Genomic DNA, 72,089 nt, shown 5'->3' with positions numbered 1-72,089 from the left:
ATAGCACAAAAAGACCAGCCTCCCAAAACAGGAGGAAACACTGTGGCAGGCGGCCTTCAGACTACATCTCTGCACCACTGGCCCTCTTGGGTCTCACACTGCAGGCTTGGATTTGCCAGCTTCCACAATCACATGAACAAATTTATCATAAATCTCTTTCTCTGCATATAACATACACATATCCTATTGGTTCTGTTTCTCTGGAGAACGTTGACTGATATACAAAAGCTCTCAAACAGTTAAGTGCTTCTGAAAACATTGTTTGCTAAAGCAATGCTAAGTAAAAAAAAAAAAAAGTATTTGCTGAATGTTAGAAGTTCATTTGAAAGATTATGGTGTTTTTCAGTTGATAATCTCATATCTTTCTAGTGATAGCTTTATTTTTTAAGTTCAGCATTGCTCTCATTGGCTAATAAATACTACAGTGTTTCTGAGTCTGTAAGAAATAGGTGTTATGTCACTATTTAACTTTTCTCAATCAACCTATCAATGAAGATAAATTGGTTCAGCATCCATCCACTCTATACTCCCTTAAGCGGTTTATAGAAGCCAGTGTGGTTTACCTCTCAGGTGGCTCTTTGCTTCCTCTGTGCTGGAAAGAAGGGAGCCTTTGTAATGCAAGGCAAGGCTTGAGTGGAAGGAGACAGAGTGCCACTTTACCCAAGACCGTATGGGAGAAATGCTGAAAGGAGGGGTGATTTTTTGGTGCAAAAGATTGAATTGTTGGGATCCCTGGGTGGCTCAGCGGTTTAGCGCCTGCCTTTGGTCCAGGGCGTGATCCTGGAGACCTGGGATCAAGTCCCACATCAGGCTCCCTAAAGGGAGCCTGCTTCTCCCTCTGCCTGTGTCTCTGCCTCTGTGTGTGTGTGTGTGTGTGTGTGTGTGTGTGTGATGAATAAATAAATAAAATCTTTTAAAAAAAGATTGAATTGTTTTTTTTAGGTACTCTACCCAGAGACCTGACTTTGGCAGCCCTCTTCTTGCTTCCTTCCTCATCCTCAAAACTGAAGACCACCCTACCCTTTACACACACACACACACACACACACACACACACTCAGTGCTCTACCCCTTATCCAGCAGCAGATGGTGAGAACAGAGAAAGGATGATGTTCTAACTTTGGGAGACCTGATCCAAGAAGAAGAAGATTTTGGGAGCAGGTGGAGTGGGGCAGTGAGGGGGGTGGGGGGAGGAGAGGAGAGGTATGAGCAAAAGTGGTAAAAAGGACAAATAAACAGTGGGAGAAAAACAATGGCAAGTTGTTATGGAATGGACCATCCCATCACCAACACCAGTTCCTTTTGTGAAGGGGAGCAGAGTGCTGGGGCTGTCTGTAGGGGAGGTGGAAGAAATAGTCCTTGATCTTGTTTGCATTCAATTTGAAAATTAGCTGTTGGTAAACTAACATTTAATCTAGTATTTGGGCAATTTCTTTTTATATCTGGAGCCGATGTTGTGACAAATATCAATGTCTGTGTGAATAAGCGGGGCAGTGAGTTGAACACCTGACCACAGTTCTTTGCAAATATTGATTCCCCTTGGTTAGGAATGATGGCAGAACTTGTTATTGCCTGTGACTTTGACCTTTTTTCGCATTAGGGGATGACCGATGGCTGGCCTGAAATGAATTTACTTTGCCTGGGGTCTTAGCACGTGTCATACCTCTGACAGTGGGGCTGGCAGAAAGAATCTACAACACAAAGGACAATGTGACATCAGGCTGGTTCATCTGGCAAATGTCTGATTGCCTGTGATGTGCCAGGGCCTGTGCTGGGGGCCGTCAGTGTCTGTCCGCACAAGAGTGTGAATGTGCTTAATGCCAGGGGAAACTGTGAGGAAACTGTGGAAACCATGAGACAGGAGGGAGTAGGAGGAAAGACAAAAGAATAGGGATGCATGTGTGAGATGAGGCAGGCCAGGAAGGCCAAAATGTTGGGCTAAGAATTTCATAATTGATTCTAGGTGGGAAGCCCCTGTAGGGCTTTGCAGGGGATAGGAGGGAATGTTGAATGATGTGATTTGCCTGTTAAAAGATTGTTGAAAGAGCAGGACCGCACAGATGCAGCAGAAATCATTCAGGAGCTCCCTAATTCAACATTTAGCCCTTGAAGGTGATTTATTTTTCTGTTCTAATCATGGTAAAATACATCAATGTAAAATTTACCATCTTAATCCTTGTTCATTGTATGTTTCACTGGCATTAAGCACATGCACACTCTTGTGCAACCATCACCTCCAGGACTCTTCATCTTGCAAAACTGAAACTCTGTCCCCATCAAACAACAACTCGCCTTTTAGCCTCCAGCCCCTGGCAGCCACCATTTCACCTTCTGTGGATTTGCCTCCTGTCAGAACCTCCTATGAGTGACATCTGACAGTATTTGTCCTTTTGTGACTGGCTTATTTCTCTCAGCATAGTATCTTCAAGATCCCTCCATGTGGCAGCAAGCATCAGGATTTGCTTCCTTTTAAAGGCTGAATAATATTTCATCATATGGATGCAACACATTTATGTGTCAACTCATCCATCAAGGAGCACTTGGATGGCTTCCACCCCTTGGCTGCTATGAATAATGCTGCTGTGAACACGGATATGCATCTCTACCTGAGTCCCTGCTTTTGAGGAACTATAAACCCTCAAATATTCTTTTGAATGTATACCCTCAAAATCGATTTCTTGAACCTCCTTTCCAGGAATGACACCACACTCAACACTGTGGAGGTTTAGACAAATGAATATTCCACTGCCTCTGCCATCCTGACACAGACAGGAAAACTTAGAACAAGCTGAGCGGGAGTGGACGGCAGTCAAATGATTTGGGGTCCATTAGTAAGGTGCACTGGAGTGGGCAAACCTAGATACAGAGGACCCAGATGAGAGGCTATGGGGATAACCCAGATAGGAAAAACCAGTGTCTTAAACAGGATGATATCGGTGGGGATGGAACGAAAGGCAGAGTTTCCTTCGAGGCAGTGTGAGTCATGGCCAAAGGCCGATTGTTCTTGGTCGATTTCGGGGTGGTCCGGTCTTTGAGTCCACATGGTGAGTCTCCCTTCGGGACCACGGCTTTGGCGGAGGTCGAAGGTCTCCTCCTCTAGGGCCTCCTACAGTTCAGGAGCATCTCCCTCCGCTCCAGCCCCTGCTTCCTGTGCGCAGATGAAAGGCAGCGGGAGAACACGGTGGCTCAGCGCACCCGCACCCGGGGCTGCCCACGCAGCCAGGGTCCCCCCGCGGAGCCCCACTGGGCAGCTCCAGAAGCCTCTGGGCAGCTCCGTCCCATTAGCTATTTTTAGTGTGACTTTTAGATTTAGAAACAGGAAGCATTCTCTAAAAATTCATTTTTTTCAGCTTCCCTCAGGCAGAAAATTTCAATCCCAAACCTTCACGCTAAATGGCACAATGTTTGAGAATTTAGCTGCCTTTCTTCCTTCATTGATACCTTGCTGTTCAGACCTCAAAGTATGTGAAAAGCTCCAAATTTTACAGTCCCAACTCAAGTACCAGACGAATTTACAATTAATGGGGTCCCTAACTGTGTGAAGGCGGTGATGCCATTCTGGGGGGGGGGGGGGGGGGAGGGTTAATACAATATCTGTACAGTAATGGAGAGACACAAACCTCATTGCCCACCCTCAAAAGTAGTACGGTAAGCTTGAACATGACCATCTTCTAAGTGGTCCTCAGATCCTGGGCTCATTTGAAAATATTTATTTTATTTTTCAAGATTTATTTATTTATTTATTTATTTATTTATTTATTTATTTGAGAGAGAGAACACAGAAGGAGGGAGAGAAGCAGACTCCCTGCTGAGCAGGGAGCCCAATGGGGGAGGGGGCTCCATCTCAGACCCCAAGATCATGACCCAAGCAGAAGACAGATGCTTAACAGTCTGAGCCACCCAGGCACTCCAATATCTATTTATTTTAAGAGAGTTCTTTAGGAACATGAGAAATCTAGTAAAAAAATCTCTACCTTATTATCTTGTTCACTTGGTACCATTAAGGTCTCTAAAGAAATGGAGCCACATGACAATAGAAACATCAATGTTTCATTTGCCTATTCTTTGTGGCACCAACTCCAGAGTCGGAGCTAACAAAGATCTGTAATTGGCTACTCTCAGAGGTACTGAAGAAATAGAGGCACTGGGGTGGCTCCTTGGTTAGGCATTTGCGTTTGGCTCAAGTCGTGATCCGGGGTTCTGATATTAAGCCCTACATCGGGCTCCCTGCTCATCTGAGAGTCTTTTTCTCCCTCTGCCCCTCCTCCTGCTCATGCTTTCTCTCTGTCTCTCACTTTCTCTCTCAAACAAATAAAGTCTCAAAAAAGAAAAAAAAAAAAAAAAAGAGAGAGGTACTGGAGAAACACCCACAGACACAAGATGTGAGGTTGGCTGCATGCAGAGCTGGGAATGTGACATAATCTTATCCCTCCAATTTTTTATTTCGAAAATTGTCAAATCTACAGAAAAGTTGAAGGAGTAGTATACCATTCTAGTGCATCATGTGGCTTTCACCTAGGTTCATTGGCTGTTAATATTTTATCGTGTACCCTTTCTCTTTCTCTCTGTCTTCCTCAACATGCACCTTATATGTATGTGAATATGTACACACATGTGTATATATACATATATGCCGAACCATTTGCAAGTAAATTATAAGTGTCCTGACATTCCCTCCTAAATGCTTTGGTACGCATCTTCTGAGAACAAAACCATCGTCCTTCATAATCCCAATGCTATTATCAGACCCGAGAATAATAACGTTGATGTGTTAAAGGAAAATTTTCAAAAAGGTTAAATCATGACTCTCATCCAGATATAAAATGAATATATGTCAAAGATTTTATTTAACTCATGATTAATGAGGGCACTGCAAGGTGTCACAACCAGTTCAAAAGAGAATCCAAAGAACCATCACATTTATAGATGAGGAATGTTGAAAGGAATGAGCAAGTGGAGGCAGAACTGGCTTTGTGTCTATGAATCAAGATTGTTTTGCATTGCTCTCTACCATCTACAACTTACTGAGTTGTAAAACAGCCCAAAGGCAATGAAAGTGACAGAGCCCCTACAGAAATGGAATTAAATAACCCTGAGGGATGTGCTCTAGACCAGGCATTGACAAGTGTTTTCTATAAAGGGCCAGATAGTAAATATTTTAGGTTTTTGCAAACCATATGGTATTTAAACACAAAAGTAACCATAGACAGTCTGTGAAGGAATGAGTGTAGCTTTGTGCCAATAAAACTTTGTTTATAAACATAGGTGGCAGTCCCTATCTGACACCCTAGCTATAGTTGAGGGGACGCTTCCCTAAAGAATGCATAATTTCCCATTGATGCACAAATTTTCTCCAACAGATATAAAACTGAGATGCCATCATGAATTGAATTGTGTCCCTCTTCAAAATTCATATATTAAAGTCCTCTTCCCAGTACCTCAGATTGTGACTGTCTGTAGAGGTAGGATCTTTAAAAAAGTAATTAAGTTAAATGAGATCATGAAGTTGGACCCTAATTCAATAGGACTGGTGTCCTTATTAGAATCAGAGATTAGGACACAGACACATACAGACAGAAGACCGTGAGAAGACACAAAGAGAAGATGGCCCTCCATAAGCCAAGCAGAGAGGCCTCAGGAAAAACCAACCCTGACCACACCTTGATCTCAGACTTTTAGCTTCAGGATTGTAAGAAATAAATTTCTGTTGTGTAAGCACCCCACCCCCACCTCTGCCTTGAGCATGGTACTTTTGTTATGGCAGCTGGAGGAGACTCACACAGATGTCTTTCACTTGTGAAAAGATGGCTATCTAATTAAGAGAGTAGATTAGACACTTTTCTCCCTAAAGTTATCTTATCAAGTCAATATGTCAAGAAGCACTTCAAAGTAAGAATGGGGAAAAGGTTTTGATGTCAAGTAAGTTTAGCAATATAGCAAACAGTAGTTCCTTCTTAAAAATCTGCTCTGATCTCTGAAGGTCGAAGCTCTTGAGATGTCCCACATGTTTTAACTTGGTATGACCAAGAGTTTCCCAAAGTGGAATGCCTTTTTTTAAAGATGTGATTTTTAAAAATTTTTTAAAATTTATTTTTATTTTTAAAGATTTTATTTATTCATGAGAGACACACAGAGGGAGGTAGAGACATAGGCAGAGGGAGAAGCAGGCTCCCGGAGGGGTGTCTGATGCAGGATGCCATCCCAGGACCCTGGGATCATGACCTGAGCCAAAGGCAGATGCTCAACCACTGAGCCACCCAGGTGCCCCTGAATTTTTTAACGTTTATTTTTTTTAAAGTAATCTCTACATCCAACTCAAACTCACAACCCCAAGATCAAGAGTCACATGCTCTTCCAGCTGAGCCAGCCAGGCGCTCCAAGGTTACAATTCTTAATAATGAATCCAATATTCTTGGAATATGCTTTGGAAACATGAGGGCGAGCAAAAGGTATTCTGGGAATGTAAAGGCACTTGTGGACTGATTCTTGGGAAGTGGAGGATCCAGAAGGCTAAGACGAGAATGTAAGTCTGTTCCAGGCAGGGGCAAGAGGGGGACTCTTGTGCCCAGAGCTGGGAGACGGTGACATGGGAAGGAGAATGTGAAGGGCCAGACAGCTCAGAGATGATTGCTCACGGTGCTGTGTCAGAGGAAGGGTAGTTATCTCTGTTTTCCAGGAGAAACTGGGGCCTCAGTATCCTGTTGTAGAATAAGTAATGGAATTCAGAACACCTGGCCTTTGGTGTCTTCCTCTGGGGCCCTGGTGATCACCTCCCAACAGGACTTCAAAGCCCTCTAAGCCCTCCTTGCGGGAACGACGCCCCGATGGGGCGAAAGCGGGGATGGTGCCTGCAATGCAAGCCCGGAGCCACCAGATGGCGCGCGGAACCCGCAGTGCCCGAGCGCCGGCCTCTGGTTGGTCCCGGCGCAGGCCCAAGGCCCAAGGCCCAAGGCCCAAGGCCCAAGGCCCAAGGCCCAAGGCCCAAGGCCCGTAGGAAATGTGTTCCTGTGTCTCCTCCTGCCAGCGTCCTGCAAGGTTTTCACTCTTTAGAAAGCTCATCTCCAGAGGAGCCCGTGAAACCCCATACTGCACAGCTGTGCTTTTCCTGCCCTTTCGCTCCTGGGGACATGTCAGCCGCATTTCCCCTGGTCTTGAGGGTTTCAGAGCCGAGTCTCTTCTTGCCTGTTTGTTCCGCTGGAACTCGAAGTAGGCAGCACTTAGCTTCCATTTTGAAGCCCCCAATCCCGATGAAATGTAATCACTGGGGAAAAAAAATATCTCAAGGATTGTTTATTAGGGCAACCACATCTGGCATGAAAAGAGGCTGCAAACACTTTGTTACTCTGGTCTTCTGACTGCTAAGGGGGGGGGCGGGTGGCGAATGGTTTTTACGTAATCCCAAACCTCAGCCTCGAAGAGTTAATGATGTTACTCATGCCACTGGGGCATGAAAGAGAAGCTTGCGTTTTTGGGTGGTTATTGCTTGCCCAGAGCGTTGGAATGAGCCATCAGGCTGAGGGCCAAGGTACTCGGGCCACCCATGCAGTGAAATAATCCTCAAGAAATGCACTGCCTGGAATGGAAATGAAAGTAAAGCGAACAGTCATTCCAGGGCATTTACTAAATATTCCTGACAGTCATTCAGTCTAAAGTTTGCCTGATTCTCAATGCTGCAAATCTGAGATTTGGAATATGTTACAAAGATCACAGGAAATGATTGAAATCAAGCAGTTGGAAAACTCTTGTTCTTGTCAAGCTCCAGGTCGTAACAGTGAGCTCTGTTCTTATTTCAGTTCCAATAGGAATGAATAATTAATAACCCACTTTTTGAATGGAAAGTACATTTCAATGGATGAGTGATGCTTTCAGAAGGCCCTCTGAGGGTTATTGTTTATTTCCTTATTTCCTTCATTCTGAAGTGGGACCCTGGGTGAGAAGAAAGAAGCAATATTCAAATGTAGGATGGCCTACATTTTTGACTCATAGGAGACGCATGTGAATACAGAAAAGCGGAATCTAATGTTGACATCGGCATCTACTGTCTAGGCACTCTGTTCCAGGTCTTGGAAGTACTTGCTTACTCTTCAGTGTGATCGTTGGCATTGGCCTGGTTTTTCAGATGAGGAAATCAGGCTCAGAGAGGTTAAGTAGTTTGCTTAAAGTCACACAGCTAGTAGATTCCAGGACTACAAGTTGGAACCATGTATGCCTGACTTCACAGCCCGGGTCCATTCTCTTTCCGCCACGGCATTTAGCAAACGCGCAGGAGCGCCACGCTGGGAATGATCTAGGAGGTCATTTAGGCGAACCCTCGAAATAATGTAGCCATTCTTCTGGTGTTCTCCACTAAGTCAAAAGCCAAACAGGTATAAATATGCCTGAAATCCAAAGCTGAAGCCTAAAGAAATAAAAGCAACTCTTCAGAATGCAGGCAGAGGGCAACACATAATGCTGCTATGAGTGGGATGGCCATGGCATCCTGAGGTTCTGTGTGCTGTAAATAAGAGACTCGGGGGGAATGCTACTATCTCAGAGTCCTCTGCCCTGGATCCCCCCTACAGGTCCCAGAAGGAAAAGTCATGCTCAATAGCACCCACTCAAATCTACAGAAAGCCACCTAAGTGGAGTGAGTGTGGGTGACGGGCTTCAGGCCACACAAGTTGGTGGCAGAGCCAGAACTATTTCTGCCACTTACTGCCATGTCTCCATTGTACCCTCGTGCTGCTTGTCCTTGCTACCTCACACGTCTCTCACCATGACTAGCTCTGTGTGAATTTGGTGAGGAAACCCAAAACCAGGTTTCAGTTTTCATTACATACCGGAAACTTGGCCTCAGATCACTAAGAGGTTCACTGTGGTTTGTGAACCTTTTAAGCAGATGGAGCCAGGCTCCTGCCATACTTCTGCCCCCACTGATGCCAGCAGGGATTTATGGGTGTGAGCGGGAAGCGGGACCTGTGGAGCACACATTGCCATGTGCCAGGTGCAGGCTGGCCTGGTGTGACACGGGGCATCCAGGAGCCTCTGCAAATCACAGCTGCGGAGTTTCTCTGAGCTCTGGGTTTGGGGGGAATGGCTTTCCGGAGAGAGAGGAAAGGAGGGGAGGGGATGATTTAGGAGGTGTGCCTATTCATTTGCAAATGAAGTTATGGAAGTTGCTAGTGAGATTTATATAGGTAATTAAGTGATAATGGCTGTGTAAGGCTGCTTGAGTTGGATTTCCTGTAAAACAACTGAAAGGACCAAGGCCTTTTTGAGCAATGTCTTATTGTTTAGCATTTTCAAAAACAATTTCGGTTTCCACAGTACTTTGTACTTGCTAAATAGTGACTCCTCAAAGCACCCTTGGAGGGCATCCCCCAAAGACTGGTGGTCTCCATGCAGGGCACATAGTAGATCACCCCCACTCCCACCCCAGGCGATTGAAGGAGGGACCAGAAGACATCCTTCGATTGGCCTGGCTAAGCAGAGAATGCTTTGTTTTGTTTTAAATCATCAAGATCCTCTGAAAAACCAGCCTAGAGTGATCCAGTTTAATTAAGGGGACCAAGCAAACTATGAAGAAACCAGGTACAAACACTGTGCAAGGATCTTGTAAGAGTTCAAGTCCAAACTGCTGTGTAAAAGAGTGATGGCTGTCTTCCCAAGCCAGCTGTCCATGGGGGCCAGGATACCCACTAGAGTGGGAGAAAAGAATAAAGGAGAAAAGTGAGAGTCTGAGTCCAATCCAGACTGGATAATCAGTCCTCAATTAGATTAATTAATAGCTGCTTTCTCTCTATATATGTTATTTTATATTTGGAAAGACAGAAAGACTCGCTTATCTACATATGTGTGCCAGAATGAGGGCCATTTCTTAGAAAGTGATGGGCTGTGGCTTTCTGATTTCTGATTCTTTCTTTTCCTTTGGTGGAAAGGAAATAAATGGTGAAAGTCGAAATAAATATTCAGCCCCAGGACGAAGCGTGTAGAAGACACTTGAAGAGATAATGTACTGTTTTGAACATTCGAGGTGCAGCCTGCTTAATGGGGAGTGCTGAAAAGCTCAGCTTCTTTTCATGTTTGTCCTCTTTTGGGGTTTTAAAATACTCTTTCAATTCTTTCGGTTCTATGGGCGAGGGCTCGAGGGCTTGCACGTCTGTAAGCTGAGAGACAGGTTTTGAAAATTATGGTGCACCTTGATTCAGTGAAAGAAGGTAAGTGCTGACTTTTCCCTTTGCGTCTTTGGGTTGGTATCTGCAGCCAACATCTATAAATAAACCTCGTAGTAGGGGATTCAGTGAGGCACAAAAGCACGGCGGTGGTCCATATCAGACACTCGCTCGATATCTATCTAGTTGGAATAGAAAAGAAAGTGCCAAACAAGAGGCACCGTCAGAAGTTCAGAGGGGGCCTCTTTTGGATGCTGTGGCAAGATGAGGGAAGTTCAAAGAGAAGAGGAGGTGGTCGTGCTGGGTCCTGAAGCAAACCTATGACTAAGGTCGCAGGAGGGAGAAAAAAGAGAGATCCAGGAATCAAAGCTGGGCTGGGCCCGCTGGTGCCTTGTCAATACTGAGAGGTCACTGGGAGAGGCAAATCAGAGGGCCGGATGCCGGATAAGGAATTCCAAACGTGCCCGTGTACTCAAGAGGAGACTTTATTGTCCTCAGAATCTGAATAGAAAATAAGCCAAATTAATAAATGTGTCATCAGATGTCTAAAAGTGGAACGTGCCAACGCAGTATCGCAACGGAACCCAGCCATTGTGTAGTTATCGATTGACGTGGAGGGTGGGGGTGTTTGAACATGACTTACATGAAAGGGGAGGGGGTGCCTCCAAAACTAAGAGCGACTGGGGTCCAGCCCTTGGCTATGCGGGGAGGAGAACTGGAAGAATGATGACAGTGGTGTCAGAAATATAAGGGGAGAGAATATTTAGAATCTGGGAAGACATTTCGGGGGAAGCACCTCATTGCTGAAGATTTGTGCTTAATCCAGAATGTTATGGCATGCACCTCCTCTTTCTGGGGGTCCCTCGATTCTAGTCTCCCAAGCCCAAATGGTGTAACGCTCTATGTTCTCAGGAGCTTTCCTTTGTCATTTCCCCAGTGTCATACTGGTGTTTTGAGACTAAAGTGACATTGGAGATCTTGAAGGTAATGAACATTTAACCAAGGCCTGTTAATTATAATCTGCTGTGTATATATAAAAACACACACACATACCATACATATATACACACACACACATATACAAACCTTATACATCCACAAACCTTATATATACACACTTACGGCCTGTATACACATACATACACACGTGTACATACATACTTAGGACCTATGGTAGGCACATATATATAGTCATGTAGGAGCAAGATCTTTATTAGTGCAGAATAGTATGTGAAGTATATTTTGAAGATGACTGTTTGCTAGGGATTTCCAGAGATGAACTGAATTGCCACATCATGTTTAGTATAATTCCCTACATTTTTCTTCTCTTGCTTGGCTAATTCAGGTTCTTCCCCAATGATGTTGGTTTTACAAATTTATTACCAATCTCCGAAACTAAGCAGCAGGCCAAAACCTTGGTTCTTAAAAGACTGTAAAGCACGGTTATCTTTCAGAATTACCCGAAGACACATAACAGAAGACTGGAGGAAAAGATGTCAGGAGGGAGTCTGAATGCACAAATGCATTTATAATGGTGAACCACCCATCTAAGGCTTACTGTGTGGCAGACGTGTTCCTGTGGGCTGTGTACACAGGAGTCTCTTAATATGGAATAAGTGATTGGCCAGCCAGATGGATCGCTGTGATTTCATTGCTGGCTCCTCTTTTCCCTTACCCGTGGCTCCCACTCATCTTTTCACTTCATCATCGAGAATTTAAATATCTGCTTTTCCTCACTCCTCCCCAATTTATGTTATTTTCTGTGTCTTTTCTCCCGTGGCTACAAGATGGCTTTACCTGTAACATGAAAGAGGGGAGAGAGCGTTCCCAGCACCAGCTCCCTGTGGGCAGATGGCCTGGCGGCCTGGGTCAGTCCGTGAATCTCTTAGCTTCAGCTCCCTCACGAGTGAGAACTCACTCTCTGGAGGAGTGTTATGGGTTGAGCTGTGTCCCCGAAGGAGATGTGTTGAAGTCCTAACCCACAATACCTGTGAATGTGACCTTACGTGGAAATGGGATCTCTGCAGATGTAATCAAGTGAAGAGGAGGTCGGGCAGGAGTAGGATGGGTCTTTAATCCAGCAGGACTGGTGTCCTTAAAAAGGAAGAAGAAACACCCACCGACAAGTACTGCAGCCACAAGGCAAGGGTTGCCCACATCACCAAAAGCCAGACAAGGTGAGGAACAATTCTCCACAGGCTGCAGAGAGAGCAAGGTCCTGGCAATACCTTGATGTCAGACTTGTAGCTTCCAGAACCACAGGATGGTAAGTTTCTGTTGTCAAAGCCACCAAGGTTGTGCTACTTTGTTAGAGCAGCCCTAGCCAACTAACAGACATGCGGGCACTATGGGGGAGCGGCTGGGTACCCTGGGCTTTGAGATCAGACAGATCTGAGTTTGAATGTAGGTTTAATTACTTCTCAGCTGAATTATTTGGGACAAGTTTCTCACCGAGCCTCATTCTTTCCCGAGACCGAAATGGCTTGTGAAGGGGGACTCCCCCTGAATCTGGGCACACCTGCTTCTTCCGTACCCCCACTCTCTCCCTCCCTTCAGACCCACTACCTCTACTTTTCCAGTCTTCCAAACGTTGCCCCTTATAGCTCCAGCCACCAGGAAGAAACTCATCAGAATCACCCTGGGTTTCCAAATCCCAAAGTCCAGCCTCAGGGCAGGTGCCCCGACCCTCCCCCGAATCAGCTTGTGCTTGAAGAATGGGGCCATAGCTTCCTAAACTTGTCAAGAAAGGTTGACAAGTTGTGGTGTGTGCTGACGTCACAGGATGCCGTATGTGAAGTGACTTGGAGACCTGTGATAACGTAAGGCAGCACTGTTTTCTGTTTTGACTTGTCACACCCTGGTGAGGACTTTCCACCCTTCTGGCTCTTATACCCTCTACTCTCTCCACGTCCTTCCTCCCATCTTCCTTGCTCTCCACCCACATCCATCCCAGGCTTCTCGTACCTTCTTCAGGACTCTCCTCCTGCCAGAAGCTCCTTCAGGTACCTGCATCCACATCTGTCTCTTCTTTTTTAAGTTCCTATTACCCTCATGGTTATTTCATGTAGCTTAGCTTCTAAGTGCCTTCTACTTGGTCCCTGGCCTAGATCCGAGGCCACCTGAGGGTGGGAAGCCCACCTTACTGCGCTCTTAGCCAGTGCTGCTTGGCCCATTTTTAGGCATCAGGAGGTGCTTGGCAGTGACTGTGGCCCAGCCACAGCCTTGTCTCCTCTTCAGAAGGCCGTGGGGCTGCCGGCAGGCTGTCCCCCCACTCACCTGGAAGTCCAGACAGGCTCCTTGGTAAACAGAACAAAAGCCCCTGTAACTGCCAACCTGCAATAGACTTGCTACTCTTCTTCTAGGTCCAAGAGCTGTCTCCCCACAAATACTGGGCACAGTAGCCAGTCCACCTCTCTGCACCCCATTTCCACTCCAGGCTCTTGGAGCTTCTGTCTCCCTGAGGAACTGGATCTGGGAAAGCTACCACCTCTTCTCTAAACCTGCTGGAGGAGTACCTTCCACTGGTTTCCTGCTTTATCCCTGGGTCTGGTCTCACTGGGGAGGCCAGGGCCGTCCGGATGGGGCCCCCTAGGCTGCTACTGACATGGGATCAAACTGAGAAATGTGATCGAAAAGCTGCATTATGAGGGCAGCAAATTAGGACCTTTGTCAAGAGGACACAAAGCGTTTGCCTGGGAAGAAGAGAGCACATCTGTGAGGCCAGGACAAAGCCTAGCAGGCCAGCGCCGCCTGAGACTCCCAACCCCAAGAAGGTGACGGGGCCCCTCTCCAAATGTAACTTGATACAAGAACAACACTAAACATAACATACAAACTGTTCAGGCATGCTCAAATTAAAACAGCTTCTCACTAGGCTTTTCTGTCAATGAAATTCTAAATATGTTCATTGAAGTTGGACTTTGGTTTCCTCCCTCCCTCTCTCCTTCCCTCCCTCTCTTCCTCTTTCCATGTCTCTCTCCACCCTCTTCTTTCTTTTTGTCCTTGTTTGTAATTTCCCGAGCAAGAGCGTAAGCAATTTATGCAGAATGCTGGAAAGGGATTTGTGCCTCACTTAGAGGCTCATCTAGATGATAGTCCAGATCCCTCCCAGTCTGGAGGTTCTGTGAGTCTATGAAATGCCCCTGATGGTGGAGAACAAATCCTGCCTTCGAAGTCAGACATACCTGGTCCCAACTCCTAGCTCCCATGTTTACTCACTGTGTGACTTCGGGCAAGCTACTTAACCTCTCTGAGGTATGTCATCTGAAAAACTGGCCCTTTGCTGATCACCAAATCACTGCTGTGAGGATGAAATGGAAAAATATTTATGAAACACACAGCGAGGATGGAAATGGAAGAATGGGTCAGAAAAATCTCCTGCTGGGGCAGCTGGGAGGAGGCCTGCCTGAGCAGAGAAGACTGGCCACGGGGGTGTGGTGTGTGGGGACTCAGAGATTGAACTGTGAGTTCCCTTGGCTGGTGCCCAGGGGACTCAGCGTTGTTGCTGAGAGGAGCTACTTGGGTCAGCTCATTTCCCAGGGCCTGGCCCTGCTTCTGTTCTCTTTGTCCTTTTGTGGCCCCTGGGTTCTTGTGAACAATACAGGTCTGCCTCTGGGACCTCTTGCCACCATTGTGCTGTCCCTTGGAGGCCAGGTACGCCATCACGCCATGATTTCTCCTGGGCTTTGCTGCCCCTAACAAGACAATTTATCCCACACCTGTTTGGACTTTCTGATTATCGTTCCTTTTTTTTTTTTTTAAGATTTTATTTATTTATCCATGAGAGACAGAGAGAGAGAGGCAGAGACATAGGCAGAGGGAGAAAGAGGTTCCTTGCAGGGGAGCCCGATGCAGGACTTGATCAAAGGACCCCAGGACCACCACCTGACTTAGCTGAAGACAGATGCTCAACCACTGAGCCACCCTTGGGCCCATGTCATTCTTTTTCATTTACTTATTTCATTCATTCCATCAATGTTTTTTAGGGGGTGGGAATATCCACAGGGCGCCAGGCCCTGTCCTAGGGCTCCAAGGCCCCCAGCACTTGTCCATCTTCCCCAGGATCCTGCTGCTCTCCATGGGCTCCAGAATAACCCCCAGGCTCAGAATTTCTCCTCCCCTCTGTTCTCCAAGGCTGGCTACGCTGCAGGATGCCTTACACCCCCTGCCAGGAGCAAATCCTGACACTCAGCCTGATATTTGTTGATTAAATGAACACATAGAAAAGGATTTTTTTTAATTGCTACCTCTTCCAGATCCCCAGCCCCCTTTCAGACTGATGTAATCCAAATTACTGTGCACGATGATGAGTTAAATGCTGGCAGCTTGGTGATTGTGCATATGCAAGTTCCAGCTCTCAGGCAGCCATTATCAGTACCTCTCTGAGTTTCTGATTTTCAAGTATCCCTAGGGCTTAAAAATGCTAATGGTGGCTCTCTTCCTATTACTGTAATAATACTTAGCACTTGTGTCCTGCTACATAAAATCAGTTCAAGTGCACCCACACCCCCTGGTGAGGTAGGTTCCTTATTAGCACCCTGTTGTCAACAGAGCAGCTGAGGGGTGCCTGGCTTGGCTAAGGCACACTTGGCTTTGATCTGAAATCATCCTCCCTACTCCTGCCCCCAGGTCTCTGTGGCCCCTGAGAGTGTAAACAGGCAGCAGTCTTTCCAAGACCCCAGCCCCCAAGAGGTCTAGCAGGAAGGTGACTGGCTGTTCCTCTTACTTTCAGAGGCAGAAACCCTGTTAAAGATGTGATAGCACAACTTATTTATTTAAGTTACAGTTATAATGACTGGCAAAAGCGACTTTTCCAACAGGGCTGAAAAAGTTAGTGACCTGTGGAAGAGGGTGAATGGGGTGCCCCATGGTCACAGGTTAGGAAAGCATCCTGTCGGGAGTGGCAAGGATCCAAGTCACCCAGAACGGTCCTGAGGACTGTAAAGCCAACAACTCCTTACCTGGCAGGACCTGTGAAAAAGTGAGAAAATCTGTGTGCCCCAAAGCGTCCCTTCACCACCCCACCAGGAGGTTGGGGCTGGAGTCCCGTGGCCTCCTCTTCCCTGCAGCCTGCCTGGGAGTCTGAGCTCTTGGCCTGGGGCAGCAGAGCTCTGGGAGGCTGGTAGGTCAGCCTGGTAGAGATACCTGAAGGAGAGATGGAGGGGGAGAAGGGGGGAGGTTGGGAGAGGGTAGTGAGCAGAGTCCCTAGAGGGATCTCAAGGAGTCCTTGGCTACCTCACAGTCAAGCCAACCAGGTACACTTCAGGACTACAGATTTTTTTTTTTTTTTCATTTGAAGGAACTAGAAATATCCTGCTCTAATTGCCTCCTTTTACAGTGGGGAAATCTGAAATTCAAAGACTTTAAGGGACTTGCAAGAAGTCACAGGCCATATTAGTGCCAGACTTAAATTTTATATGAAGAATATTTTCAAGATTATTAATAAAGTTGTGACACATATCAGCATGGCAGTTGAATCAGAAGATGTTATTCCGCTAAAGTTAAAGAGACGGGAAAGGATAATCACAAAAAGGAGCAAAATTCATTTAAAAGCAAAACTATGAAAACCATAGTAATGAAAAAGAGGAGTTCCAGTCAGGTCAGCATTTTGACCCCAAAAGCAAATCAGTTGATTGTCCCCATGTTAGTTTACAGAGTTTAAGGCAATTTGTTGTAGTGTGAGCTCTATGTGGGTTTTGACCAAACAGGATTTAGGATTCCACAAGTCCCTGAAAACTTTTGGCACCATCTTCTGTAAAAACAGAAACCTTTATGCCACTTGAATTTGCACTGCCTGACTTATTTGCCTACAAACTAGAAACTTGCCCTCATTAAAAAGATGTGAGTCAGAGCTAGGAAATGCCAAAACCAGTGTGTAGAACAGAGGATTCTGGAGAGGTGGCCTTGAGGTCTGGCAGGGGCTCTTCCCTGGTCATGGTTGCTTTCCGATGTGTCTCCGTGGTAAGGAGGACAGGGGTCTCTGCTCTGGGAGCCCACAGGCTGTGTCCTAATGAGAATCAGCCATGTCATCCCTCTAAGGCTGCCTCCACCTCTGTCAAAAATCCTCCAATGGCAAAAACTAGGTGCTCGGTGTGACTGAACAATGAAAAAAAAGAAGTTCCTATTCTGAAGCTGCCTGCTAATTATTCCAGGGACATTCTTCCTGTCAATCTTTTATTAATTATCCAGGGGAAGTGATTCTATAAAGCAACACACAGTGAAATGATTCATCTGACATAACTTCCTTCATTTCCCATCCAACTGAAACAGGTCCAGAAGCCTCAACCAGGAATGGAGGAGAGAGCAAACGAAACTGAATGTCCTCCAAACACACAGCCGTGTCCTGAGTTGAGATCCCCAGCAGCATCCCTGGCTCGAGCTCAGGCACTCGGGAAGGTCTATGTACCTTCCCTTCCCCAGATGTTTATAATGAATAATGGATTCTATGAATAAATTCTAATAAATGACTGAATACATTTTAATAACTAACGACTAAAATTAGGAGTAAGAACACTGCAGAGTCTTAAATATATATTTAAAGTGCTGCAAATTACAAGTATTTAAATTATAAGCTTTCAAATATTATAGAGGAAACTTTTAAAAATTAAAAAAAATTGTTGTAATGTAAGCATGGTGATGTGATGAACATGTACATTGTAAAAGAAATCCCACAATTGAGTGAATGAACACATCCAACATCTCAGATATTAACTTGCTTTTTTTTGAGAATCCATAAATTCTACTCTCTCAGAAAATTTCAATTATACAATGCAGCATTATCAACTATAGTCACTGTGTTATACGTGAGATCCTCATAACTTATTCATCTTATCACTGAAAGGCTTTAACCCTTTTACCAACCTCTCCCATTCCCCCATCCACCCTAGCCCCTGGAGATCACCATTCTGTTCTGTGTTTCTGAGACCCAATTTGTGTGTGTGTGTGTGTGTGTGTGTGTGTGTGTGTGTGTGTAAGACTCCGCATAAAAGTGATCCCACGCATTATTTGTGTCTCTCTGTCCGGCTTGTTTCACTTAGCATAATACCCTTCATGGGTGAATACCCATGCCGCAAATGACAGTATTCTTTTAAGGCTGAATAATATTCCATTGTGATACTATATCTATATACAGATATCACATTTCTTTATTCACATTCATCTGTCAAAGGACATGTAAGTTGTTTCTGTTCCTTGGCTATTGTGAACAATGCTGCCATGAACATGAGAGTGCAGATGTTCTTTTGAGACAAGTGATTTTGTTTCCTTTGGAGATATATATATATATATATATATATCCAGAAGAAGTATTGCTGGATCATGAGGTAGTTCTATTTTTGATTTTTTGAGGATCCTCCATACTATTTTCCACAGTGGCTACACCAGTTTACATTCCCACAAACAGTGCACAAGGGTCACTTTTCTCCACATCTTTGCCAACATTTGTTATCTCTTGTCTTTTTTTTTCAGGTCTCCTAAATTTTTTTAGCTCTCCTTTCTTTTAAAAAATTATATTTAAAGTTTTATTTTTTAAATTCCAGTGTAATTAATTTACAGTGTTATATTAGTTTAAAGTGTACAATATAGTGATTGGAAAATTCTATACATTTTTCAGTGCTCAATGTGATAAGTGTACTCTTAATCCCTGTCATGTATTTCAACCATCCCCCCACCAACCTCTCCCCTCTGGTAACTTCCAGTTTGTTCTCTATATTTAAGAGTCTAATTTTTTGTTTGTCTCTCATTTTATTTGTTTTGTTTCTTAAATTACACACATGAGTGAAATCATATGGTATTTGTCTGCCTCTGACTTATTTTACTTAGCATAATATCCTCCAGATCTATTCTTGTTGTCGCAAATGGCAAGATTCCATTCTTTTTATGGCTGAATAATATTCCATTATATATACACCACATCTTCTTTATCCATTCATCTATTGATGGGCACTTGGGCTGCTTCTATACTTTGGCTATTATAAATAATGCTGCAATAAACATAAGGGTGCGTATATCTTTCAGAATTAGTGTTTTTGTATTCTTTGGGTAATTACCCAGTAGTGGAATTACTGGATCATATGGTAATTCTATTTTTAGTTTTTTGAGGAACCTCCGGACTGTTTTCCACAGTGGCTACACTAATTTTCATTCTCACCAACAGTGGGCGAGAGTTCCTTTTTCTGTACATTCTTGTCAACACTTGTTATTTCTTGTGTTTTAGCCATTCTGATAGGTGTCAAGTGATTGCTCATTGTGATTTGCCTTTTCCTAATGATGAGTGATGTTGAGCACCTTTTCACGTATCTGTTGGCCATTTGTATGTCTACTTCGGAAAATGTTCAAGTCCTTTGCCCATTTTTCACGTTGGGGTATTATTATTATTATTGCTGTTATGTTGTATGGGTTTTTTGTATATTTTAGATATTAACCCCCATCCGGCATACAGTGTGCAAATATTTTCTCCCATTCTATAGGTGCCTTTTCATTTTATTGATGGTTTCCTTTGCTGTGCAGAAGCTTTTTAGCTTGATGGAACCCCCTTGTTTATTTTTGCTTTTGTTGCCGTAGCTTTCAATGTCAAATAAAAAAAATTTTTCCAAGACCAATATTAAGGAGGTTTTTCTTCGATGAGTTTTATGTTTCAGGTCTTATATTCATGTCTTTAATACATTTTGAGTTGATTTTTTCGTTTGGTAGAAGATAAAGGTCCAGCTTCATTCTTTTGCATGTGGATATTTAGTTTCCCCCCTACTGTTTATTGAAAAGGACTATCCTCTTCCCTTTGTACATCCTTGGTCCCTTTGTTGAATAGTAATTGATCATCTATGTTTGGAGTTATTTCTGAACTGTTCATTCTGTTCCATTGACCTGTCTCTTTGTTTTTATGCCAACACCATACTGTTTTGATTACTGTAGCTTTGTTTGAAATCAGGAAATGTAGTGCTTGCATCTTTATTTTTCTCTCTCAGGATTGCTTTGGCTATTCACAGTCTTTTATGGTTCCATACAAATTTTAGGATTGCTTTTCCTATTTCTGTGAAAAATACCACTGGGATTTTGATAGGAATAACTCGGAATCTGTAGATTGCTTTGTGTGGTAGGGACATTTTAACAATATTAATGGTTCCACTCCATGAACACAGAATATCTTTCCATTTATTTGTGTCTCCTTCAATTTATTTTACCAATGTTTTATAGTTTTCAGTGTGCAGATCTTTCACCTCGTTGGTTAAATTTATCCCTAAGTATTTTATCCTTCTTGATGTTATTGTCAATGATATTCTCTTAATCTTAATTTCTCTCTAATAGATTGTGGCTAGTGTGTAGAAGTGCAACTGATTTTTGTACATTGATTTTGTATCCTGCTATTTTACTGAATTTGTTTGTTAGGTCTAACAGGCTTTTTCTTTTTCTTTTCTTTCTTTTTTTTTTTTTTTAGTGAGTCTTTAGGACTTTCTAAATGTAATATGTCACCTGCAAATAGAGACAATTTTACTTCTTCCTTTTCAATGAAAGTATTCTTTTAAATTCAGAGACTGAATGCAAGGAAGGGACATGAGTGAAAGAGGATGGAGCTGTGCCCACACTAGGACACTAAAAATACACTGCCCCTTAACCACGTTTGGTTGCTGAGTTTCAGGAGCATTTAAAAAGAAGATTTCATCAGTCATTCAAAGGCATGGATTTTAAATGCAATTACTGTATGTAATTAGCTGTTTCATCTTCGGTGCCAGTGAATTTGGAATTTAATCTCTGCACAAAATAGAATACTAAGCAGCTTCCCCCATAGAAGGGCTGGTGTAGATGTTTACTGGTAGCTGGATAATTTGGCCAAATTCTTTATAACCACCATGGACAAATGTCCGACAGAAGAGGATGGAGACAAGGCACTGGCTCTTAGAAGGTACTTACTTTTAAGCTCATGTTAAAGACACAGTGTGAACATCTTCTCTCAAACTGTGAAGATTTGCCCCATGCTGGGTGGAGCCCATCCCTCAACCTCAAGATGGTAACCACAGCTACCCAATTGTCTCTCCTGTCTGCTTTTCTTGCTGGATTATGAGCTCCTTGAAGGCAGGGACCATGTCTTACTAAACATTGTGTTTCTATCACAGAGCACAGTGCCTGGCCCACCACAGCATTCAATAAATAAATGAATGAATGAGCCACCCATTAAAATCAGCAAGAGCCCAATTTACAGACATAAGTAGTTTATTTAAACAGTTGTTTGGGGTTGCCTGTGTGGCTCAGTGGTTGAGCATCTGCCTTTGGCTCAGGTCATGATCCCCCAGTCCTGGGATTAAGTCCCACATCAGACTTCCTATAGGAAGCCTACTTCTCCCTCTGCCTGTGTTTCTGCCTCTCTCTTTGTGTCTCTCATGAATAAATAAATGGAATCTTAAAAAAAAAACAACAAAAAAAACCCCAAAAAACAAAAAACAGTTGTTTCCTTTTTTTAAAAAAAAGTCCTTCAACTAACATCTCTTTAATTAAGCTATATATTTTTATTTTTTCATTTTATTTCAAATTCCACTGTCGTTAATGTATAATGTTATATTAGTTTCAGGTCTACATTACAGTGATTCAATACTTTGCCCGGTGCTCATCCCAACAGGTGTGCTGCTTCATCCTCATCAGTTGTTTCCCCCATCCCTACCTGCCCTCTGGGGACCACCAATGTGTTCTCTCGGGTGGTGCCCTCTTGGCCCTTTAGCCACACTCCTACCATTCCAGAATCTTAGATTTTCTGTGACACAGCCTCCATCAGTGGGGTGCCTGGTGGACATCTGTGGATAGCCCAGATCAGCGAAGTCAGGAAATGAGCTCAGGGTTTCTAAAAAGAAATGAAGTCCCAGTCCTCAACTTTAGATCACCAGTAAGTGACTAGATAACAATATTTAAAGATATGTGAATAAAGATAGGCTATCTTGTTTAAATTTAATTTTATTTATTATGTTTTTTTAGAGAGAGAGAGGGAAAAAAAGCAAGTGTGTGTGTATGTGGTGGGGTGGGGAGGGGTGGCAGGTGAGGAGGGACAGAGAGATAATCTCAGGCAGGCTCCAAGCTGAGAGCCGAGCCTGATGCAGGGCTCCATCTCACAACCCTGAGATCATGACCTGAGCCAAAATCAAGAGTCAGATGCCCAATCGACTAGCCACCCAGGCTCTCGTTTAAGTGAAGCTTCAGTGTATTGACTTTAGTTCTAAGTTTGGTTCATGGAATATCTATGAAGTTCTCTTAGTCTTCAGTACAGCTTCCTAAGGACAACTAATGTGTTGGTGTTGTTCACTGCTATATCCTCAGCTCCCTGAACAATGCCTGTACCATAGAAGATGCTCAAAAAATATTCCCAGGTGACAGAGTTTGTATATATGACAGCCACTGGGATGGAAGATTGCTATTAAAAAACTATGAGCTGGGACACCTGGGTGGCTCAGCAGTTAAGCATCTGCCTTTGGCCCAGGGCGTGATCTCGGGGTCCTGGGATCGAGTTCTGCATCAGGCTCCCCACCTGGAGCTCGCTTCTCCCTCTGCCTATGTTTCTGCCTCTCTCTGTGTCTCTCATGAATAAATAAATAAAATCTTTAAAAGAAACTTATGAGCTACTTTCTTGTTTCCAGGAAAGAGATTTTCAATGAGCCATGAGAAGAGTGTAAGTATCACAGACAAGAAAGATTTATGGTTTTATTATAATAGGGGTAAAAGTAACCCCTAAAACCTGCAGAGAACACAAAGCAAGAAAACTTTCTCCCAAAATATGTCTCAAGTGTTTGCAGAGAAAGTCTTTCCCTTGCACTATGGGAAATGCAGAGGTGCCTCCCAGAGCCCAGCGGCTGACCCCAGCCCATTGTTGTAGGCGACTGGCCAAATCTGCTTTCCTACAGCAGAGGCAAGAGAGGCAAAGCTGCAGCTGATCACAGAGGAAGGAGATAGCAAATGGAAAGAGGAAATCCCAGGGCCCTCCCGCCTGAACCCTCTGCATACATCTGGAGGTAGAGCCCAGCACGTGTGTAGTATGTGGTTCCCCGTTCCCTGTCACACAGCAGAAGTGAGGACAACAGCAGAAGAAACCAAAAACAAACAAAAACCCCACCATGGTTTCCATAGGTGACAGGGAAGGTTTGTAATTTCCCCATGAAGCTATTTGCCAAATGACTCATTCCAGAGCTTGAGAGAGAAAGAATGATTCCCAATGCAACTCACTCTCACTTGTCACGATGGCCGAAGGCACATCGGGAAAGACAAAAGGGGATGTTCCAGTTTTTCCTGTGCCTGTCAGCCCCAGTCCCTTGGGGGACATGAAGCTCCAAACAGTTTCCTGGTTCCTGGTTCCTGGGTTTATCTGATCCTCAGAGCAGTGAGCCCAGAGCCCCGCCTCTGCAGCCACCTCCATGCACTCCTGGGGAAGTGCAAGAAGCAGAGTGCATTGCAAACACCAGGTCTGCCTGGCCTATTTCATGCCCATCTGACTGTGAGTGTGTGTGTCTGCACGCGTGCACACGTGCCCCTGTGTACCTGCATATATATCTGCATGTGTATCTGTGTGTGAGCATGCCTGTGTGTGCATGTGTTCACACCTGACATGGGGCTGGATCCCAGGACCCTGGGATCACGACCTGAGGCAAAGGCAAATGCTTAACCGACTGAGCTACTCAGGTGCCCCTAAAAATGCTTTCTTTTATCTGTAAAAAAAAAAATCTGATAATCTGATAGTATAAAACCCTATGTTGTCTATAGAGAGTAAAGCCTCCCTAGACTGTGATGTGCCATGCCTATGCCAACCATTAATCCTTTTGGGCTTCTTTTGTCTCTTTTCCCCACAGTCATATCCAGTAGTTAGACTGCAAGGCAGAACCAGGTACCTGTAAGCTAGTATGGCTAGAATTTGGGGCTCCCTGGCAAGCTCAAGCTGACTCTAACCCTTTAGGTGGGATGTATGTTGATATGCAGCTTGATCAAGGTCTCGTGGAATTTGCGTTGTTGCCACCCAACCCATCTCCTTGTCTATACTGCCCCTCTCATTCACCAAGCTGATACACTGATTACCAATGCATTCCTACCTGATAACAGAGAAGATGTGTATTTATAAATTGCCTTAAGAATTCTCTCCAGGAGTTCCTGAAGTGATGTGAATAGCACAAGTGATGTGATCACTTTTGTGCTGGTATTCATTAAACTGGTGTTTTCTCCATTTCACAGATGAGGAAATGGAGTCTAAAATCTTGCTCAAGATCACACAGCTATCAGGTAGCAAGCAGAGTGTGGGCCAAAATGCAGGAGGTTGGACCCCCGAGCCCTCCCTCTAAATCATGGTCACCAAGCTCTATGCACCATTGCAGCCCATAGATTTGGGGGAAAGAGAAGTGAAGGGCGAGGAAATCTTATTCTGGATATGCAAGCCCTATTGTGAGGGTTAAAAGTCCTCTTTCCACTTTCCTATATGCATCTCTGTGATTTTTTTTCCTCCTGGGATCCCAAGGGAAAGGGAGCAAGAGTCTCATGAAATGCTATCCCCAGCACCATCCAGGTTCTGTGCCTCTGGGCCTGAGGCCACTGCTAGGGTAACTCTTGCTGCCTCTCCAGTCCTGCCATGGGACAGGTGCAGCCAGGGATGGTGTGCCCTCTCTGGTGTAAGTGGAGGGCATGTAGGAAAGCTCTCCTATGCGTCCCCAGCTAAGTGAGGAAAAATAGAGATGTGTTCAGGTGACACCCATTCTTTTTTTTTAAAGATATTTTTTATTTATTCATATTTATTCATGAGAGACACACAGAGAGAGGCAGAGACATAGGCAGAGGAAGAAGCAGGCTCCTCATGGGGAGCCTGATGCAGGACCCGGTCCCAGGACCCCAGGGGATCATGACCTAAGCTGAAGGCAGATGCTCAACCACTGAGCCACCCAGGTGTCCCAGGCGACAGTCATTCTTATCACCCACTCCCATTGCACGTGGTCTTAATGGTCCTTGAGCTTCTAACTCCCTGGACATGGCACCGAACTAGGGAGAAGAGGGAACCGATCTGCCCCAGGCCAGCCCTGCCTCCGGACAAGAGCTGCTGTACTAAGAAAGGCAGAGGCCAGTGCAGAGAGACAGGTCCTCCTCCCAGATCCAACACCAACCAGGCCACAGCGGCACACTCGGATTTTTCATTCTTAAAATGAATGTCGAACATGAGCTTCACTACATCTCTAAAAACCCCTTTTGATGCTGAAATCCAGTGATCCTAAATCTCCCCCCTTCTGGGCAGTTCTGTTTCCATTCTCCTCTGGGGAACCTTGGGGACCTTCTTGAGTGGGAGAGGATCAAGGGGCTCCCAGGAGGCCGGGCGCTGGGGGCACAAGGCTTGCAGAATAGAAACCGGATTGCTACATCAGCTGGCAGAATGAGGAAGCAGCCTTCTCAGGAGACCCAGCCCAGAGGCAGGCTCCATGGCCACAGAACTCTCTTCGCCTGTTTCCAAAAGGACAAGATGAGCACCCACTGGGTGGCTGGTGGTGAGAGGCATCCCTCTGACAGTGGAATCTGAGGCTCACACAGGGCAAGTAGCTTTTCCCCCAATTTTGTACTCCATCATGGTCACTAATGACGAAGTGGATTTAATAGCACCCCCGCACTAACCTTCCAAAAACCAAATGATTTCTTTCCAAATTGAAGTTGCTCCAACTATTGACTGTAATTAACCCTTATAGCAGCTGCGTAAGGATCTGGGGGGTTACTTGAGCAGAGGGAAATAATCCAGTGTCAATGAGCTATATTTACTTGCAGAGAGAGAGAGAAAGGTGGTGTGTGAGCTCGAGGCTTTAACCACTCGGGTATGGTATTTTGCAGCGTAACATTTTCCAAGATGGAAGTGGAGATTGAGTTGCCAGGACGGCAAGAAAGGACACGGGGAAACGAGGAACTAGATGGCACGTCAGCAGCGGTGGGCGAGTCTTTCTTATTTGTGGTTCTCGGTAAGCAGGGGACAAGGCTCGAGGTCACTGCCCACACCTTTTTCTGCCTCGCGGATGTTCTTCGAGCAAGGTCAGGGAGCAAATCATAAATGGGGGCAAATTCCAGCCGGGTCTTCCAACCAGATGTTTTGTTCTATGAAATGTCACACGGTAACAGGATAATTGGAGGGTTTGGATAAGCTGGTGAGGGAATAAGGGGTTTTCCTAAGGAAGATAAAAGCAGAGAAGCAGCTCTCAGCACTAAGCTGGCTGCCCTGTTTCTTCAAAAATAGGTCCTGTAACATGGAGAAGCAGAAACCTAAACCTTCTTAAATCCCTTCGAATGAATGTTTTTGAATAGAACAAACACCTATTTCATGAAAGAAATACATTTCAAAAGATCATAGCAACAGGACGCACCAGCTTCTTGGTCACCTAAGTGTTTTTGGAAGAGGAAAAGAGCCATCCAGCATTAAAGATTCAGGAATGTCTGTTGACATATTAAGGAAACAACCTCAGGGGACAGCTGACAAGGCTCCAAGAAGCATTACCAAGGGAACAGTGACGCAAACACGTTCCGTTTTTACAGGCTGGCATGCTGCCAGGCTTCCTCGCCTGACAGCTGATGTAATGCTAATCCCTATCTGGGTTAGCGTTGCTTAGATATTAACTCAAACGACTCAGTCAGCTGCAATCAATAGCAGGTTCCTTTTATAGAAGATAGTAAAAAGAAAAAAAATATACACACACATATACAGAGAGAGAGAGGGAGAGAGAGAACTGTGGGGCCTGGCATGTTAAAAACCTATTCGTGGTGCCAAAAATGGGAAAAGAAAAAGCAGGAGGGTCCAGTCTAAACCTGAGAGGCACCTTGACGCACACAAGTGTCTTTTTCTTAAGAAAGTCCAGTTGTCCACAAAAATATTGCTCTTTCATAATACCAGTTTCTTTTTTAAGTGTAACAACTAAGGAATATGCCTAATTTCCAGCTGAGCTAAATAATGACAGGAGAAAACAGAAGACATTAGATGGCAATGTGAAAATAATGCTTTGTTTCATCATTGAATAAATGGGCTGGTTCCTTTGGAACCAATGCATAAAATATTGGTTTTTTTTTTTTTTAATTCTTTCTTCAAGACCACTGCTTTTTGATTATTTTAGAACAAATAATAAGTACAATAAGTATGCAAATTTTAATCAGTCTCAGTTTGAATGCGTGTGTCAAGTGTCCTCTATAATATGTTGAGAGGCTACTTTTCATTTTCTCTCAGTCACTGTAATTTTAACTGTCCAAGGGTGATAAAGAACAGCTCATTTTAACAACTCACTTTAGTTATACATATTCTTATTTATTTACTAGATTATATCTAGATGGAAGAGATCTATGTTATCTTACACACAGGACCAGAAGCAAAGCATCCCTGGTTCCAAGGCCCTTAGAGTATAAAGAATAATCATCAAAAACCAGGTGGTGAGGGCCTGGGGGAAGGACAAACACCAATAGAGATGATAGAGTATTTTTAATAACAATGAAATGAGGATAGTAGTGATAACATAGCACATGAGATGCACGAATGAAGTCCATGGGATGGCAGTGACATGATGAAAATGACACATGATTTATCTTTACATGTTTATAACACTTCTCTTCTATAGTAGGAGTTGTTTTTTTTTTTTTCTAACTTAAAGGAAGTTTAAGCTTGAGGGAGTCTATGAACCACATGAATTTATGTGTAAGTTGATGGTTATGTATGTATTGTTCTGGGAGGAAGGCTCCTAGCTCTCATTGGATGCTCGGAAGGTTCCAAAGGCCCTCCTCCCCCAAGGGTTAAAACTGAACCATAAGATCAAGTCCTCCAGGAATTTGATCTCAATTATTCTTCACCTTCCAGTGAGATCATTTATTTACAGGTAGAGAAAGGGGGAAATTGAGAGGCTAAGTTGCTTTGCCCAACATCAAGGAAGCAGTCTGGTCTGTTCTTATCTATGATGCTAGATCAGATGGCCTCCTTGTATGAGTTTCTGTGGCGAGTCCATTAGTGAAGAAGGTCCCATTAGAGCCATGCCCACAAGGGAAGGACCAGAAGAGCTCAGAATACCCTCCGATGACTTCCATCTCAATTCAACTGATACATCTCCCTCTCCACAGTCTCCCATGCCCACCGGCCCTTCCCTCCCCATACTCTGCTACCCAAAGTCTCCTTCCAATAGGGCCAAGGCCAACCAGAAAATTCAACTGCAGTATTTTAACGTTTTAGCAAAGTCTCCCATAAGAATGTAATCTTAGCATCACCTTTCTTTGATAAGGCACTGTTTGCTTCGGAATCTTGAAACACTCCATATCTGGCAAAAAGGATACAGAACAGGAAATTAGGGCACACAGATATGAAGGAACTTCCCAGCATTGTAGAAAATAGGATGCAAGTTTAGTTTTCTAGACTCACAATCTGGTCTGTTCTACATTCACTTACACCAGTTCAGCCTACAGAATAGAGCCTGGCATTCTCTGAGTTTGCATTTCCTCCGGCCTGGGGGCAGAGGCCAACAATGAAAGGCACAGGGAAGTCCGCTCCAGCTTCAAGTAGAGGATGGAGGTAAGGGAGTGGTCTACAAGGAAGGAGAACAGAGATTTTGTCCCTTGTTGACAACAATAATATCTACTGTCATTTTATAGTCATAAAATAATTTATTTTATAATTATATTGTTATTAATTTATACATTAGAAAATATTTTAACTATAAAATAAGATTTTCTAATCACAGAAAACTTGGAAAAAAGCAGAAGTAAAAAGAAGAGGAAGGAAAAAAAGGCCTATAGCTCCCTCTCTCCCAGGTAGCATGCTAAATGAACAAATATCCCTGTTGTTTGGATTGGCGCCTCTTCTTTCTAAGGGTGACCCTGAAGTCACAAACTCTTGGTTTCATTGTAAGGACAGCGTGAATGATGAAACCTTTCTTGCAGGCCTCACAGGGCTGTTCCATAGCTTGAATAAAATTATGGGTTTGAAAATGAGAAAACTCACTTGTGAATTGTAAATGTCTATATTACAAATATAAGGAATTCCTACCACGGTCGTTAGAGACTGCTCTGCCGGCACTGTACTCAGAGGTGCCAACATGCTCTCCTCAAAAACACTGCTTCTCATGATAAGTCCCTGCTTTAGAACATAGCATGGATCTCTGTGGCCTTTTATTCAAATCCAAGAGTCTCTGGTCAGATTTTTCTCAGTTCAGAGCCCAGTCTTGTCTTTGATGCCACAAACTATGAATGGCATCAATTCTACTCCATCTAAGTGAATCTTCACATCATTGGCAGACATGTTGGTTTTTTTAGATACTGAAATGTTCTGTATGTTTTCCCTTATATGTACCTTTCTAGCCCATCTTAAAATGGAAATCACTTCTAATGCTTCATTTAATATCATTTCCATCAAAAGGCAGCGTGCTGGGAGAAATGGGGTAACCTACCTGGAACTAGTTTTCTACATGATAATTACATGACACGTCGCTTAAATTTACAGCCATCTTCCGGTTTTTTTTTCTTTTGCAAACTTTTGCTTTCATTCCCTACATCCTTTTCCAAAATGCGTAAAAACTAGATTTTGCAAAAACATGGGATGTGAATGTCATTTGTTGTGTATGAATTTGCTAAGAAATAGGGTGTAGCACAGCTGTTATTTTTCCACATATCCTACTCAATCTGTCATGCGTTTACTGTGTTTTATAAATATGTGTCATATTTGGAAATATATTGTTCACATATCTTGCATGCTTTCCATTTGCAGCATGCTAAAAATACAGTATCAGTTTGTCAACATGGCTTTCAAAAACAACAAGATCCCCTCGTTTGGAAATTCCAACCAAGTCCATAGTCCAGACCAGGCAGTTATTACAAGACATTTCGTTTCCCATTCCTCACTTTGCCCTCATTTGGCTGTGTCTTTGCGTCCCATGTAAGGCATGCTTTAAGCATCTCAGATACGAAAATATCTTTGGTGTGTGACTCAAAAGCAAGATGGTTTACTCAAATTGCCTCATGTTCTAGAATGCATGTTTAAGTGGGTGCAGGAATACAAGAGAAGTCACAATCCAGCTTCCTTCATTCACGGGCCTGTTCCTTCTGATGAGTCAGGAAAAACGCATTGAGATAGCGGTGTTGGGGTGTTTCCACCGAAAGCTCCGAAGTGTGCAAATCATAAATTGAGCTGGCTTCCAGATCACTAAAGATGCTTGTTTTTCTTCCACGTAAACAACTGCAGCCCTGGTTTGAGCTTGAAGTCACGTAGCTTCTTGGAGAATTTAGGACCCAGGCGTGGTGATGTGAGGAAACCAGGACAGGGTGGGAGATGTGGAGGGTCGCATCTAAATACTGTTTTTTCCAGGGGGCCTGAGTGGCTCAGGGGTTGAGCATATGACCTTGGCTCAGGTCGTGATCCTGGGGTCCTGGGATAGAGTCCTGCATCAGGATCAGGCACCCCATGTCTCTGCCTCTCTCTCTGTGTCTCTTGTTAATAAATAAATAAAATCTTTAAAAATACATACATACATACATACATACATACATACCGGTTCTTCCAGAAAACAAAAACTTACTTGACCTTTCAAAGCCAAAAGAACAAGACAATGGTTAAACAAGGATAAAATGAAGCTGTGTTCTTCCATTTTGCCCTTTTTAGTTTTTATTTTTTAAATTTTTTTGTTTTTTTTCATTCTGCCCTTTTTAAATAGTCTTCCCTATTATAAAGCACATCTTTTATGTGTTTTAAAAGTTTCTTTTAAATAAGGGCAAAATTAGCCTAAGAAATCCACACTCTGGAGCCCATATTTTCAGCAGAGAGAACCACTGCAGTGACAACCACTCTTACGACACCATTATTACTTATTACACGTTTATTTCCTACATTGATCTGACGTTGGCACATGATCCGCCGCCGGCGGCCTCGCGGGGAGGGGAGGCTGGGTCCGCAGGCCCCGTGCGGGTGGGTCCGAGCCTCGGCACCTGTGCCTGCCCCGCGCGGCTGCAACGCTCGGGCTAACTGAGGAGCGGTCCTCACCTGACCGAGAAAGGCCCCGGACCCCCACGATCTCGCTTCCTTTGTGTGCCTCGTGGGGGACTGCGGAGGCCGGCTGGAGAGGCTGCACCCCTGCACCGGGCGTTTGGGGCCCTAGAACTCAGCTTTGGGGTGGGACTCTGGAGGAAGTGTGGAAGGGGCTCTTTCTCCCCAACGTGGGCTCAGAAAATGCATTCCCCAGTTTATGGGAGAGACTTGGCTGCCTCTCAAGAATGCCTCACTGGTTATCATTGAAAAAAACAAAACCACCTCCTGGCGATGTGATCACACGCCCACCTTTTGAGATAGCAGCATATTGTTAACTGCCAGCCAGCTCCTCGGCAGTCCGGACAGGACAATGAGACCTTTGTCCCTGCAGTTTATTGGTCTCCTTTTGCCTGGTCAGCAGCCCTGCCAAGGGAAAGCAGGTACGGTTTCCCCTGCTCCCCAAATGGGGGAAGCTCACAGAGCTTTCAGAGGAGCAATTGGGCCGGGCCCTAGATTTCCCAGCTTGTGTTTTTTTTAGCTCATGTACTTTCTGAATTGTCACCTACCCACACTTCCTTCACCCCAACCCCTGAAGACCTACTGGGGGAAAGCATGACCCTTTTCAGGGTGTGCGCTGGAAGAAACTTTGTGTCTTCAAAAACCTTAATTTATTTCCAAACATTAAATTCTCAGTATCCATCCATTGCTTTTCCATCGTGTGCCTATAGCTTTGCTAAATAGAAATAGATCAAAAAGTATGCAGATGACCTTCCTACCCAGAGATTCTAAGATGACCCCAATGTCTGTCACCTTTGTATCATCTTCTCCCCCTTGAGTGTGAGCAGGGCTTTAATTTGCTTCTAGCCGATAGAGCACAGCAAAGGTGATAGGATATCATTCTGATGCTTCATTACCTTAGTGGCAAAGGTGAAGGGATTTTGCAGATGTAATTAAGATCTCTAATCGGTTGTCTTTAAGTTAATCGAAAGAGAGATTATCTTGGGTGGGTCTGACCTAATCAGATGAGGCCTTCAAAAGAAAATCTAGAGGTCAGAGACAAAGCAGCAGATTCCCTGTCTCCCTTCTGGCCTCAAAGAAACAGACAGTTAGGAGCTGTATGGCTTTGAGGAAACGAATTCTGCCTGTGGGCCTGCGGAGGAAGGACCCTGAGCCCAGGGAGACCTGAGCTCCAGCTGACACACTGACTGCAGTCTTGTGACACCCTGTGCAGAGGACCCAGGTACCCAGTGGAAGCTGTGAGATAAAAAAGTATGTGTCATTTGAAGCTGCTGAGTTTATGGTAATTTGTTACATGGTGGTAAAAAACTAAGACACTTATGAGCTAAGAAGGAGCTAAGACTCAACCCAATTTAGCAGGTATCTGTAAAATCTTAGATTTACCACCCTCTCCAAAGTATATATATATTTTTTAGCTTCTTGGACTATTACATACATTAAACATAAAGGTGATATGTAACACTAATAACTATCTATACCCATGGTGCTAAAACAGGTCTTGTCATTTAGAAACAATAGTGACAGCTGTATTTTCTCCCTCATTCTCTTCTTGTGTCATACACACACTTTCTCAACCAGTGGCTCCTGGGGAGGTCCTGTTGGTAACATCAGCAATCCCATTAAGAAGCATCAGATAATGGGGCACCTGGGTGGCTCAGTGGTTAAGCATTTGCCTTTGGTTCAGGTTGTGATCCTGGAGACCTGGAATCAAGTCCCACATCGGGCTCCCTGCATGGAGCCCGCTTCTCCTTCTGCCTATGTCTCTGCCTCTCTCTCTCTCTCTCTCTGTGTCTCTCATGAATAAATAAATAAAAACTCAAAAAAAAAAAAAAAAAAAGAAGCATCAGATAACTGTTCCACGAAGAACTTTTTAATTTCTCTTACACCCAGAGGAGTCATGTGGAGAGGAAGAGTGGGTTCTGCGTGAAAATCACAGGAAGAGTTTTCTCTGGAACGCTGGAGTTTCAAGAGCATGTCCATCCTGTGCATGCGACCTCTTTGAGGCAGTGCCTCAAACAGTACAAGTAGGACGATACTAAGCACAGCAGGTGCTCAGCAAACACTGAATATACAAGAGTGGAAAATCATCTTCACTTCAAAAATGTTGGATGAAATGGTTTGTCTGTGAGCACTTGACAGTGTATTTGACCTGAAAACTTAGTGAGCCTCTCGCATATTAGTTATTGGTCAGAGCATGGGATTTTCTTGCTGTCACCAGGGCTAGCGAGCAGAAGGCAGTGAGGGCTGTGGTGGTAAGCCTGCCTGGGAAGGTGCAACCACCTAGAAGCCAAAGCTGGTGGAATCATAAAGCACCCCCGGAATTCAGGGCCGGGGGTGGGGAGGGTTGGGGAGTGTGTGCTTCAACCTCCTCCTATGAAAAGCCCATTTTGACAAAAATGCAAAAACAATATTACTGACACAGAGTAGGGGTGAGTGGTCAGTGGTCCAAAGCCTTGGGTGGTGGCTGTGTGTTAACCAATAGGACACCAGAGAGAGGCCCAGCATGTCCCATGAGCCGTATAGACTTGGTCAGGTCACTTAACCCACCCAAGCTTTGAGTCTCCCCATTGAACAATAGGGGTAATTTTAGGGCCTAGGTCATAGAGAAACGGTGTTGAGCTGCTGTGAGAATAAAGCAATTCACAGTGACAAGCTGGGAGAAGGAGGCCTGGTTCAATAAATATTTATGGCTATTATTCACAGCGGCAAACCTGAAAGGTAAATGGCAGGAGTGGCTGGTTGGATATTACAAAGTCTTGGGAATGCTTCACCATCTGCCTCTTATTCCAGAAAATTCTACGTTCACCCTGTGACCCCACCAACATCAGTGCCAACTGGATTCAACAGAGAAAGTACACAGACTCTGGGGTGCCGGGCAGGCAGAGCCAGCCCTTGTGCTGTGTGTGAGCTGCTGGTCTGTTGTCACCGTCCTTGCCCGGGATGGCAGTGGTGGCAGCCAGGCCTTCTTTCCAGTCATGCCCTCCTGCGCCCTTGCCACCCCGCCCCCAGGCCCCATTCTCTCCCTCTGCATGTCCCAACAGTGGCCTTCTGTGCTCCCTTTTGTTCACGCTTCCGCTGGGCTGGACTCACCCTAGTTCACAGGCTCTAGGTCTGACCTCAGAAGCCCTGGAGCCCCAAGGTTAAAGCGGAACCAGGCTGGCTTACTGGTGCTGTCCTTACCAGGGAGTCAGAGGGCAACTCCTCAAAAGTGAGAAAGGAAAAAAAAAAACCCTTGACCAATGTGAATTCAAACTCCCCCAGTTTGGGCCATCACGAAGAAAACAATAAAGCAGAGGGGAGGCTGCCCACACTGTGGTGTCTGAGACAGGATCCGAGACCTTCCCGGGAAGGGGAGAAATCCTTTCTGGCTGACTCCCCTGACTCTGTGTTTCCTACAATTCTACAACAAAGATCCAGGAACATGAGAAAAGGAAACTGAGAAAATGTGTCCTGGGATCCAAATTTAAGCCAAGAACAGGACAATGTGAGCCAAATGGAAATGAGGCCAAGAGTGCTTTCTCGGGGCCCCAGTGTGTTTTTTTCTTCTTTTTCTTCTTCTTCTTTTTTTTTTTTTTTTTTTCCAAATGCCCAAACCTGTTTAACTGCTTAGTGTGAACTATAGTTCTGGGATACAGTTCACTCTGGGAAAGGAAATTTAATTAGCTCAGGCAACCTCACCTCCAATCTTAGGTCGACATAGTCAAATGGCACATTCACAGTGATTGCTGCCAATAGATTCGTGAAAGAAGGAAAAGAGAGAGGAAGAAGGGGAATGAGAGGGTAAGCAAGGGACATACTTTAATTAAGAGTTATATTGAGAGAGGTTGTCCTATATCAGCTGCGGAAAGCGACAGCCTCTCCTCATTGCTGGCCCCAATAAATTCCGGATTACATTATGCATGTGCGTGGACTGCTTTGACTCACACACTCTACGTCCCATTCACAGGAATTTAAGTGATCAAAGTTCTATGATCAGGAATTCCAAGATACTGATAACAACCCACATGTGCAGAGTGCCTTGCGGTTTGCAAAGCAGTTGCCTGGTTATTATTATACTTGGTTCTTCACAATCGTGCCATGAGGAAGTTGTCACTGTCCCCATTTCCCAAGCGAAGACGGTATGCTGACATCTGCCTCCTGGAAGGAGGTCACAGAGTCACAAGGGTCCTGGCCAGACCTGATGCTCAATCTCACAGCTTTTTCCATATCCTGGGAAAATGGTGACCAGCAAACACAGAGAGGGAAACTGAGGCACAGACCCGTGTAGCAGCTTGATGATGGCACAGCTGGGACCATTGGCTCTTAGAACACCTTAGAGTTTTGACTCCCTGGTATTGACATGATTCTCTCATGAAATCATGAGAATCAAAGTTCTCGTGAGAAAGGCTGTATGTCAAGAAAGCATTATTACATCTGGTCAGAACTGGAAGGATTTAGAGGTATGACATTCTGTCTCACAACGTGCTAGTGTGATTATCTGGCTATTAGCTGGCAAGTGTGGTTATCTCATATTAGCTATTAAATGTGTGCTGTGAAGAATGTCATTCCAGAATAGAAGTAGAGCTCCAGGCCCATTTATGATCCTGGGCAGAGTCTGAGTAATCTAGCGCATCTGAATCACAAGAAAGAGGCAAGTCTCAATTTGGAATCAGAAAATGATGCAAACATTTCTGAGCCCTGGGAAAGGAGGGAAGCCTGGGCAGAACCGGGATCTGCCTAGAAAGGTCAGTTGTTCTCTCCTGCTTGCTTTCCCTTTGTCCGGCTGTGGCGTGTCCTCCCGGCCCATCCTCCGCTCGTGTGCTTGTAGGTGCCGGATGGACCCTCATGCAGGGTTACAGTCGTGGGTACAGGAATAGAACCTTCTGTGGATGGGTTGGCTTCCCCCTCTGACTAAAAATCTGTCAGCAAGACCCAAACCCCAGTGACTGGCCTTGGAGAATGGAGGGTGTCTATGTTTTGCCCCTTCCAAGTTCTTTCGTTGCGTTTTATTGTTCTTCCTACTTAGATATTAGGCTGTCTCCATGATGTGAGACATCCTTCCTTTCTAGAATTTCCAGGAAGCCCAGTTCCCTCCCACGTGTTAGATTTAATGTAATTGAAACCAAAGTTTGAGGCTATTTCTCCTAATTCAGGAAAAGTTGTGTGCTTGGCAACCCAAATGGAAAGAGACGAAAAAAATGGTAGTGGATTTTTGTGGTGTTTTTCTCATTTTGGTTGTGTGTGTATGTTTCATAAAGCGCGCAAGAGAATTACACTCAAAACGCAACTGCTGGGAGAGATAGAAACTCTTGTAATTCATGTTGTGCATAATGGATTTGGCAGGCCCAAGCATAGAAATTTCCAGAAGTGTTTGCGTGGCAGCAATTCTTAGCCAATTCACATTTTTTAGCTGTCCTGGCCAGCTGCCCAGCCTACAGAAAAAGTCTTGTATCTCCGCAAGTTTGGCTGGCCTCTCTGACGAGTTTCCAAACTGCATGGCAACATTGGATGAGCTTATTTTCAAGTGCCAAAAAAACTCCTGCTACTTATATTGTCACTAAATACCAGATGTGCTTAATAAAGAGCAAGCAGAGCCAAACCTAGGGTAATCAAATAACCTATCATTAACATTTTCTAAAAACAAAAAATGCAATTGGAACACCAGATTACTGTTTTTCTTTGTTTGCTTTACGCCCTATTACTGGAACCCCTAGGGTGTTGGGAACAGGACTCGGGTGGGGAGGCCAGCTCTGGCAGCGATGAGGACGCTGTTTACAATCACACCCTTCACATCTGAAACATGTGTGAGAAAGTCAAGGCCCCAGCAGATTTCCTCCAGCAAACCCCCCACTCCTCCACCCTCACAACCCTCTCTCCAGCCCCCCAGGGAGGGGCTCTCACCGCCCCGGAAAGTGCTGAAAAGTTGAGGTGTGCTGGGATTTGACCTTTTAGGAGAGAAACAGAGGGAGACGGAAGAGTAAGAGCTGGGCCTTTGCAAGTTAGAGAGATACAAGGGCTGGAAGCCACTGTAGCTGCTGCTGCTGCTGCAAAAATGCAGGGAGGTTCTGGAAGCCTTAAAGGCACACGGGGATACTGTGTGGCTTTGTCAGAGGCCCTGGCTGGGCTTCAGCTGGTAGACTTTAAAGTATTTCTTAACACAAAAAAGCTCCAATTCTATTTTCCCTCCCTCTCATTGCTATAAATTCTCCTCCCTCCCTCCCTCCCTCCCTCCCTCCCTCCCTCCCTCCTGCCTTCTTTCCTTCCTTCTTTCCTCCCTGTCTTCCTTTCTCTCCTAGTTTTCTGGGGATCCAGTGGGAGGAGACATAGGGCTGGCACAGTCCACTCTGGCTGTATTCAGGGTCACTCCCACTGTCTCTTTCCCTCCTCCAGACCCTGATACCCTGGGGGCACACTTTTTTTTTTTTTTCTAGTCCTGCCTTCCCAAACCCACAGGTGTGAAGAGATGACAAGAACAAACATCCTTCTTGCCCTGAGGTGGGTGACCTCAGGAGATGGCAAACGTGAGTGTTGGGGGTGTTTAAAGAGAAAGAGATGGAATCTCACCATAAGAAATGTGAGAGTCAATAACTATTCCGAAAATATTTGTGATCTGCATTAAGACAACTGTATAAATAAAGAAATAAGTGACTCAGCCTTTGGAGAGTTGTCTCAAGAACCTGTTACTAAAAATGCATTATAATCCAACTGTGCCTTGAACGCCATCGTGCCAAGGCAAACTCAGTGAGAAGATGCACAGTGTTTTCCTGTTGTGTGGAGTCATGGGGGGATAAACCATGAATGTGGCCTAATTAGCAATGAAATGCTTTGAAAATATTTGATTGAAGTGGATGAGGTTAGCAAAACAATGTGGAGCTGACGTCTATAATAATGCCTTTTGAACTTCCCTCCTAGCTGTACTCACATGGGTTTCACCCATCAGTTGTGTTCTTGAAAAGTCGCGTGTGAATCCATAGGCTAAGTGGAATTATGTCTTCAATGCTTTAGGGATACTCCTGGTGTGGAGGAACCAACCCCATGTCAGTGAAGAAGCCACAGAGAGAGTCAGTACCCACGACTGATTTGTCTCTGCTGGGTTTGGACGGCCCCCTGTCCCCTTGGCCCGAGCCGAGCCTTTGAGGACACGCATGAGCAGCGTCTAGTTCTCCTTTGCTGGGTCATGAGAGGAAAGAGCTTGTCTTGGAGAAGGGTCAAGGGCAGGCTGTTTTGTTCTCCAGCAACAAAACAGAGCAGGCTAGAGGAAACCACCCAAGTGACGAGCTCTGCAGAGGGCAAGTGAAGGCTGAGTCTAAACACAAAAGTGGAGGAGCCCATCTCCTTGGAGCTGTTTATATTACATAACTCAAATAAACACAGCAGTGCAAGAACGGTTCCCTTGGCGAGGGCCAGGACCACAGAGCCGAGAGGCAGACAAAGGGCGTCGCCTCCAGCCCTGGTCAGAGAAGCCTCCTTTCAAACAATGACACGGACCACAGCAACCCGACTAACCCACAGGGACACACCAGCACGATGCAGCAGGATACCCTGAACGGATTAACAAGAACCGTTTAATTAGGACTTCTAAGGTGTCTTTCTTTGCTCTGGCTGAGAAATAGACCCTGATCAGAGCAAGAAGCAGCAGCAAAACTGACCCCGAAATGGCTCTTTTCATTTGCAAAGGAGGGGTGGGTATGAGGAGGCACCTGTGAGCCCCTGGGAAGCTGGGAAACCAGGCCCAGGCAGGAAGGAGCACAGCCGCTGCCTCCCACCCCCCGACAACCCCAGGGGAACAGCCTTCTCAGCCCTGGGGCGAAGCAGGGGGACCCCGGCCTTCTGGGAAGCATCGGGCAGTTTCCATGGCGTCAGTGCGAGCAAGAAGAAGAAGAAAAAAAATAAAAGTTTCCAACTCCGTAAATGAGCACAGGCCCACAGGCCCCACGTCTGAACGAAATCAGAGAGTCTTGAAATTGAGAGCAGGCGAGAACCTACTGAAACCTTCTTTTTCATCAGCAGCCTGCAGCCTCCTGGGACAGCAGCCCCTATCATATGCCAGGGGACAAGAATAGAACTAAAAATTGAGAGCACAGCCCTCAGCACGGGCTGATAGTCCTGGTTGCCAACAGTTGCCCCATTAGTAGGCTATGGGGACATGCTAGGGAACATTTTCTCTACAAGGCTTGTGTTTAAAAATACATCTTGCTTCAGAGCCGGCCTGGGGCGTGGCCGGGGAGTCAGCCTTCTCTTCTGGGCTGAGCAGGTGCTTGTCACTCTGTGATTCACTGCAGATCACTTACCCTCTGGGCTTGCCCCTTCCGCACCACGTGACAGCGACCCAGACCTCCACGAGGGCCCCTCGCAAGTTAATGTCTTAGACGATTCCTGGATGAAAGCCACACTCCACAGTCGCCCTCCCCAGGGTACACACAGGATGCGCGCGTGGCCGGGGCTGAAAGGCGATGGTGACCAAGGTCACACTTCACTGCCAAGGGTGCCGACCCCTTCGCACTCTGTGGATGTATCCCTGGAGATAGTTCTCTCCCTGTTTCCTTATTCTTGAGAGGAGGACAAGAGCTCCCACCCCCATCCCGAGGACGGTTAGGAGCAGTAGCTAACGGAAGTGGCCGAGAAGCTCTCGGCAGATGCCAAATTCAGAATCAAGTGTTGAGTGATGGCCTCCCTCAGCGACCCTACGCACTGCACTGCGTTACCTCCGTGCCCCGCTCTAACTGCTCCGATGACAGACTGCCCCGTGGGGCGTGAAGCCGGTCTGCCCAGAAGTCCCGGGTTCTGCTACAGAAGGTTGCCTTTGCAGGAACCACTGCAATCCCTGCGTGTCCAGACTTATGTTCTGGGTAGGAGACAACAGGTGATGGATGAGCTGCCAAGGCGGGGAGGCTGCCAGCATCCAGCCCAGGCACCCGGGGCTTGGCACCCCTTTCCCGAGGGGAGGTGGAGGTGAATACATCAACATGGTGGGGTCAAGTTTGAGTCCGCCTCCATGAAGCCCTGGGGAACCTCCTTTTTGAAAAACAACTGGGACAGTGTGACAGCTGTTTAAGGATGAAAAGGAAAGGGTCCCCCGGGAAACCTCCCCAGGGAAGGCTCTGCCTGCAGGAGGCTGTGAGTGACACACAAGACAGCCGGCAGGAGTGGGGACAGCCTGGCCTGCGTGACCGTCTGCCTCGTCAGTGATCGGAAGCAGAGTACATGTGTAGAAGCTGGTGGTCGCGATGACCACAGCAGCAGTGCCACTGACTAGTACCGGTGGTGGGGCCTATAGAGCAGTTAGACGGCTCTGAGGCTGTGGCCCTGCAAGGACTTGACCGTGACATGGTTGCCACGTCGGAGTCCCCGCTGCTCCTTCAGCAGTTTAGTTTGGGGCCTTTATAAACAAGACCCAAATCGGGTTTTATGGCTGCCAGCTATCTGCAGCCACTTTAACATCTGGTTCCTTATGCAATTGTCCCTCATGACAAATGAGTGGTGGGGCACAAAGATGTGAAGGATGGGGACAGAGAGCTCACCTTGAGAAGCTAAGCACTGGAGGTAAGAAGGGACCTGGTGACACACCCTGTTTGCATGGGAGTAGCTGCCTCTGAAGCAGGCTGAGAGAACTATGGAAGTCCCTGGACTTAGATCCCAAAGATCTAGGTCTGACTTCCTGGATCGACCACGTCCTAGCTGTGTGAGCTGAGGCACATTAGCTAATGTTTCTGAGACATCATGGTCTTCCCTGTGAGCCAGAGCTGATGATGCCAACCTCAGGGAGGTGAGGGAAGCTCAGGGGAAGAGACAACCCCAGGTGGCAAGGCAAATGAGCAACATCTGATTCTGTATGCAGGCATGACCTCTTAACCTTTGAGGGCAAATAACCCTGTGGGGTGTGCAGAGTCGTCTGCCTCAGCCTGGGGAGTAGGCAAAGAGCCTTGGAAGTCAGTCTGCCCGCCTCCCCCTGACAGCTGGCAGCAGACCGGGACAGGATCTGCATGTCCCTTGCAGCCCAGAGTGCTTGTCACCAGGCCGCGGCAGCCTTGTCCTCGGCTCACCAGACAAAGGATTGGTCTTCCCCTCGTGGGCCGCTCTCCCTCCCGGCTGCCCAGGGGGCACTCCCTCTTCTGGGCCCCTAGGGTACCACCCCCGGGGAACTGAAGGCCCAGAAAGAGGGCAAAAGGGAGTAAGCAGGGCACCAGGGAGAAGGAGGCTCGTTATTGTCTTTCTAGATGAATCTCCGGGCCGCGGCAGCGCAGGGCGCGTACCAGGCCTGCAGCAAACCTGTCTGCTGTGGGGCTGTCTCAACATGCCATTTGGAAAGTCAAGGTTTTCAATGTAAACTTTGTTCTCCCTACCCTTTCTTCAGGGATTCACAGATGCAGCGTCTCTCGGCACTTCCTTTCCACGTCTCTGGGGCTGAAATCCGAGGTCACGTGGTATCTCTGTCAGAACAAGTCTGCTCCGCGGCCAACCATCCTATGGGACAGGGCAGGGCCCGGATGGCGTTGGCTCCCGGGTCTGCCCTGGTGTAGGGTTCTCAGTGGCCCTATTTTTGGCAGAGCTTTTTTTTATCCTTGCTCTTTATCACAAGCCTGTCGGGCAAATGACAGAGGAATTGCAAGCTTGAATGGGCTTGTCTGACAGGCCAACTTTCATCCTGGGTGCTGCCGCCTGACTTTTAAAAAGGCACTCGGAGCAGAAGAGAGTAATTTCACACTGATTCCTGGCTGTAATTTGCTTTTGGGTTTAAAATGTCGCATTTCAATCATCCTTGCTTCAGGCCAGAGGGGAGGAGATGGACCACGCGCGCCGTCCGTGTTTGTAACAGACACGCGCAAAGGCAACTGCTTCGCTCCGAAGCCACCCTGGCAAGCACACCGAGGAGCCCTCTCCCAGGGCAGACAAGCGCGTTCAAAGGCATCCGTAATAACTTAGCAGTTCTAGCAGGCAGAGCGAGCGAGCTGCAGGTGACACAAAGCCTGGCCTGGGACATCCCCATCAGCAAGCGTGTATTAGACTACCTCTCTCCCCCAGGCCGCGGGAAGCAGAGGAGATGCGGAGCTTTAGGCAAACCTCAGAAATGGAAGGGTCAGAAACCCTGTGCGCACCTGACTGCACCAAGGACAAGACAAGGTCCGGCCGTGGCTGTGGAATTCAGCTGGGGCAAGCGTGAGCCAAGAGGTACAAGGAGAGAAGCAGGAAGTGGCCTCCCTGCTCATGCGGGCGGGTGAGCTTGTGCGTGGAGCATCCTCGAAGAAAAGGGACAGAGGCGCGTGGGAAGGTCAGGGGCACGGTTGTGCCTGGTCAGCAGCAGGAAGGGTGACTTCTCCCGGCGCAGCCATCATCCCAGCCTTCGCCTCCTCTCACCAGGCTTCCTTACAGGCCACATGCTGCCTGACATGTAATTCTTTTTTCCTGGGATGGCTTCTAATGTCCCCCCACCTTAATCTTGCTCCTCACCTGCTTATAAATCCTTTGAGCTCAGGAACCACTATCTAGCCCTCTCTGTCCACTCCAGGCTGACCCAACCTGACCTCCCTTGACCCTCCCCACAGAACTGCCAGCATCCCTTGGGCAGGGGGTGACGCCTCGCTCTGTGGATCTGGGGTGCTTTCTGGAGGCCTGACAGGGAAGCTGGACTGGTGGCATTGCCAGGGGTTGCTGCTGCCTCTTCTATCCGGCTGTGGGTGCCCTGGGAGCAGGATCCACCTTCATGTCTCAGCTCTTGGCTCCTGGCACAGTGCCTGGCACTCAGCAAAGGTTTACTGAATGAATGCATTCCCCATGTTTGGCCCATCCTGGGGGAACGGGCCCAGCATGTTTGGGGGGACAGAGTCAAAGATAGGAGACAAGATGAATGCTTCAGAGGGAAATGAGGCCCCGGGACCCTCCTGATATGCTGGGGGCACCCGGGGCCAACCCTAGATATGATGCTTTGGGAAGTGATGCTTGCTTTCTGGAGCCCCTGCCTCATCTTGAGACCGTGTTCTACTTTGTCGGGTTTTTCCAAAACTTTCTGTCAGCTTTCTCTTATGGCCTTCAGTTACACTGCTGGACTAATTAACAGTCTCCAGAGATGGACTGTGGGGTCTGGGTGTACAGGGGCCATGTGTCAGGGTGGGGAGCTGGACAGAGAGGGTGGTGAAGATCAGGGGCTCAAGGCTGCCCCCCGCCCTGCCATGTGATGTGGATGGGGGTGCTCAGCTTCCCTGCACACGGAACTCTAGAAGGGATGCAGAGAGTCTCCATTGAGTCCTCCAGAAAGTTAGGCACACTGATGCATGCGAGTGTCCCAGGTGATGCCCAGCACATCGTAAGTGCTCATTAAAAGCCAGTTCCTGCCATTTGAAACCAGAAGATGAAATCAAGTCTGGCTTTTTCCACTTGCAAGTTGTGTGGCCCGAGTGGGTCAAGGTGCCTTACCTCTCCCCTCACAGTCTCTGGTTTCTGAGATGAGGACAGAACTGCTGGCCTCGTTAGTGTTGTGAGGATCAAGGAGATAAGGGGAACGAGTGTGTTCTGTGAGCCAAGAGGTGTTTTCCTGAGGTAGTTGTGAAGTTACCTGAGTGAAGGCATCGAGAGGTGAGGCTCCGTGGGGATCCTGCCATGTGAGAGCTATGCCTTCACGGGGACAATGGCTGTGTATTAACCAAACTTGTGATTTCTATGAAGTACATGCTTTAACAGCCACCCATGAAGCTTTTAGCAACCCCTAAGCAAATCGTGACTCTTCCAATGTGAAGGTCAAGCCTGTGTGTCAACTTGGCTGAGCCACGGTACGGTATATGGTCAAACATTATTCTGGATGTTTCCATGATGTTTCCATGTTTCCATAATATTCCATGAAATATTTTTCTGGATGAAATTACATTTAAATCATTGGACTTTGAGTTGAGCACATTCTCCTCCAGAATGTGGGTGGGCCACATCTAAACAGTCGAAGGCCTGAACTGAACAAAAGATTGACCTCCCCTGAGCAAGAGGAAATTCTGCCAGCAGACAGGCTTTGGACTTGAACTGCAGCATTGGCTCCTCCTTGGGTCTCCAGTCTGCCAGCCTATTTGTCAGATTTTGGACTTGCCAGCCTCCATAATCACCATGATCACATGAGCTAATTATTTAGAATAAACTTCTTGGGGATCCCTGGGTGGCTCAGTGGTTTAGCGCTGCCTTCAGCCCAGGGCGTGATCCTGGAGACCCGGGATCGAGTCCCACGTTGGGCTCCCGGCGTGGAGCCTGCTTCTCCCTCTGCCTGTGTCTCTGCCTCTCATTCTCTCTCTGTGTCTCTCATAAATAAATAAATAAATAAATAAATAAATAAATAAACAAACAAACAAACAAAATCTTTAAAAATAAGTAAAATAAAATAAACTTCTCTCTCTTTCTCTCTCTGTCTCACACATACACGCACACAGACATACACATATTCTGTTGGTTCTGTTTCTTTGTAGAACCCTAATATACCCATAAACATTTGGAGTCCTCAGCTTTAAACTGTACAGTCTAACAGTCCCAGTGAACGTGAATTTCACACGGGGGCCAGTTTCAAACCTAACCACCCAATCCTGAGCCTGGTTGCTTTGCCTTGCCCGATCCTTTCCACAGAAACCACAGCTGAGGTTCTTGCCTCCAGGTCCCCCCTACCTCTGCCTCCCGACCGACCCTGGCGCTTACCAGCGTGGCCCTGGGTGGTTCACCATGTTCTCTTGAGCAAACTATGAGTACAATAAAACCTGTACAATTTCTCAGTCTCTTTCTCTTCACTTGTGTCTGGTCTTCCCATACCTCACCCAAGATAATATAATAAAACAGACAGTGATGCCCCGAGGAAGCCCTGGGCCAGCCTCCAGCAATGGGCGAGTAGCTTATTTGCCCCCTCAGGTGGCACTGTGCTAGATGCCACAGGACTATTCTACATGAGATCTAGGGCTGGTGGAATGCCGGGCAGCATTTTAAGCAGCTTGTGCCAGAAGAATCGTTCCTTGCTTAAAACAAAATTCATCATCACCATCATCATCAATGAGATCTGGCCCTCCAGAGAGCCCACATGAGCCATGTTCTCAGTGAGAGCAAGTGTGCATCTGGAGGCTCTTTATTAACCCTTTCAGGCCCCACAGCATTTCCAGCATTCAGGAACATTCCTGAAGCATCTTTGTCTAAGAGCTCATTCACCTCACCTGGGGTCGGGTGGGGGTGGGGGGTGGGGGGTGGAAGGTGGAAGGAGAGGAGGGCCGTGACCTCCTAGGAAAGGGTTAAACCACCCTGGGTGACCCACAACGTCATAGAACTACACAGTTATAGAACCCAAGGCTTTCAGAGCCTGGGAGGAAGCTACCAGGTCCTCTGGGCCCAGTACCCCTCATTTTGCAAAGGAAGAAAGAATCCCGACCAACACAAAGTCATGCACTCACCTGTACCCCTGCCATGGAGCCCCAAATGAATGCTGATCTGAAGGCTGGATCAGGGAATGGCTTTTACCTGCAACCAGCAGCTCATTCTGTGGGCTCTCTCCCTGAGTGGGTTGGTTGTCGTGGGGGCCCGTTCCCGCATCCGTCCAGGTCGATCAGCCTATGCTTCTCTCCGTCCATCTATTCCTCACCCCCCAAAGACACTAAGGATGCAGATTTGGCTTGCACTCACTCCCTCCTCTTTGCTGTTTGTTCTCCTGTCCACCCAAGGGTGGAGAGGGGTGCTGCGGAGGGCTTAGCACAGGGGTGGTGGTGGGGTGGGGTTTGGGGGGAACGGCCAGCCATAGCCAGCATCACTGCGGTGGTTTTGAAACCCTCCAAGTCCCTCATATGTCTGTGGTTGGTGTCACCCAGGCAGGACTGCATGGCCGAGTTAGAAGGGACTTTAATGAATATACCCCAAATAATAAAGGGCTGAAAATAAGCACATCACTTGTCTTGACAGTATCTACCAAGGCCAGCACAGGAGGCCAGTAGATGGCACCAAGGACCAAAAATGTAAATAAACCTCTCACTGGGAGCCACTGCTTCCCTGTCTGTCCCCCATGGCCAGGAAGACTATCTACCAGGCTCCTGCTGGGGGCCACTGAGTCAAACCTACAGCTGATGATGAAAGGGGCCGCAGGAATCCATGAGATCAGTAGTGACACTGCTTTTTACAGGAGCTAAGAGAAGAGCAATTAAATCTTGTGCTTCGGGCCATATAAACTGATCTCCACAGGAGGGCAAGAATTAATGTGATTCGAAACGCACAGCCCCGCCCAGGCCCTCCAACAGCCTTGTACACGGACCAAGCGCTGGACGGGGAAGATTTGTTCCGAGCACTGGGTATTAACCAGCACACAAATCAGGAGCTTCAACCTGATGGGCCTCAAGGCTGATCCAGTGTGGCAAACCCAGAGCTCCTTACCGCTCCTCCCCGCACTTGGTTTATTACACGCAATCTGTACAGGGGCTGTTTTCACACTTAATGGCAATCCTGAATCACTATCTATTTCCCATCTTTGCCTGCAAAACAGCAACCTAGAGCTCGTGCTGCACCATAAATACTCGGCCCCATAAAGCCACTGCTGTATAGATTTGCCTTTTTGTGTATGTGTGTGTCTGATTCGCTAGCACTTTGGCAGCCTTCCAGGCTCTAAGAGAGGAAAAAAACCATCCTGAGCATCCCAACAGCCTCATTTTGATCTGTGATATTGAGCAACTCATTTCCACTTCACAGGCTCTGCTGAGCTGTGCCACAGAAAGACAAATCCCAGACGTGGAAGGGGTGGGAGGAGGTGGAGGAGGAGGGACTGACGGGGAGGAAGGATGGTGGAGGAGAGGGAGGGAGGGAGGGAGTGAGGGGAGAGAAGATGAAAGCAGAAAAGAACCGCATTTATTAAGCTGTTTTTCTTTTGGTGAAAAGAAGCATTTATCAGTGATTTCATATATCATGTGAGAGGTGGCTTCCTGCCAATTTCCAAGAATCCAAACAACCCACTGACATCATATGCTAAATATAGCTCAGCCTTTGCTTTAGGTGAATAAATAATGCGGCTGGAAAGGAATAGGTTCTCTTCAGTTACATGTTTATTATGATCAGGCTGTCAGGCTTGTGTAATCAAAAGAATAATGCCCAGTTCCAGGGAGGGACTGTGGGCAAAGGGAGGTGACCGAGAAAGCCCCCTTCTGATTGCCTTTCCAGATGGCCAGCTGAGCCTGGCCCGGAAGGGGAGGTGGGCCATTCAGGTGTGGCAGGTCTTCAAAGCCCTGACGAATGTGCATGTGCATGTACGTGTGCGTGTGTGTGCGCGCACAAGAGTGTGAGGGTGTTTCTATGTCTGCCCTGCCCTCCAAACTGGTAAGGAGAACTGGCTGACCTCTTGGAGGGAAATGCACAGAATGAAGATGTTCAAACGCATGGACAGGGTCATCATGAGCCTTCCGTGAGGCTGGGGCGGAGGCCAATGCGCCTGGAGGAAGAGCAGGTGCAGCTGGTGGTCAAGAGGGCCGAGGCGTTGTGTCGGAGCCACCTGAAGAATTAAGGTTTATAAGCCCCAGAGATGTTGGCCATCTCCCGGGTCCCCCAGGCTCCCACTGAGGACAGACAGAGCCAGGCTAAAGGGCTGGCCGGTACCTGGGTGGGGGGTGCAAGGAGGCAGCTGTAGGAGAAGAAAGGACAAGAAAATTAGCGCAGGGAGATAAGGAGGCTGTGAATCAAAATAGCTCCTGGAAGGTGTTGGATCCCTACTAACATCTGCAAGATTTCTCTTCACAGTCAGAGATACAATAGAAGTGGTTACCATGGAAACGTGAAAAGCAGCACGGGAAGGGAGAGGGCTGGATATGAAGAGGAAAGAGGAGAAGGCACAGAACACTTTTAAATCATCAAAGAGGAATACTACGGCCCTTTCCACCCCCATGAGGAGAATGGAAGTTGTCTGAGCCCAGAGAGCGGTGAATACTACGATCACGGGCGGGGTCAGTGACGGTCAGACACCAAATCCTGCCCCCCCTGCAAGCCGGGCACTGAACCTGCCTCCCTGCAGCTAAGATCATCCACTGGAAAAGCATCTCCAGGCTGCTCGGGGCGGTTAACTCTGCGGTAGACTGCACGCCCCGCTGGGCTCGGCCACAGCCTTTCCAGAACGACCTTGGAGAGATCAGGTCATTTTTCTGTGTCATGGTCTCATCACTAACCAGCCTCCCAGAGAGGAATGACGAAACACTCTGCTCAAGAAAGAAATGATAGGGTGGTTTATGGCAGAAGTGTTGCAGGGTGTCAAGAGCTCCAGGTGTGGCTGGGGAAGGCGAGAGCAGAGCCCTGAGCGCGACCTGGAGGGGCCAGGACGGAGGGACAGGCCCAAGCCCTATTTATGGCTGACCAACTTTGCTTCATTTCTGGGCAGGTATTATTGGGATGAAAGTGTTTCTGGAGGCTGAGGAGAGTTTCAACAAGTCACTGACCTCACATCCCTTAATAATGACCTTTCAGCCATGGATATGCCTACCTTTCCTAGTAGCCATATTAAAAAAGTAAAAAGAAACAAATAACATCATATAACTGCAGTATATCTAAAATATAATCACTTCAGTAGAATCCATATAGAAATGATCATGAGGCATTTTATATTCTTTTTTTTCATATTAAATCCCTAAAATCTGGTGTGTGTTTTACGCTCGCAATACATCTCAATGATGCCGTTTTTCGAGGGCTCAGAAGCCACAGGCGGCTAATGGCTACTGTACTGAACTTTACAGCTCTAGAACTTTTCTACTCTACTATGAGGAACACAAAGCAGTAAGAGTAGGCCTATTTTGTTCAGACACTAAATCTAACCACTTGCCTTGTATCATTCTTGGATCAATGATTACACACACACACACACACACACACACACACACACACACACACTTTGAATAGGTGGCCAACGTTGATTACTTCTCTCTGACCTTGAACAAAGATCATCCTGTGATTGAGATGACTTTCCATCTTACACCTTCAGTTGTTGGGCCTGAATCACACAGACTCAGTTCAAGCCATGTCTCTGTCGCTTTCTGAGTGTTACTTTCAGAGTTTTCCTCAGTTGTAACATGGGAATTAGGCCACACAGTTGCTTTTAGGAGCATATAAGATAATGCCCCACACTAGGCCAAAGAAACTAGAATTGTCCATGTTTTCATATGAAGGAAAGCTCTAGAGAAGAAAAACACTTTAAGAACTTGATGGGCTTATTTCACTAATTCAGTGCAAGTTACACCCGAGTATTTTCCCAGCGAAGAAAGATACTAAGACGAGCCATCCTGAGTCCTTCTTTTGATGGCCGTGGACTACATGGTCAGATACTTAGGAAAGATAATTAAAACATGTCCTTGATCTTCTGGAGCAGTGATGTCCAATACAGTAGCTATTAGCCACATGAAGCTATTTAAATTTACATTAGTTAAAATTTAAAAATTTGGGAGGCCTGGGTGGCTCAGCAGTTGAGCATCTGCCTTTGGCTCAGGGCATGATCCCGGGTCCCGGGCTCGAGTCCCACATCGAGCTTCCTGTGAGGAGTCTGCTTCTCCCTCTGTCTGTGTCTCTGCCTCTCTCTGTATCTCATGAACAAATAAATAAAATCTAATAAATAAATAAATAAACACAATTTAAAAGTTTATTTTCTCAGGCACCCTCGCCACATGTCAGGTGCTCAGTAGCCACGCGAGAAGAGAATAGTGGCTGCCAACTGAACCGTGACTGGACAGACACAGAACGTTTCATCATCACAGCAATGCCACCCTGAAGCTTTTAGTCATTCATTCGCTATGCAGCCAGTATAAAACTTAGAGAGACTAGGACATGATAAGTAAGTCATAGTGGATGGGTTTGATCCTGACTTTGCCAATTTGAGATAAGTCAACTTAAGTTTCTTAGCCTCTCAATACTTCAATACCGGTTTTATCATCTGTAACATGGGGATAATGTTAACAGAATTTAATTCAGGGAGTTTTGTGAAAATTAAGGAATGGAATGCATATGTAGTGCTTACCACAGACCCTGGCACGTTGTAAGTGTTTAATCGATATTAGATATCAGTATTAATTATGCCATAGTCACTATTTCCTAAAATGAAGAATGGTTGGGATTGTACTGAAATGTAGAAGTGCCCTTGGTTAACCCTAAAAAAGCTTCCTGGGAGGGGTAATCCCTTGAGCTGTGATTCAAAAGAACGTAGGGAATCCTCCAAGCATTCAAAATACTCAATAGCCATTTATTTAGCACTTACTGAATATTAGGCTCTGCTATCGATACAAAGATGATAAGACCAGGTCCCTTCCACCTAGAAGTCCTAGAGGAGGAGAAAAATAGAACGTGCTGTTAGGAGTAAGGACTATGAAAGATTGACTCATGAAGTGCTAGGTGAGCCTGGAGGAGCCCCCGACTCAGGTGTGGAGATGAAAGAGGACATACCAGAGGGGTGGTCCCTGAGCAGCTCCTCAGAAGGATGGGAACCAGCAGGGGGGTGGAGGAAGGCAAAGCAGATGAGCGGTCAGGCCTTATCAGCGACTAACATCACACGTCTCAGCCTCTGAACCTCTAGTGAATCCACCTCTTGCTGGTTGACAAGACAGCCTCCAGCCTGCGGACAGCACCCCTTCTGTAGGCAGAGCTCCCCAGGAGGGGGGAGCATCACACAACACCACCCCCAGATCAGCAGCCCTGGAACCCACCCCACTCTCTCACTCACCAAAGAGGTGGGAAACTGGGGAGATCATTAAATGTGGCTCGATTCTAAGACAAGCTTGAGCATCATGAGTCCAGGAGACTCCCCCCATTGTTATTCCAGTCACTGTTCATTCTTTTAAAGCTGGAAGTTTAGCATCTACCCCAGCGTCTCCTCTGAAAAGGGCCAGCATGTCCTTGTGAAGCCTGCCTCGGGGGTCAGGATGGGCCTGTCTGTCTAGTAGCGACAGGCGGATGTGCCAGGTTGCTACCCCAAGGGCCGGATCGGTATGCCAGTCAGGCACTGACAGCCAAGTTGCAAAGGAACACCCAAAAGAGCATGTTTGCGGGGACTGGGAAATTTTGAGCGGACTGAGTGGAGAGCCCCAGAATATTGATGAGCCTGCGCAGATCTAACAGCCAGGAGGCAGGAGGCCATACCAGCCTCCCTGCAGGACTCCACCAATGCCTGGGGCTCACCTTCCTAAAGCCCTGGAGATTAGGTAATTGGGGTTCTAAGTAAGCCACAGACCGAAGCTTCAGGCCCCTCGTTGGTGCACAAGGATGGAGACACTGCATTTCTCCTTGGGACTTCTGGTTCCTTCCTGCTTTCTCCTGTCCTTTCTAGCTGCTTCCAGAAAAGGAAGAGGCCTTTCCAAAGACCTGCCTCTCCTAATCTCATCCGGTGTCTAGCCTCACTGAGAGAAATGATCAGAGATGGCCTGAGGGTGACCAAGCATCTAGGGTAGTCTGGGACCAGAGGCCCTCAGTGCTGGGCCATCTGGGACACCTGCTCCCTTGCCTCTCGTCCAGCTCTCTGCTTAACCGTCAGAGCTCAGGTGGAGACACTGCCTGAGCAGCAACCGTACCTCCCAACTAAAACCTCTTTGGGTTCTAGTCCACAAAGGAAACGCCTGCCATGGCCATTCACCTCACTGCCTCAGTTGTCTGACCAGGAAGAGAAGGTGGTCAGGAGACATGGACACAAGGGAAGGAAGCTTCACCTGCCACACTGCACAGAGCTGCCTGGGGCCAAGGTGGGCACTAGGTGTCCTGGTCAGCAGGCGACTGCAGAGCATTGGCACCCCTCCCACTGAGCTTTGAGTCATTGGAGGCCCCCGCTGGGCAGGGGTTAGAAGGGAGACGGTGGAGCATCAAGTCCTGACCCCTGTCCGTGTGCTCGGTCATGTGCCCGCTAAATGTTTAACAGCTGGCTCTCTGGGGTGGGGGCGGGGGGCAAGGTGGAGCTCTGATTTGTGGCACTGGCCCATTTCTTTGGCGTAAATGTTTCATGGCTGATTTCCAGTGACCAGTGATGCCGCTGAACACAGAATGGGAAGAGAGGCACACAGCTGGTTCTCGCGAACTGCGCAAGCTGCGTCCCTATGCTGTGTGTAGGCTGGCTGTCCCACTGAGACGCACAGCCAAGCCCTGCGCTGATCACCTGAGAGGAGGGGGCCGCTGCAAGCCAGGGGCAGGCCGGGAGTTCCAAGAGCCACTCTGCAGCAGCAGGAAACTTTCTTACTCTCTGTAATTGCAAGCACACCCCCAGAAACAGGAGCTATGAGTGATGGGCCCAATTCTGAGACAATGAGCAGATCTACTTGTGGCTGGGGTAGGACTTATTCTAGAGCAAACTTAGGCAGAAGCAGATCTGTATTCTCCTAGGCAGATATTAAAAGATGTGGTGTGAAACTCAAAAAAAAAAAGTTGGGGGGAAGCAATTATTTGTCTTCATCAGTAGAAAATGTTGTTTTTGTGGGTATAACTTAGAATCAATTATTAAAGCCCCCTTTTGTGTGAAGCATAACTTGTAGTAAACTGCAAAGACAGTCGTTCATATCACTTAGTGATAAATAAAATGATGTTTGACCAGTTTGATGAAGACAGTAAGTCAAACTTAAATGCTCCGACATCTGATGTCACTGAAACCACAAATCTTATTAAAAAGCTTTTTACATTTAAAATATGCAAAATGCAAACAAAATTTAGGAGTGAAAGTAAAATTAAATATTTAATGACATAATTAAGTCTTATTAATGGTATGTTCTTTATTTTGCAGATTAAATATTCACAATGATTATCATCTCTTTCATCTTTATCACTTAAGCAATGTGTTTTTCATAATTATTTGTTAGGTATTTTCATTAACATTTGATGAATATTAATAGTTAAAATAAAAAACAGTTTTTATTTCTATCGTAATGACTTTACAGTGATCATAATATAGAACTAAGTGTTTACAATGTGTTCCACTTGTTAATATTTAGATCACTGGTTTCATTGGCACCGCGAGGAAACATGGAGCTCTGGGGGTGATAGATGACAATCGTCACAGTCTGCCATTACTCTTTATTTATTTATTTAATCTACTATTCTTAATGTGGCTTCACCATGGGAGAGATATGAGTTGCAAACTTCCAAATAAGACTAATAGGTAGTGCTTTTAGGTTTAATCCTACTCTGGTGTGATGATGGTTTGCCTACCTTCTTCAACGTCCTAATTCATTTCCTATTTTTACTCCATTTTCTTCACCGTTTTGGTCCATCAGCATGGAAACCGCTCTGGCACAATCTCACTCCGTGACATTTAAGGCTTAGACCGATGGCCTCCTACATGTTTTCCTTCCGCCACAAAGGATGGGGGTTTTCCATCCTGGGCAGAATGAAGCAAATGCGTATGGCTCTCCTAATTTTCCATTCAGGCGGCGATTGCAGAGAGCAAATGGGAGTAAGTCTAATCAACATGATGGCACAGAAGGCATATGGTGACCACCCTCCCTGCGCCAAGTGTGGTGGCCACGTTGTGAAGCAACATGGTCTAGAGAGCCTGTCGCTTCCAGGCAGCCCAGGAACCACATGCTTCCCCATCCCTGCACCTGGGGCTCCCACCCACGGATTGCTGACCCCCTCAGAAACTTTGTGTGCATTTTCCCTGACGATGACCAGCAGGGAAAGGGTGGTGATGGAGCCCGACCTCACAGCTGGGCCTGCCACCACCCCGCAGAGTAGCCCTGCTCCGGCGCCCTGCTCTGCATTCTGGGCCTAGCAGACAGTCATGCTCGTCAGAACACGGCACGCTTTGGCTTTTCTGGCCAAGGCTGTTCTCTTCTGAAGAAGACAACCCGCATTTTTAAAGCCACAGCTTGTTCTCAAGAGCTCGGAACCACAAAGCTGCAAGCAGGAGCGAGGAGGGTTTCTAGCCAACATCAACCTACAGGTAGTTTATCATTTCAAATGAGGGGAACCCCAATTCTCTGGATTTCTTAGAATCTACCATGTTCCGCCCTTATGGGAGGCTTGTTCTGATGCTCCTGAAAACCCCCACAAAGAGGGAGAGTTTGCCCTGTTTTATGGGGAGCGAGAACACCCTCAGTTCTCACAGCTGGTAATAGGCTCAGCTGGGATCCTAAGACCCAAAGCCAGATCTTTCTGCTTCAAAATCCTGTGCTTTTTCGCCACAGTGTGACACTCCCTTCCTTGTCAGCTCTTCTCCTCTGTGCTTATAGCAGACATGCACTCCAGAGAAATCTCATTGTTAAGAAAGCCTGAATACACAGGGCAAGGGACAGGTCCCACCGTATCCATGAGGCCAGTGCACCTGATGTGTGGGAGGACAACCCCAGATGCATCCTGGTCCTGCTGCCCTGCACACAGGTCGGCTGTCTGGCTCTGCTCTCAGATCTATCCATGTGATGGCTCATCTCCAGCCAGGCTGTGACCCAATTCCGTAAGGAGAGGCCAACCTTGGGTGTCCACGTGTTCTCCTGACCCCTTACAAACATCTGTCTTGGAATATCAGAAACTCTCGTTTTAATAAAGTGGGCTTCAACCACTTATACCAGAAAACTTACCAGTTCTGGTGATTTCCAGGCATGACATCTACTGTTGTTGCCACTAAGAGCCCACCTGTATATGGCCAACGTTGCCAAAAGCAAAAGCAAGTCAAGACATGACACAGGCTCAGCTCATACCAGGTCCCACGGGACATGTCTCCATAATGACACATGGACCTCAGTTTCCCCTTCCTGCTCTGAGTGCATCAAGAAGAAAGCACATGTGAGCCCAACAAGGACAAATATGGAATTCCTGCATGCGGGGGTGAGCCGGCCTGCTCGGGGCTGCACGCGGTGACGTCAGGCTGGCCCTGGCTCTCATCTGTAATGTCTCTCCTTGTCAAGCCCGTAATGTGACTGTTGTTTATTACCTATTGAGCCCCAGCACCATATTTGGCTCTACACACAAGATTGATAGAGTCTTCCTGTCACCAGCCTCACTCGGGTGGCAGGGCTCCAGGCCTCCTCCCCGGGCCTCCCCTCCTCCTCCTCCTTCCACCTTCCAACAACTCCAGAGGCTCTGATCGTGCCTCCCCATGGCCGTGGCTGCAGACCCTTTGGAAGAAGCTATTTTGGGGACAAGCGGGAGCTGATGTCAGCCTCCAAGTTCAGGACCCAGCTGGCCCAGTGAATCCTCTCTGCCATGGAAGCTGCTGACAGTAGTGGGGTCTTTCTGGAATCTTCCCCCTTCCCACCTGCCCTTAGCGCCCACGTCTGCAGAGGACAGAGGCCTTAAGGCTGATAGGCTTGTGATTTATAACATCTGGTGGGTGGGGAAGTGGGCAGCCAAGGGCCAAGTACACTGCCTGATGGAAAGAAGTCCAAGATGGAGTGCGGAGTGGAGGTGTCTGACAAAGCTGGTGACCGATGACGTTGTGTGACCTGGAGGGAGTCACGGCAGCTTCATGGAGACTCCGTTTTGCATAGGTCCCATGAAACTGAAGCATCAAATAAGGAAGGATACTTTGGAAAGTTAAAAGACAGTGAGATAGGGGTAGAGGGTGTCCCAGGCACAAGACTGGGAAGCCTTGTCCTTGCTCCATTACCAAGTATCAGTATGACCCTAGGCATGTGCTGAAATTTGCTACTACCTGTCACTTGAAGGTCACACTCTCTATAACCAACCCAGTGAATATTTATCTCATCAGCTGAAGGTAAAGAGAAGGTTCCAGAAGCCACACATGGAGAACTAGAGTCTGCAATTTGGGGATTGAAGGGTGAACCGTGCTAAGCCCATGCAGCACTCCAGGAACTGTGCTGGCCTCCCTTGTTCTTTCTTTTTTAAGATTGTATTTATTCATGAGAGACACACAGAGAGAGGCAGAGACTAGACAGAGGGAGAAGCAGGCTCCATGCAGGGAGCATGATGTGGGACTCAATCCTGGGATTCCAGGATCACGCCCTGGGCCATAGGCAGACACTCAACCACTGAGCTACCCAGGTGTCTCCACTAATTTTTTATTTAAATATTTCATTTATTCATTCATAAGAGATACACAGAGAGAGGCAGAGACACAGGCAGAGGGAGAAGCAGGTCCCCCTGTGGGGACCACAATGCAGGACTTAATTCCAGGATCCCAGGATCACGACCTGAGCCAAAGGCAGATGCTCAACTAGAAAGCCACCAAGAGGCCCCCTCTTGGTTTAATGGAGGTTTCATTTAGTAGACATGATTGATTAAATCATTGGCCATTGCTGAATGAATGCAATCCCCAGCTCCTCTCCCCTTCTGGAGGTTGAGGATGAGGTGGGATGTCTCTGAAATGCCTCCTTCCCCCATCATGTGTCTGGTTCCTCTGGGAGCCTTTATGAGTCACCTCATTAGCATATAAACTCAGCTAAGGTCAAAGGGGCCTTTATTTATTTATTTTTAAAGATTGTATTCATTCATTTGAGAGAGAGAGAAAATGAGTAGGGGGAGAGGCAGAGGGAGTGGGAGAAGCAGGGAGCCTGGTGTGGGGCTCGATCCCAGGACCCCAAGATCATGACCTGAGCCAAAGGCGGATGCTTAACCCACTGAGCCATCCTGGCACCCTATCAAAGGGTCCTTTATAAATAACATTCCCTTCACTTACAAAACCCTAAGGGTTTTAAGAACTCTGTGCCAGGAACCAGGGACAAAGACCAAAGATACATGTTTCTTACTGTACAACAGGTAGACAGAAATACAGATGCCGATGGGGGTGCTACAGAGAACTGAGAGCCCACCTGCTGGTGGGAGGCTGTGAAGCGAAGTGGTCCATGAACCAGGTTGTACTGGGATGGAATCCTACATGCAGAGGTTCACCACCGCGACAGCATGGTGCATGGTTCGAATCCTAATATGTGTCTGACCTGGGACAGGTGACTTGCACCTCTGAGGTTCAATCAGCCCATTCATAATGGAGTTAATAACTGCAACACCTCAGGCTTATTATGGGATACAATGGGACTCTTTAGGGAGGACACTTAAGACCATGCCTTGCACATATTAAGCATTCAATACATTTAGTCTATTAACAGTGAGTGATGATGATGATGATTAAGGAAAAGTTCAGGCAGAGAGTGAGAAATTGTGTGTGGTTGAAGCACTAGATTGACTAGTGGCTCCCAATTACCCTGTGATCCACGAGACATCTGCTTACTCAGGCAGCCATTCACAGACCACCAGACAACTGGCTCCCAGACAATTGTTTAATCATCTATGGGGTGACCTGTCCTTCTTCATGCTGTGGAAACCACGGGGCTCCCCTCTCTGTAACAGCTTCCTTGAGGCCTAGAAATTTTTGCCTCGTTTGGCTGGCATGGGATCCAAATCTGATGATGCCCTTAATTAGAAAGAACTAATTTTTGAAACAACAGCCATAAAATATTTGTTCAACAAAGCAAGAACACTAATCAAAACAGGAGAGAGAAGGCCAAGTTTTTGTGAGGCGGTCTTCCAGCTTCTGGTAGATATGTCTCAAAATAAGCCTGAGAGAAACTGGTGTTGGGGTGGCCCAGATGCCTTGAGGAAGGGCAATGGGGGGACCCAAGGGCTGGAAGTGGCTTGCTTGTTGTGGGGCTTACAGATCTAGGAGGCCCTGGGGTTGTCTTGAGAGTGTGGCTGGCTGAGACCCCTGGGCTGAGATGAGGTGAGCCCAACATGGAGGACACACAGGCAGCTCCTGAGCTGTACCTGCCACTCCCTCTGTCCACCAGGGAAGTGGGAGTGAATGACAGTAGAAAATTTTAGGCCGTTGTTGGTACCTTTGTATCCGCCACCCAGGCACCTCTTCCTCTCCCTGCAAAGAAACACCCAGCATCCTGCATTGAGACTCAGGGCTGGAGTGGTCTGTCATCCACATCTTTCTGGTATCTAGGTACTGCTCTGCAAGCTCAGGCTTAAGAGACAGGGATGTGAGCTCTGTCAGGCTTTGGGCACAGCTCCCCTGACTTCTGTAATCAACACTCCCAACGCCTGGGCTGGGACTGGGGCAAACACATCCAGAGCCAAGCTCACTGCTGCCTTGCACCATGCTGCCAGTCTGGGGCCTCGTGGGGCCATTTGCAATCTCCTTGGCCTGCAGCTTGCACCGGGGTCTCACATGAGGGCTCTCAACCACAAAGAAAATGAGATTCTGTCTCATGCACACATCTGTGGAGAGAGCATCATCAGTCTCTCTCCTTCTGGAGCTCTTTGGGAAGCCATGGCACATGCTTAGGGTCTCCCTTTGGGGTTCAGAACAATGGAAGCCAAGGATTTACCGCACACCAGCTGGCAACTTCATGCGGAAAGTGCCAACCCTGTGGGTCACTCCTGGGGTTCAGGGCCAGGCAAAGAGGCCATGTGGAGATGTATTAACTCTGAAAGAAATGGAGAGGAGGCTATGAGGACCCAGGAGTCAGTGAGAAACACATGGAAAGAAGGCAGACCTTAAGTTGGAAGAGTTCGCTCAACCCAGCAAATAAGCATCAAGGTGTATGAAGTGCCAGGCATTGTGCTAGATGCTATGGAAACGGAGGAGCCAAACACAGTCTTCATAAGGAGACCGGGCAAGGGCCATTTGTTCTCAAACTTGCACGTCCATTCTGGAGCTTTCCAGGGGCAGATGCCTAGGCTCCACGGCCTGAGATTCAGATTCACTTTCACTACCACCCCAGGTGCTTATACAGCATGTGGTTGGCACCTCAGCTTTTGGGAACCACTGGTCTAAAAGGCGCTCAGAGGAAGAAAACTCACCCAATCTTGGGGACACTGGGTTGCAGGTGGGAAGTCTGGGGAGATTTTCTGGCACAGACACCCAAGCCAAGTGAATCTTAAAGAACAAGGAAGAGGGCAGCCTGGGTGGCTCAGCGGTTTAGCACCTGCCTTCGGCCCAGGGCATGATCCTGGAGACCCAGGATCGAGTCCCACGTCAGCCTCCCTGCATGGAGCCTGCTTCTCCCTCTGCCTGTGTCTCTGCCTCTCTCTCTCTCTCTCTCTCTCTCTCTGTGTGTGTGTGTCTCCCATGAATAAATAGATAAAATCTTAAAAAAAAAAAAAGAAAAAAAAAGAACAAGGAAGAGAGAGGATGATAGAAGCAGAGAATAGACAGGACATTCCAGGCCAAGTATCACAAGAGCAAGGAAATTGAGGTGAAAACATGTGGCAGGTCAGCGGGACTTCATGGGCATGTGATACAAGTAGTCACACAAGTTGTGTGCGTGGAGCTTAATGCTCTGTGGTCGCCATTTTGAAAATCTTGATTTTATCCTTGCATTTTTGTCTTGGACAAAGGGCCTGCCAATTCACTGTGCTCTGGGCCCTGCTCTTTATGGACCCAGGGCCTGACAGGAAGTTCGGGTTTGAAGTGGGAGTGGTTGAGGTGGCTAAAGAGATAAGTGGTGGCTAAGATCCCCAAAGGCCTCATCGAGGAGCTCAGGTTTTGTCCCAGAGAGGAGGGTGTCTTAAGAGGGAACAGTAGTTCACAGATTTGTCTTCCACAAGGATGGCTCTCATAGCTGGGCAAGGTGGGTCTGCATGTGGACACAGAGGGTGGCCAGGAGGCTCTGAGGACCAGGCTGGGACACCAGCGTTGGCCGGGGAAGAGATGGTCGAGAGAAACACTTGGTGAGTGTTTGGCAGTAGGGTGGGGTGAAGCAAGGAAGAAGTCAAGGATGACTCCCAAATCTCTGGCTGGAGCAACTGAGCTGTGTGGCGCCACATAGAAAGAAACACGTTGCAAGCTTTTTCTTTTTTCGTTTCCTCATCAGGGATGGCATCTGAACACACGTCAACATTGTTCATATTTGTCAATAAGAGCTGTGTCCTTTAAGAAGAGGGAAAAAGATGAGGGAAAATGTAATCTGGTCCCAAATTCATGCACCTGTATATGATCTGGGTGAGATCCAGTTTGTGGGTGCACATCACAGAATGGCCCATGAGAGACATCCCTAAAACTGGGCCCTGGACAGAGAACTTTAATAGTAGGCCTGCAACTCTATTTGCTTTTTTTCTATCCTGAATACCAATTATTTTTTCCTTTTGCTAGAAACCCAGCATTGACCTTGAGAATATCATTCGTGTTGGTAAACACATGCTGGTTGTTTTACCAGACATGGAAATCTGTGCTTTAGCTCTGACCTTAAGACACCCTTGCTCCAAAGACAGACGCCTCCAGGTCTCAGCCCAGATGGGCAAGCATCCAGTGGATCTGAGGCTTGGAGGAGATGTAGTCTAAAGTTAATGCATTTATCTGAGCCCCTTTGATCTAGAATCAGGCTGACAATCCTGTGAGGCCAGACTCGCCTGAAGATTTTCAGGCTTTTTCTTGGATTCAGCTGGCTATGCTTGAGAACTGTCTTCCCTCCGGCATCTTAGGACTTGGGCTTTGAATAACTTGATATTACAAATTAAAATCACCCTGAAATATGAATGAAAGATTTAAAAAAGAAAAGAAATTAGATTTTGTTCAAATTAGATCTCTTGAAACTGACAAACGGGCTGCCTCTGAGCCGGCTTATTTGCTTGCAAGATAAACTAAATTCAGCCAAGAAAAGAAGCCCAAATCAAGCAGAAATCACAGAAGGCATTGAGAAAATATTAGTCTCAGTAAATAATAATTATTCAATTTTTCAGATCCTCTTTTAAAAAAGTTTTATTTATTTGAGAGAGAGAGAGAGCACACATGCATGAGCGGGGGGAGGGGGAAGGGAGACGGAGAGTCTGAAGCAGACTCCATGCCCAGCACAGATAGAGCGTGATGCAGCGCTTGATCTCACAACCCTGAATTCACTACCTGAGCTGAAATCAAGAGTTGGACGTTTACCTGACTGAGCCACCCAGGCACCTCTGCTCTGAAGCGTCTTAAAGGTAGAGATCATGGGTTAAACTAGAATGCTCATTTGAAAACCAGATGAGCTAAGTGCCCATGTTTTAAAATCATTTTTTTCCTGATACTCAGTAAAAGAAATATGTAAAATACAGAAAAGCACAAAGGAAGACAGCAAAAAATTACTTGGATTCCAATCAAAGAAAACTATGATTAATGTTTTAGCATGTACCTTTCAGTATTTTCTTCCTTGTGTATATATATGCCTTTCTTATATATTAAAAATAGCAAACAGTATATCCCAGTTTACTGTTTGCATTTTTCATTTAGTAATACAGAAATGAATATTTCCCTTAAGAATAAATATTCTTTTACCTGATTTTTAATGGTTGCCTAGACCCTATTCCTCTGTATAGATGTATAATAATTTACCTAATCAATCTCCTATGTGGAATTTATAGGTTGTTTGTAATTTTTCGTATTATAAACAATGTCACGATTAACATACTTAACGAATAACAACTATTTTCTCATAACAAATTCCTAGAGAGTAAAATTGTATTAAAAGATATTTTTTTTGATAGATAATACTAAATTGCTTCCAGAAAGGCTCTATTAATTTATATTTTCGCTAGTTCAAGCTTTTGAAAACATGATTCAGTGGCAACTACAATTATCTCTGTTTTGCCGTTTGAAAATATTAAGGCAGAAACCAGTATCATGGTAAGTGAGACACAGCAAGTCCACAAGAAGAGTCACCATCCCGTCAATCTGGGATATATTTTCCCATGTGCTTGTGTATGAGTAGGGTGTACTCTCATTTAATTCTTACAACACCCCCAAAGAATTATTTTAATCCCCATTTTGAGACAAGGAAAGCGAAGCTCAGAAACCTCGCTTTTGCACCCAGGACACCATGCTGTCTCCATGACCACAGACTTCCGTGTGGTGACCCCTCAGTGATGTAGTCAGGGGATGCTAGTGCATAACCCCGGTCCTACAAACACCAGGCACTTCGAACTGGACAGGAACAAATGCTTCACTTTAAATAGGTCAATGATAGAAGCATTCTCCTCTTTGAGAAGTGTAACATAAAAGGTCTTGCCCCTGGATTTATTTTTCAGGTTAAAAGGGCTCCAAGGTTTTGTCCTCCTCTCATGGGGACGAGGAATGGGGGAAGAGAGGGAGGCTGGGGAAGAGAAAACCAGCTTGCTCAGAAGCCTGGAGCAAGGTAAAGGAGCGTGTCTTCCAGGTCGACATTGGCAGACCTCCCGCTTTGAATCAGAAGTAGGGAATTTGCTTTGGTTTCCTGACTGGGTTGCCTTGTTTATCAGCCACAGGGCAAGAAACATGCCACAGCAATGAAGTAAAGTTGACATGTCATAGTGGGGAACAGGGAGTGATTCAAGAGGCTGAGTCACCGCTCTGCTGCAGGTACAGAATGAGGCACCCTACAGAAATTCCAAGCAGACTGCCAGACTGCGGGGTTGAATAACAAAGAGAGACAGGTCTGTGGATGACCTAACACACCCTTATTGTTTTGAAATTCCTGGATTGTAAAAACTGCGAATGACAAAGTTTCAAGTGGATCTCCGTTCACTCGTCCTTTGTAACAGAAATCAATCCCACAGTTGCATAAAAGTCAGACATGTCCTTAATAGTGGCAGCCGCGCAGACTATTTATCTGGGGAAGGGTATCCGTATAACTGCAGTCACCCACGTGTGCTGGCGCCCGAGCTCTACTTTTTCCTGCCTTCTTCTCTATCAGCTATCGTTGACATCCATCATCCATCTATGTGTTCTCTGAAAAGACAGGATGCCAACAGCGAGCCCAATAGGGAGCCCAGGCAAGCATAATGAAGAAAACAGGCATCAGGGCTTGTCCTGTCTAGCCGGAGACCTACGAAAACCTGCTTTGCAATTCTTCAGGACGCCAGCAATGCCTCTAGAGGAGCCTCCACCACCTGCTGGCTGTGTGACCAAGCCAGACACTCATCACTCTATGCCTCAGTTTCCTCTTCTATAAAACAGCGGTAAGAATAGATTTTTTAAAAGTGGTGGGGGCGGTGCCTGGGTGGCATGGTTAAGTGTCCAACTCCCGGTTTTCACTCAGGGTGTGATCTCAGGGTCATGGGATTAAGCCCCATTTTGGGCTCTGCTTAGGATCCTCTCTCCCTCTCCCTCTCTCTCACAAGCAAATAAATCAATCTTAAAAAAAAAAAGAATAGATTAAAAAAAGGGGGGGACATTGACCACTGGCCTGTGACAAGCATCCAGAAGTGCCAGTGTCATAAGGCTGCTCACTCAACTCCTTCATCTGCCGCCACATCCCACTGTTTAGTAGCCCTTCATCCACGAATGGCAGGAAGAGCTCTAGATCGGGCATCAGAAGGCATCATTTTAGTTCAGAATCTATCATTTATCACCTATCTGTTGTGTCCTCTTAATATTGGTAGTCGTAGCCGTAGTAGTAACAGACAACCTCACTTCGTGCTTGGCATTTTATACCAACCTAATCCCCACAATAACTTTTTGACTTAGGTAATATTATTCTCCTAATTTTACAGTGAGGCTTAAAGAGCATATATAATTTGGTCAAGGTCCCACAACTTGTAAATGTGAATTTCCTGGAATTCATCCAGGAAAACTTTCCAGAGCCCGTGATCCTAACCATTATTCTGCCTTAACTTTTCCGAGTTTTTTTTTTTTTTTTTTTGCCCACTAGGACCTTTATATTTGATTAATGGGTATAGAGAATATTTGGGGGGCCTATTCAACACATTTTTGGGAGGAAGAGCCACCCTTCTATTCCACAAGTTTCCGTTAGAGCTATGGGTTAAAGGGCCTTTGGCTACAATCATCCTGTCCCCCAACCATAGAGCCTGGTGGAGGAAAGTCAGACTCTTCCCCTTCAATTATTGTATACACAACATGAGAAAGAATTTTTCGACTGGAGTTGCTTATCTGGGGGTACCAGGGGCCATATTTCCTGTGGTGTGGACAGGGCCTTCCTTGCTGGAAAAGAATAAAATTTTCAGATAAACAGAAATGGATAATCAGAAATAAAATATGGATGGCTACTTAGAATCCATAGTTCTAGTTCAGAGACCTTGGTTCTATTCATTATGCTTCAACTCCGCAGTCAACCCAGCACTTCAACTGTGTAAACCAATAGGCTCATGTTTGCATGACTGTGAGCTCTTTATTTTTTTTGCTGGCAATCAGAGAAGCAGGGAAGGGGCGTGAGGGAGAGCTATAGACAAAAGGTGTGCAGAGGTGAAGTAAATTATTTAATAGCGAATAAAATAGTATTAGAGACAATACTTTGAAAAGTCAAGTTAGAAGGAAATCATGTTAGAACCAGAACACACTTTAAAAAGCATTTGGTGCATACCCCTCATTTTGCAGATGGATGACATAATTTGCACAATGTTAGGCAACTGGCTAGGGGTGAGCTCAGGATCTGGCTAAATTCAGGTGGTCTCTCACTTTCCCAGGACTCTTCCTGTCACCTGTCCTACCTTCTCAGATAGGTAGGTGGATAGGAGATGAGTGCATTACAGATGAATGTATAGACAATGGGTAGACAAATGGACAGATAAATTGGTAGATGGACAAATAGAAGCTAATAGATAGATTTAGAAGAAGATTTAATTGTATAATTAAAAGCCATTGGAAAATTGGGATGAAGCAGAGATGGCATAGTCGAAAAAATACTAGACTAAGAAAATATTCCAGATTTTATATCTGGTCCTATGCTCACTAGCTGTGTTAACTTAGGTGAGCGCTTGAGCTTCTGTGAATCTCAATTATAAGGTGGTCACAAATATACCATGAAAAAATACACGTGACTCCTTTTTTAACTGTGAAGCTTTTTAAAGGAGATTTATTTATTTATTTTAGAGAGAAAGAGAGAGAGTGCATGAGCAGAGGGGGAGAACAAAGGGAAAGGGACAGAGAGAGTCTCAAGCAGACTCCCCACTGAGTGAGGAGCCCTAAGTGGGGCTCGATCTCATGACTCTGAGTGAGATCATGACCTGAGCTGCAGAATTAGATACCCTGCCAACTGAGCCACCCTGGTATCCCAACTGTGAAGTTTTAATGAATGTAAGGCATTCCCATCCATTTATGAAACTCCACCACAATTGTGTTCAGATTAAGACTGAGCTCCTTAAGATAGGGATCATCCTTATTCCTTTTTGTATACTGGTGCCAGATACTCAATAGGTAATGTTAAGGTCAGTAAACAAATTAATAGCATTGTTTTTATATAAGTGCTCTTCCTTACCACCATGACCCAACCTAGCCCATGGGCTTATCTAGTCAATATAGATGCTAAACTAAACCAAAATGACACATGCCAAGAAGGACATGAGACCAAGGGGAAGGCCCATGATTATCCCTTGGCCTGCAGAGCTTCATCTTAATATATTAACTCTGGGGACTGGTCTATTTTTCTGAGCTGCTGTAGCCTCTAACCCAGTTTTGTATGTTTTTTCTTTCTTGTAACATATTCACATTTCCTACCATCTTGGAAGTCTCTTCTACTTAAAAAAAAAAAAAATACACATACAGAGAAGAGAGATATTATATACCTACTTTACATAATCATAGAAGTTAATTCAAGTTACATTTCAGATCCAAATGTCAAAAAACAAAAACAAAAACAACCCCAAAATACCAAAACACAAAAAACCTTCCAAACTTTCTGACCATGGAGCAGGAAGAGATTTTATAAAACTAGGCCAACCAGGAAAACAAAGAAAAATCATGACTCATAAAATAAAGATTGATAAATTAAAATTCATTAAGCTTTGAAATTTCTGCTTATCAGATGATCCCACTCTCCAACTCCAATTTAATCAAGTTAAACATGTGTTGGTGTATGTGTGTCCTGTCTGGGTATCAACACCCCTGAAGTGAGGGGGTGAGTGAGTACTCAGCCAAAGGTTGTCACCACACTCAGTATGGCAATAATTTAGGATGTCATAGTCCTGGAGGGATCTTACTATTCCCCTCAGGGCTTTCTCGCGATGACTTAGGGAGTGGGAAATGGAGTTTGGGTGAATGTGTGCAAATCCTTTGCTACCGATGGAAAGAGAATTTAATCCACATGATCAAACAGATGTCATGAACACCCTGAGGGAATGGAACACATCTTTCTTTCTAGAACCTAAAGGCCTTGGACAGGGTCAGGCACAAAAAAAGACCCTTCATACATGAAGGGACAAAAGATAACATCATCCTCATGCAGAGAAGAAAGCTATTGCTTAGCTCAATTTCACCAGGGACTTCTTACTGTTTCATCTTCATTAAACTGTGGCTGTTTTCTCTGGGATCTATTGGTTATGAATATTATATCCCTCCCCCAAAAAGCAATCAGCAGAACACCCCCAATAACAGTGACATCTATATTGTGTTTTACAGTTTGCAAACCACTTCCAACCTTGTGCAAATGTGCTTCTCGCTTCTGTTTGATCTGACTTCCGTAACGCTTAGATCTCGTGGATGAGGACTCTGGCTCCTAATATTTGTCTCACTCCTTTCTCCAAGTTTGCTAAATGATTAACATCAATGAGGGCTCCAGCTGCCACCATCCACCCAGAGCCCTGCTTTGGTGGGCTAGCACTCCGAGCTTCGCATGCATTATCTCATTTAGTCCCGCAGCCACTTACGAGGTAAGTACTATATTTGTCCCTATTTGGCAACCAATGAAACTGAGGGACAGAGATGAAGTCATGTGCCCAACATCCTGCTGCTGGTACGTGGAAGACTGAAGACCAAGTGGCCTGTCTCCAGAGCTCTCACACTTACCACTAACCTCAACTACCTCTCCTTAGGCTTTGCTTGTCCCCCTGGGATGCTCTGCTCTTGTCATTCTATGTCCCTCAACCGCTGGCTTTCACCACCTCTCAGTTTTGATGGGCTCAGGGCCCTGGGTAGAGGGCCTTCCCTCTACCAGCCTGCATGCCAAGGGTCTCAAAACAGACAAGGCAAATCCTCAGAGAGCAGATGATGCTGTAGATACCGTGGCACGCCTCTGAGACCTCTCCTTCAGAACGGAGGCTCTCATTCCCCTCAGCTGCTGGAAGGGCTGGCTGCTGAGGGCTCAGGGCTGAAACTCTTTCCAGGAGCCACTCCTGCCCGATGGGCGTCACCAAATCCCCTGCCCAATGCACCCACCTTCCTGGGAGCAGGCAGCAGTGATTGGTGGATGCAGGATCCGGCCTTCTAGCCTCAGCTGGGGCCAACTCCAAAGGGCCATTGTGACTCCAGAACTATTGCAACTACTTCACAGTTCCAGTCTTCCCTGTTCCCAGGTCTGCTTCCTCCACTCCCCAGCGGACATTAGTACCAAAGGGTACACCCCAGTAAATGTCCTGCATGCATCTTGCAGCCTGAGACCCAGATTCCCAGGAATCTCTCCAAACGCATGAGTTAATCAAACAGCTCTGAGCAAAGCTTCATCTCCTGATGGCAGAAGGAGGCCTCATGCAGGCTGGGGCTCAGACCTTTCCCAGTGTTCCAGTTTTCCTGTACAGCCAGTCTTTGGCACTGTTATGTATGGCATATTGGCTCTTTTTCTTTCATTCTTTCACTTCACTAGAATTTTCTGATATTTGTTACTGTGTCTATGGGATTCACCTACACCTATAGCCAACAACAGGGCTGTGCACTTCCTGCAACACTTCTCCTGCATTGTCTCTGACAATGCCTGGAGTGTCCCAACCTGGGACCCAAGTCATGCTGGTCATATTCTTGACATAACCCACACCTATGGGTGATGGACATGCTTGTAATTTACATGCATAAAGCATAAAATAAACAGATATGGGCAGGTGTAGGAGTATTATTCAGTCTCAAAGATGGAATGTATCCCTATAGGTAGCCCCAAAAGTCTTTAGCTAGTGTCCCATCTTCCTCTCTTAGCTCGGACCCTCATCATTTCCATGTCAAGATGCCATTGTACATTCTGAGAAGGCTCTTAGTCTTCTCTTTCTTTCACTTGAATCTGTTGTACTCTCTGCCGCCAGATTTATCTTCCTAAAGGAAGCTCTCATCATACTCCTCCCTGCTTAACCACCTTCGTGCTCCCCACTCCCCATTCCCATGTCATCTAGCATCCCAAACCCTATCCGACACGCCTGACATCCCGAGGCAGCCAGCATTTCCCTTTGAGATGTTGCTCATTCTCTTTTCTTCAAACACTCATCAGGAAACCTCCTGATCCATACAAAGAGCTGCCAACGATCTGGTCTATACTTCTCTAATAACTTCGGCTCAGTCTCCCTTAATTTATAGTCGTTTGTATACTTGACTTCTCTTCCCTCCAAGATTATGGGCAGCTCCGGAGAAGATATACAAGCAATCTTAGCGCTAGGATGCTATCAGACACGTAGTGGGCTCTCAAGAGAGATTCATTGAAGTGACTTATTATCTTCCTGGGGAAACAGATTTATTCTCTTCCCCTTCTCCCTGCCTTTCCATCAGTCTTTATATTCCTGAAACCCATCTATATCGATGTTATAGGATATAATTATTTAATCATATTAAACATAAAGCAACACACAGCATATTGAGACACTGCCCTGAAACACGCCTTGGGAGAAAGATGATTTGAACGCTAAAGCAGAGTGGAGGGAAATGAGGGCACTGCTTTAGCCTAATGATAGAAAATTTACAATTTCAAAATGATGATTTTCAAACAGTGGACTAAACCGAGGGTGGGGAGGGGTCCTATAAAATACAGTGTAGGCTAGAAATCAAAAATAAGCAGGTAGTAAATGCATTAAGAATTTCTAGAAAAAGAGGTGAATATTTTTTCTGAAGTAATTCAAAGCCTAGTGCACTACCTCCTGCCCTTTCCTAGACAATTGGACACTGGGCCACTCCTCCTGGCTTGTGGGGTGGGGTTCAGGTTGTGGCTCTGTGGGCTCTGACCATCCCTGCCGGCCAGTGCATGTCGATGTCCTGCCCTGCCCCAGGGCCTCGAGTCCCAGCTCCACAGATACAGATAGTACTCTATCATAGCCCAGGCTCCAAACACAACTGCCCCCCATTCAAACACACTTCCCCTTATTTCCATGGAGTCTTGTTCCTCTGACAAATGTCTGGAAACTTCTGGTAGAAAGTCAAGCTCAATTGAGCTTCAGAGATAATGAAAAAAGGGCAAGATTCAAAGAGTTTCTTGATGAACACAGTGGTGGCTCTGAGTTGCATCTGGACCTACTGACCTATTCCTCCTTCTCTGAACTTTTGCATCTCTGCTCTAGGTTGTGGGGGTTTCCCTCCAATGGCAGCTCTGCTCCCGCTGGCTGTCAAATTCTGGAATTGGCCCTGGTGGTGAGAAAGGAAGGAGCTTCTTTACTATTTCGAACAAACTGTCAGAACTGACACAAGCTGGGTTTTTAAACATCAAGCCATCCAGGATGGGTAAGGTATTGAGAAATGTTCTAGAATATATTCAAAGTCAATGAGGGAACAAATGTAGATAATGATATTTGTAAGAAGGATTTGCACAGTGTGGAAAATTTATTCCAATAAATATTTGTCTATAACATCCCTTGTTTCTTTGTTTTTTTTTATTTAAAGATTTTATCTATTTATTCATGACAGACACAGAGAGAAAGAGGAAGAGACACAGGCAGAGGGAGAAGCAGGCTCCCCTCCCACACTCCCGATGTGGGACTCGATCCTGGGACCCCAGAATCACAGCCTGAGCTGAAGACAGATACTCAACCACTGAGCCACCCAGGCATCCCTCTTTGTTTCTTTGTTGTAGAGTTGCTTTTACCAGACAGTTTCTGATCCCAGCTACACACACACACACACACACACACACATGCACACACACACACAATCACTGGAGGCCCAGTGCTCAATGCAAGCACAACAACTTCTAATCCCAAACATCCACTATTGTGACCAACACCGCTCAGGCCCCAGGGCCATCTCTTCCATCTCTGTCCTTGAAGTAAAAGGGACTGCATCTGAGTATCAAGCACCAAGAAGATACGTTTGCACCACTGCTGACTTTGGAGATGACCACAACTCTGGAGCATACAGCGGATTAGAGTAGCCAAAACACCAGGGTAAGAAAAAGACAAATTCTTTACCTTGTTAATTCTTCCCCTTCTGTAGCAAGGATGTAATAAATTCTTGCATAATGAAGAATTATTTGGGCAGCCTGGGTGGCTCAGCGGTTTAAGCACCTGCCTTCTGCCCAGGGTGTGATCCTGGAGTCCCACACCGGGCTGCCTGCGTGGAGCCTGCTCCACCCTCTGCCTGTGTCTCTGCTTCTCTCTCTCTCTGTGTCTATCATGAATAAATAAATAAAATCATTTTTAAAAAAAAGAAAAAGAAAAAGAAACATGTAGGGTCCACTTAACTGTGGATTCTTTTTTTTTTTTTTTTTATAACTGTGGATTCTTAAAAAAAAAAAAGAATTATTTTCCAATACTGCCAAAAATCCACTTTCTTCTCTTCACATGTCCAATTCAGGGTTCCGGGGGGTATGCTAAGAAATTACACATAGTATTCCCAACAGGTGCACATATATTTTGGCTAACATTTTCCAATATCATGTAACTTGTATTTCTTTAGTTTTGTACACAAATATAGTTCTAGCTTGAATATATATGATCTGTAAAACCAGTTCTCGATATTACCAGCTAAATGAACTTTGCTAGAATTGCAAATAGTTTTATTTTTATAAAAAATCTCACTGAGGTGTAATTAAATCTTTTAAAAATATCTTTTAGGGGAGCCTGGGTGTCTCAGTCAGTTAAACATCTACCTTTAGCCCAAGTCATGATCCCAGGGTCCTGGGATCGAGTCCTGCATCAGGCTCCCTGCCTAGCAGGGAGTCTGCTTCTCCCTCTTCCTCTACCTGCCTCTTCCTCTGCTTGTGCTGTCTCTCTTTCTCTGTGTCAAATAAATAAATAAAAATCTTAAAAAATGTATCTTTTAAAAACCTTCAGATGAGGATGCCTGGTGGCTCAGTGGTTGAGCATCTGCCTTTGGCTCAGGTCATGATCCTGGGGTCTTGGGATTGAGTCCTGCATCAGGCTCCCCAAAGGGAGCCTACTTCTCCTTCTGCCTATGTCTCTGCCTCTCTCTCTGTATTTCTCTAAAATCCTTCTTAAAAAAAACCTTCATATCTATTCAAATAATTTTATTTTAACTTTTGATATTCACTAAGTAAATTATATTTTGCATTTCGGTTGCAATGGATAATGTTGAGTATTTTGGAAGAAAAATAAGTTTTTTTGAAAACATAGCTAAAATAATTAAATTTCTAGCTTCTCACATTAACGTTAATCTACATATTGATTAAAATATATTCAAATTTTGTACATTTTAATATAATTACATTTATTTTTAATCTCAGATTATTGCTATCAATGGAACACACTTTGTGAAAATCTTGATTATAAGAATATAATTAATGATTTTGCTGAAACAAAGGCAAGAAAATGAATTTATTAAATAGATATATAATAATTTATAAACTCATGTCTTTATTCTTATTACTCATCCAAACATGGCTTGGCAAACAACATTGCAGACAGGCTTACAAAGGATCATATTCTCCCCTTTTGATATTTTGCTAATTTTTAGTCATAGAAAAAACATAGCTCTACAAATATTTTTCTTTTGTGTTGTGAAGCATATGAAGGGGGAGGATAGAACACTTTTTAAATGGTTTATTGGCTTGACTTGTAACTTTTCAATAACTAGACATGTGGTGCAAGAGTGCCAGGCCTGGGAATGACAGGAGTGGGCAGCTCCCCGATCTCTATGGCTGCTGATCCCTGTAGCTCATGGGTCTCCAAAGCCCGGCTCAAGAGTTCTGCAATTTTCTAAGGGTCATATGATCTCATTGCTTTTGCCTCTGGGATCCAGTGGTGTTTTCTAACTTTATTGAGCAGCCATATGAGGACGGGCACCCTAGTAAGTGTCTTGGTGTTTTTCCTTCATCCTTGACCACAGGCTTTCAAGGTAGGGATGGTTCTGATTTAGATGGGGAGGCCAGGATGGAAGGAGGGAAGTTACTGGCTTGTGGTCATAATGTGATGACCAGATGACCCTCACCCTGGCCTCTGGGACTCTAAATCTCTCTGCGACCATGTCGCCACTTCCCACTTCTCCCCCTTTGCACCCCCTGTCTGTGGCTGAGCCTGGCAGTCCATGTCTGTTCCTTGTTTACTTCCCATTCTCTGACAAA

At 46.0% G+C, this 72,089-nt stretch overlaps 3 long non-coding RNA genes across 3 annotated transcripts; 2 read left to right on the top strand and 1 right to left on the bottom strand.

Annotated features, from left to right (window-relative positions):
* Positions 1–27,703: 27,703 nt before the first annotated feature.
* LOC106558664 lies at positions 27,704–32,835 on the bottom strand. Its single transcript, XR_005357529.1, has 2 exons — positions 28,546–32,835; positions 27,704–28,417 (listed from the first exon to the last, which is right to left on the bottom strand). It is a non-coding gene; the product is annotated as an uncharacterized LOC106558664 (long non-coding RNA).
* A 2,859-nt stretch (positions 32,836–35,694) lies between these two features.
* On the top strand, positions 35,695–43,452 carry LOC111095434. The gene is made up of 3 exons (XR_005357768.1): positions 35,695–35,855; positions 38,116–40,653; positions 41,465–43,452. It is a non-coding gene; the product is annotated as an uncharacterized LOC111095434 (long non-coding RNA).
* Positions 43,453–62,349: 18,897 nt separating this feature from the next.
* On the top strand, positions 62,350–69,348 carry LOC119871607. The gene is made up of 3 exons (XR_005357528.1): positions 62,350–62,895; positions 66,290–66,540; positions 69,136–69,348. It is a non-coding gene; the product is annotated as an uncharacterized LOC119871607 (long non-coding RNA).
* The last annotated feature ends 2,741 nt before the right edge of the window (positions 69,349–72,089 follow it).

Source organism: Canis lupus, chromosome 4, assembly GCF_011100685.1.
Source record: "Canis lupus familiaris isolate Mischka breed German Shepherd chromosome 4, alternate assembly UU_Cfam_GSD_1.0, whole genome shotgun sequence".
NCBI lineage: Eukaryota > Metazoa > Chordata > Mammalia > Carnivora > Canidae > Canis > Canis lupus.
This window is presented reverse-complemented; position numbering and strand designations above follow the sequence as displayed.